The sequence below is a fragment of the Lotus japonicus genome, chromosome 2 (assembly GCF_012489685.1).
Source record: "Lotus japonicus ecotype B-129 chromosome 2, LjGifu_v1.2".
In the NCBI taxonomy this organism is placed as follows: domain Eukaryota; kingdom Viridiplantae; phylum Streptophyta; class Magnoliopsida; order Fabales; family Fabaceae; genus Lotus; species Lotus japonicus.
The window spans coordinates 57,862,019-57,933,863 of record NC_080042.1 but is presented as its reverse complement, the minus strand read 5'-3'; the positions used below and the strand labels follow the sequence as shown (position 1 = coordinate 57,933,863).

Below are 71,845 nucleotides of genomic sequence, written 5' to 3'. Positions count from 1 at the left end.
AGGATCTCCCCCCGATGTGGCTAGCGCAGACTCCCTCGTGACAGCCTCGTAATTTACGGGCGGCAGACACCTTAGGAGGGGCGAGCTAAATCATCTTCGAAAGAGCGCGCCATCAATTAGTGTGTAGTGCCCCGCCTCTCGCCTTTGCTCCTTTGTGTATTTTAATACCTCGCCTGGCCTTCCGGCTTGGATGTCCACGATGGGGTCCATCCAAGTTTCCTGGCACTCGACACTGGCCACTAGCTCCCCCTCTATGCTCGGATTGGCCAATGTCTCATGAATTACACTCCGGTTATTCCCAGGTTTCCGGGTGCTTGCTAGCTTCGCCAGGGCATCCTCCCTTTGATTCTTTTCCCTTGGCACGAACTCAACTACCACCTCATGTAGCTGACCCATGACGAGTCGCACGCGCTCCAGATATTTTACTAGGGCGGACTCTTTTACCTGAAACACTTCATTTACTTGATTTGCTACCGGCAACGAGTATGTTCTAACTAGCAAACTGTCGATCTGAACCTCGATGGCCAACTTCAGACCCGCGATTAATGCTTCGTACTCTGCCTGATTGTTGCTGGCTTTGAACTGAAACCTCAAAGACTGCTCTAGTATTAACTCCCTAGGCCCTTTCAGCGTGACCCCTGCTCCACTCCCATTTTCATTCAACGACTCGTTGACAAATAGCGTCCACTGCGTACTCACCCTCTCGCCGGCCTCCGGTGTTAACTCTACCACGAAATCTACTAAAGCTTGCGCTCCTATCGTCCCTCTCTTGTCATACTGCAAACCGTACTCCGATAGCTCTACTGACCACGCGACGAGCCTTTCTTATAAGTCTGGCTTCTGCAACACCTGGCTTAAAGGTAGGTCAGTCCTTACCTTAACATGACAGCTCTGGAAGTAAGGCCTTAGGCGTCGGGCGGTCACGAGTACGACAAGCGCCGCCTTCTTAATCTTCTGGTACCTGATTTCTGCACCGTGAAGCGTGTGACTCACAAAGTAGACTATTTTTTTTCGCTTTCCACCTCTTGGAGAATTACTGAGCTGATTGCATGGTCACTGACAGAGAAATACAAATGTAAGGGGAGGCCTTGGACAGGTTTTGACTGAACCGGCGGTGCAGACAACAGTTCCTTGAGGCGACTGAAAGCCTCTTCGCACTCTGGACTCCACTCGAAAGCCGCATTTTTCTTAAGGCACTTAAAAAACAGAGCTGAGTTGTCGCCCGAGTGAGGTAGGAATCTAGAAAGGGCTGCAATCCGCCCCGTCAGGCGTTGCACCTCCTTTACACTGCCTGGGCTCTTCATTTCCTGAATCGCTTTGCATTTGTCCGGGTTAATCTCAATTCCTCTCGATGTTATCATGAAGCCCAGAAACTTTCCTCCTTGTATACCAAAAGAGAACTTTTCTGGATTGAGTCTCATGTTGTGCTTTTGGAGCCTACCAAAAGCTTCCAGCAAATCTTCATGATGCTTCGCTCCCAGGATGGACTTCACGATAATGTCATCTACGTAGACCTCCATGTTTCTTCCTACCTGATCTGCGAAGACTCTGTCCATCAGCCGCTGATATGTCGCCCCAACATTCTTCAATCCAAAAGGCATTGTCTGATAGCAGTAATTCGCTCTGGCGGTCATGAAGGTCGTTTTGTCCTCGTCCGACGGGTGCATTTTGATCTGGTGGTAGCCTGAGTAGGCATCCATCAGGCTCAACAATTCATTGTCGTACGCCCCGTCCACTAGTTTGTCTATACTCGGCAAGGGGTATGAATCTTTAGGGCACGCCTTGTTCAGATCCGTGTAGTCGACACACATGCGCCATTTTCCGTTCGCCTTCCTTACCATTACCACGTTCGCCAACCAAGTGGGATATTTGATTTCTCGGATAAATTCTTCCGCCAGTAACTTGTTTACTTCTTGCTGAACGACCTTCTCCTTTTCATCGCCCATGCGTCGGCGTGTCTGGGTTACTGGCTTAATCCCGGGGTCCAATGCTAGCCTATGGCAAATGAAGTTTGGATCTATTCCCGGCATGTCCTTGTGGCTCCACGCGAAGAGATCCAGATTTTCTTCCAACAATTTTGATAGCCTTTGTTCTTAGCTCTCAGTCAACCTTGTCCCGATTTTAAGGACCTTATCTCCAAATTTCAGCTCCTTGGTTTCCTCGATCGGTGTGGGGCTGTTAACGCGACCTTCGCCTCTCGGATTCAGGCCCTCCTCCGGCACATCGACCTCGTGGCACCGATGTCCGGTCGAGGCACTCTTCTGTCCGTACCGTTCCACCACGTTGCAATAGCATTCTCTTGCGATCTTCTGGTCCACACTAATTCTCCCAATGCGCCCGCTCGCCAACAGGTATTTGACCGCCAGATGTGCTGTTGAGATCACGGCACACAACCGATTCAAAGTGTTTCTGCCGATTATTATGTTGTAAGATCCCACCGCCCTTAAGACTAGGTATCTTACTTCAACGTTTTAATGTTCTCACGCTCGCCAAATGTAGTATCCAGGTTGAGGACGCCCTTCACCCATACCTGCTCGCCCGCAAATCTCATAAGAGAACCTGTGTAGGGAGTGAGATCCTTCTCGTCCAATCCGAGTCGATCAAACGCATCGCCGTAAATGATGTCCGCCGAACTCCCCTGGTCTAAAAGCACCCGCTATACATTGAGCTGGTTTACACGGAGCAGGACTACAATCGGGTCATAAAGATGTGGCTTTACTCCAAAGAAGTCAGCAGAGGAAATAGTAATGTCTGGATGCAGAAAATCGAAAGGAACATCCGTAACCGTATTCACGTCCCTAGCGTATCGTTTCCTTGCCGTGCTTGTGACTCTGCCTCCTCCGAACCCTCCGGCGATCGCTCCCACTTCTTTAGGCATTGAATTATTACTGCCTTGTGTTCCCATGGGCTCCTCTGCCGCCAACAACTTCTCAATCTCGTGGTGTAAAGCGCGACATTCCTCTGTAACATGATCGTTCGCCCAGTGGTACTCACACCATTCGTGAATCATTCGTGGCGCCTACGTTTCTTGGCAGATTGTCGTCTGGTTCGAGACATTCACGTACACCGACCTTCCCTTTCGCGGTGACAGGTGCCATTTTCGCCGCGTTTTCCACTGATCTTTTTGCCTAAAAGTTCAAGCTCCGTCACAGCCTCCGCCCCCCGGATTTCTTCATCTTGCTGCTCAAGCCGGCTGGCAACAGCTTGGATTAAGCGTCTCCAATCCCTATGAGCTTCCGGCGCCCGAGGTGTTGGCAATCCACTTTCCGAGACCTCTAGCGAGAGCGCTGGAGGCTCCTGCTCCTCACTACGCGGTCTTTCCTCGGCACGACGTAGCAGGGAACTGCGACTCCACGTCAGTTCTGCGTCATGTCGTCGACGATGTCTCTCCATCAAACATCACTAGCAAACTAGGAATCCAACGAAAATCCAGAAATCGAAGAAAATTGCTCAGAAAATCAAACTTCGCTCAACCAAATCACAATCCACGTAGTCTGGGAATCGAAATCTGTAACACCCCTTTTTCCCATTGTTTTATTTAAAAACGTTTATCAGAGTTTAAAAACATATCAATGGAGTATTACACTTCTTCACGAAAACTCATTAAAATTAACACTGGTTGTGTTTGAAAATTTATAAGTTCACATGGTTTTCAAAGAATGAATTATTTATGCTAATAAAATTTCTAAACCAGCCAGATAGTCCTAAGATGCATAAAATCACTTATTTAAATAGGTTTATCTTCCATGATATTCTAATAAAATTCATCATACCCAGAACTGAATTTCATAAGCACCTCGGCCATCAACAGTACGACATCACCATAATTTAGAAAATTATTCAACAACTTCCATAAGGAGAGGTTATAAAATCCTCTCAACAGAAATGCAAAAGTAACGTAAAATATCTACCCAGTGTTACATTACAGAGCAAGACACTTTATTTTATAATAATAATAATGATAATAACATAAACTAAGACTCTCCGAAGCTACTCCTCATGAGCCACATCTCTACCTCCAGTACATGTACGATGTCGCATAGAACATCATTCCAACAGAAGGGTAAGAACTTACATTGTATAAAATATAGCATAACAAAGAACAAGTAAACAATTCAGATCCTGCTTTTTAAACTCTCACCTTTTCTTTAAAATCTGAGTGATTATAATATTTGCTCTCAAGATAGTTTCATAATTCTTATCATTGTTTCGGAAAATTATAAGCTTTAAGAAGAATAATAATTCGACTTTACCACAACAACCAAACAATTCACCAAACACATAAAACCACTGAAAACATGAAATTTAGTGTGTGAGACTCCAATGTATGCATGTGGTACCAATTGTTAACCTTAGCGGTACCACCGCGTCCACTCCAGACAGTTAACCACCAATGAAGTCCACTCCAGACTTCCAGAACCACTCCAGTTCTGGGACAAGCCCCAGTTTTCCAAGGAAAATCGACACGTTGCTTCTTGACTAAATGAAGTGTATTTCGTACAAAAACTCATAAATTAAAACTTGCAATTTGAGACCACTCCAGCCCCAAATACATAACATATTTTCTCACCAAATTTCATAACGGAAATCACACCAAAATTGCACAAAATAACACTTCAAATATATTTATCAAAATCATTCACTATTCCATCGACAAACTAGCAACACAAAATCATCAAATGTCTCACATAAATTACCAGAACCAGAACCAGTTCCAGAATCAATCCAAGAAATAAGCAAAAACATAGCAAACTTGCAGATAATCCCGGTACTAAAAGAGCAGTCCAAAAATTATGAAAATTTTACCAAACATATCCTTATAAGTTAGCTTTCATTTAAATTGGTTTCACCCAATTTGGAATTCTGTAGAGAGAGTTATGCTCTCTACAGCACAGGCTGTTAGGGTGTCTGCGAGCAGAAACAGAGTGAAATTGCAGATAATTCTGGTATTGAACCAGCAATCCAAAAATTATGAAAATATTAACCAATATAACCCTATGAGTTAGATTTCATACAAAATTGGTTTCACTCAATTCGGAATTCTTTAGAGAGAGTTATGCTCTCTACAGCACAGGCTGCTAGGGTGTCTACGGGCAGAAACAGAGTGAACTTGCAGATAATTCTGGTACTGAACCAGCAATCCAAAAATTATGAAAATATTACCCAACATAACCCTATGAGTTAGCTTTCATAAAAAATTGGTTTCACTCAATTTGGAATTCTGTAGAGAGAGTTATGCTCTCTACAGCACTGACTGTTAGGGTATCTGCGGGCAGAACATAACCCAATTTTCCCTAGAACCTCAATTTCGCTCAAAATCAATTTTGCTCACCACATGTTAACACTCAACACAGTCTCTCAGTTCTGAATTTTCAAAGAAGTTGGGGGTTCCTTCATGTTAAACTCAACCTCTGTTATACTACAATTATACAAGGTAAATTTAAACCCTTACCTCTTGAATTCTTACAATGGGCCCCACTCCCAACTACTCACTATAAAACCTAAAACCCTTATTTATCTATATCACATAATCACTTAATTATCTAATAAAATCACTTAATCACCTTATCATCTAATTAAATTACATAATTCTTCAAATTACTATATAGCATAATAATAATTAAAATAAAATAGTAAATAACCTAATAACGAAAAATGGGGTGTTACAAAATCTATCGGTTCCCACAGACGGCGCCAAATGTTCTATCCAAGAACATAGAGATGAAGTATGGTACCTAGAGTGAAAGGATCGTGATGCGAGAATCTAGAGAGAGTTTAGAGCGTAACCGCTTAGAGAGAAAGAGTAACTGAATTTCAAGCTTTCATTTCTCAAATGATCTAAAAGTCCTTTACAATTGGTAACCGCCCCCTATTTATAGGCGTGGGGTTGGGCCTAGCGCCCCTAACCGTCCTTAGTGGGCCAGTTAGGCCTCTCGAGGAGGCCCAAACTCTCTGGCTCACTCACCGTCCTGAGGCAAGCGCCTCTGGGTGAGGACCCCTGAGTCCCGCCTAGTCCAGTGACTTTTTGATGTCGGTTATTTTACTAGTTCATGGTTGAAAGACTTATTGTACTTTTTCACCATAGAACCCCCAATCTTCACTATTTTCTGAAATTGAATTGAATTGCATTAATTAAAGATTAATCTTTACCATTTAAATTACATTAAATAGATGGTTCTTTATGTTAACACTCTCTCCTTTATTATAAGTCACTTTTTTGAATTTTTTTATTTCGAGATATAAGTCTTTTTTGTTTTTACTTCCCTCTCTCCTCTATTTATTAAGCATTAATTGTTTTTTTCATGTTTAATACTCAACATTTCAAAGAATTTTCATGTTTCCTATAATTTTTCTTGATTTTCAAAACTTCAAAATAGTGGAACATTAATTTAGATAGAATTTTAGATGAGGGTGATGTGGGTATGGTTTTTAAAAAAAAAATTACAAAGCTATTGCTACTAACTAATTTTAAGGTTTAATCCTCATATTAGTCCCTATCTTTGTGTCGCTGTCTGAACCAGGTCCCTGACCGCAAAAAATTTGTAGATTAAATCCCTCTCTTTAAAAAACGTATGGAGCAAGTCCTCGCCGGAGCTACGAGTTCCGGCGAGTGATGAAATGACATGGTGACTGTGTAAATGAAGCCTATGTGGAATTAAAAAAAAAAAAAAAACACATCATAATTTTAATTTAATTAAAAAAATTAATTAACAATTATAATCCTAAATAAATTAACAAAATCAATTCTCCCAAATCATCTTCATCTTCATCTTCATCTTTACCATGTCCTTCATCTTAATCTCATCACCATCTCCAAATAATTAAATTTCCCAAACCCAAAACAAACCTATAATCAACAACAAAAATCCAAAAAATTAATCTTTCATCTTCACCTTCAACAAACCCAGCCACTATAAACCTCCACCACACCCAAACCCAGCCACTGAAGCCGCAGAAGCTTGTGATGGACCCTAGCCACCATGAACCTCATTCATCAAGCTTGCTGACGAGGAGCAGAAGCAGCAGAAGCCGCAGCGGCTTGCGATGGACCCAGGTCGATCCCTCCGTTCTCACGCCTTTTCGATGTTCCTTCAACACCAAAAATCCAAATCACAAAAATGAGCACAATTCAACCACAAAAATGCAAACAAACACACACACTACCAGATGATCAATCTCGAATGCAAAATCAAACATGAAAATCGAAACCCAGAACTACAAGTTGTCTTCATCCAGAAATGAAAAGGAAAACCTAAGTATTGTGCCGGAACCACAAATTGACAAGAAATCTGCAGAGAGAAGAAGGGAAGTGCGATGGTACCTGAAGTCGAAGGGAAAAGAAATGAGAGACGACGCTTTTCTGAGTGCTCCGATCTGCCTCCATGAAACCAAACCCATAAGCTACCTCCGCCGCTCCTTGCCCATATTTGACGATTCACCACCACCGCAGAGTCGCCAACCAACACCACTCGCCATTTCCTTTCACTTTTTCCTTTTTTCTCTCACAGACAATCAATTGCAGTCGGTTGCAGGTTTTCAGGGGTAAAAGGTGGGGGTTGCAGGTGGTGATGATGTCGTTTTCATGGGTCATTGATGATGTTGATGGTGAAGAAGAAGATTAAGAAGATGAAGGAGGAGGAGATGAATTTGGGGGTTCTGGATGAATTAGGAAATTAGGTTTTTCTTTTTTTGAGAAGATGAAGGAGGAGATGAATTTCTAGGAAATTATGAGTTTTTTTGGAAATGAATTGCTTAATTTTGAGTTTTTTAATTAATTCGGGATTAGATTTTTTTAATTAATTTTGGGTTTTTAAATTAATTTATTTTCCTTATGTGTAAATTTTTATTTTTTTTTTAATTCCACGTCAGCTTCATTAACACAGTCATCATGCCATTTCATCACTCGTCGGAGCTCCGAGCTCCGGTGAGGACTTGCTCCATACGTTTTTAAAAGAGAGGGATTTAATCCACAAATTTTTCCGGTCAGGGACCTGGTTCAGACGGCGACACAAAGACAGAGACTAATATGAGGATTAAGCCTAATTTTAATTTTGAAAATTATATAAAAATGACTTATAAATAGGAGATGCAGGGAGTAACATTTTTTAACAACTTAAAATAGGTTATAAGTCTTACCAATAAGATGTTGGTATAGTGGTAAACAAACTAGCAAAATTCTTTTAAGAGTCATGACACTTGTAACCTGAGAAAATCATCTATTAGAAGAGACTGTAACAATTTTCTGAACGAATTTACACCGTAAAATACCAAAAATAGGCTTTAAGCTATGTACATGAGTTTCTCGATGTAGTATTGTTTCGTGCTAGAACATAGAGAGGGAAGGTAGTACCCAAAGTGTGAGGAAAGTGATGTGAATGCTTAGAGAGAGAAACTCTAACCGCTTAGAGAGAGAAAATATAACTGAATTTCAATGCTATTATTTCTCAAATGAGCTAAGAGTCCCTTACAATTGGTATTCTCCTCCTATTTATAGAGGTGGAGTTGGGCTTTGGCGCCTCTATCCTATCCAAATGGGCCAGTTGGGCCTCGGGAAGGGAGGCCCAAGGTCATGGCGCGTCCCTCGCCAAAGGTCAGGTCTCTTGGGCGAGGGACCCTGGGGTCTCGCCCAGTCCACAAGACTACAAGACACCGAGCTCGAAGCATGAGAGCTAAGTGTGTCTTTAAGAAAGAAACAAGGCGAGAGCCCCAAGGATGCCGACTAAAACTTAAAAACTTAAAATCTAGAAGTGAAAAACGATGGCCAACATGGCCTGGTAAATAAAGCCTTTTGCAATCGACACTTTGGACCTTCAGTTGCGCCCTCTTCTTCCGGGAGAACCCAGTCCACAGGCAAGCTTGTGGCGACGACTACTAGTCCGCCCGACTCGGCATAGTTATGCACGCGCCCTAAATCGCGACATTTTGTCACGTGTTGCATGCTTTCCACACGTCGCGCCTTGAAGCGATGTTTGGATCAGTAAATCCACAGAATCTCAACCGCCACCTTTGGAATGTTTTCTCGAATCATGTCAACATCTTGTCAATTTTAAATTTGAACCAACCAGCTTCAACCGTCACAGCTTTCCACTTAATGCGCTGCCCCTGTTCTCCGGAATCCACGTCACACCTTTTGTGTGAAGGCCCCACCTTTACCATGATGATTTACCATGATGAGGCACGACTTCCCAATCTTTATCACACCCAACCCTTGAGTTCTTTCCCCTCACATCATTCATCATCTTCTATTAATTGCTCCCATATTTGCTCCCGACTCCCGCTTCGGTCTCCTTTGCTGATCTCACGAATCCCAACTCCGGCTCTTGGTCCTCTTCTCACAGTTCCCTTCCTGGTTAGTTTTCATCCCTTCCTTCTCCCATTTCTCTCTTTTCTTTCTTTGATGTCTTCAACAGGGACCTTGTCCTCCATTGAGGAGATCAAAGCCCACCGCTTGGCGACCTTCGCCACTCTGCCCTCCCCTATTTCAGAAGCCCTTGATCAAGGAGTTCTTGATCAACCATCGAAACTGTCAACCAGCAAATCCGTCCCTGACCTTGCTCGTAAGGTCGGTGGGCTCTGACATTCTTCGTTATTAGAGGGCCTTCTCCGAGCCACCGGATGTCAGGGACAGGACCACCCCTGCCAGCATCGTGGGCTTAATAACCCCAAATATTCCCATTTTTTCTTTGTTTACGAATATATGTTTCTTGATCTGAGCATTAAACTTCTTTCTCCTCCTTTCTTACTCAAATGTTGTGCGAGATGAATGTTTCTTCTTGTCAACTCCATCCCCGCTCCTGGGCATATCTGCGGTGTTTTGAGATTCTTTGCCATAGCGTTGACGTAGCGCCCTCTGCTACCCTTTTTTCCTTCTTCTTTGAAGTAGATTCTCAAACTCGAGGTTCTCGCGGCTGGGTCACTCTGGTGCCCCGACCAGGACGAGAACGATTTGCCCCTTATCAAGTGGGCCCGGAATCTTATTTGGCTCGCCGGTATTTCAGGGTCATTGTCCACCCCGCTTACCCCTCATCATTTACACAAAAGGACGAGAAAGCTCTTTTCCCTCTTTACTGGACGTTGTCCCCCAGATCCTTATCTGGCTTCCCAAAAATATCTTTTTCCTCCAGAGAAAGCTTTGCCGTTGAGGTCTTATCTCGACTTCCACTTTTTAGTTGTATTGAACTGCTTGATCCAAAATGCTTCCCCGACTAGGTCCTTTTTCTTACTCCTTTGTCGCACCCCTCTTTTTATATGTCCTTCATCTCTAACGACTGCTCTCTCCTTTTCTTTTCAGGAAAAATGAATTTCTCTTCCGACGAACTGCTGAAGGCTTTCTTTTCCGGGGGCGTTAAAACTCCTCCCTCCGCTCATACCGGGGAGAAGAGACAAAGCTCGTCGTCGGAAGACGGTGTTTCCAAGAAGAAAAAATTGGACGAGCTGAAACCACCTTTCGTTTCTTCAACTGTCCCTAGCGAGGAGGGCAATGCCTCTGGCTCTCTCGCCCCGGTTGGTGCGGGTGATCCTTCTAAACCTATTCACCAGGGCGAGGCGAGCATTGCCTAGGTTGAGGGCCTTTCTCGCCCCCCAGTGTCACCGACGGCCCAGTCCTCGCCAACTGTCGTTCATCTCTCAACTTCTGCCTCTGACTTGCAACTCCTGCTTCTCCCAAGGCTGTTGGCGGGGAAAAAGACCCTCCTCTGAATCGTCCACAGAACCCCTCTGGCGAATCAAGCTCGGATCTCGTCTCCTTCCTTCTTTCTCATCCCTTCCTCGAGAAACTGAGGGAAGCGCCCAACCAGAACCCGCAAGATGTTGCCCAAGAAGCTGTGTCCTACCTCCTCCGAGCCGGCTGTCTGTTAGTCCAAGTGGCTTGGGAAGCACGTCCCCTTACCAGGATTGCTGGACTCCGGCAGGAGGTGGAGAAACTGCGCTCGTCCAACCTCCAAATCAATGAAACTTGCTCCAAGTTGTCCAAGCAGTTGGCCTCGAGAACGGAGAAGACGGCGAAGATGCAGAAGAAACTCGCTGAGGTGAAGCTTGCGAAAGCTGCGACAGACAAGAAAGAGGAACAACTTGAAAGCCAAATTGAGGAGCTCCGCAAAACTCTTAGTGCCTAGGAGGCTACCCTTACTTCTCAGAAGGGAGACCTTTTGACTAAGAATGAGGAAATCGCCAAGTTACGCCAAGACTTGGCGGACAGGGGTAGAGCTCTTGCCGACACTCGTTCCGATTTGGAGTCGAAACGCAAGCTCTTGGCCGAGAAAGACGCCCAGGCCCTCGCCTTGGAGAAGAAGATAAGGGGCGAAGCTGCTCACGCAGTGGCCAATGAGCGTATCCGTGGCTTCCTGATCGCCAAGGCCCAAGTCAAACATCTCCATCCTAACATCAACCTTGGTCCCTTGGGATTTTTTAAGAAGATTACACCCGCCGGGCTGGAGGGTGTCGAAGATCCACCGGGAGTCGCTAATGTTGACCTTGGAGACGCTGTGGAGCAAAAATATAGAGACAGATAAAACAATGTTTACTTCTTATTTTAATATTGGATTATTGTAATGTTTGTACTCTTTTGCTTTACTCGTCGTGTTTTTAGTTTAAGCCAGCTATTTTAGTTTTCACTATATTATTTCTTTCACACATTTTAGTGCTTTTCGATTTCCTCTCTCGCATCCTCCATAGTTTCTTTATTTCTGAATTACGGCTGACGACATTGATGGTGTGCTGGGTTCAACTAGGACTCGTCGCTCGGTTTTTGAACCGAGGCTTTCATTCGCATACATATTTCCCGTAAGATCAGGGGTGGCCTCGCCAGCCTTATTAGGCGGGGACTTACAATTGCTCAGTGCCCAATGACCATATGGGTTTACCCGAGACTTTTGAGCCTAGTTGAAAAATGCTCGCCCATATTTCGGGGAGATTACTGGGATAAGAAGCTTATCCGCACACATCGCCGACGAGTGACGGCGAGCTGTGTCGGCTTCTCCGGAGCAATCCCCAGACATTAAGGTCGTGTTGGGATTGCCACCTTCAGGGAATTTTTCCCACCAAGCTCTCGCCGCAATTCAGTGTGATTGAAATTGCTGGATACAATTTTTGTATTTTCAATCAGACGTGATAGTCAACAAACTCCCGAGATGGAGAACAAGAACGTGTCTTTGTTTTTACCATTTTTGGGCGCTTTTGGCCAATAACTTCCTGGGGTAAGTACAAAAGAATGTTTCTTTGTCTCGTCTTTATCTCCGCATCCTACGTGAGGTGCACTGCCTGTCTCTGCATCAGATCCAACTCCTTCTCGCCTTATCAGCTGTAATAGTACTTTAGTTTCGCTGCGTTCCAGGATCGTGACACCCGTTTCCCATCCAAGTTTTCCAGGTGATAGGCTCCTCTTCCCAAAGCTTTTAAGATCCTATATGGCCCTTCCCAGATTGGGCTCAGTTTATTTCCGGTGACTCCTGTTCGCTTTTTAAGCACCAAATCCCCTACCTGCATCTCCCTTGGTTTTACCTTTGTGTCATACTTGGCCGCAGCTCGCTGCTTCATCGCAGCCTCCTTGAGGCGGGCCTCGTTGTGTGTCTCCGACAGCAAGTCTAGTTCTACCGCCATGTTTGAAGAATTTTCGCCCTCGAACTTCGGTTCCGTTCGCCACGAACTGTTGTCTATCTCTACGGGGAGCATGGCGTCCGCCCCGTAAGTCATTCTGAACGGAGTTTCCCTTGTAGTTGAGTGCTGCGTTGTGTTATACGACCAAATTACAATTGGAAGTTCATCTAACCAAGCCCCCTTGGCCTCCGAGAGTCGGCGTTTCAAACCTCGCAGGATGACTTTGTTCGCCGATTCTACCTGCCCATTTGTCTGCGGATGTTCCACCGAAAAAAATCTCCTCTGAATGCCCATCTCTTCGCAGAACTCCTTGGTTTGATTACTAGCGAACTGCGTCCCATTATCCGAGACGATCGCTCTCGGTACTCCGAACCGGCAGACGATTCTCTTCCAGTAAAAACTTATGATTTTGGCCGCCGTAATGCTCTTCTGAAGCTCAGCTTCCACCCATTTGGTGAAGTAGTCCACCGCCACAAGGATGAACTTCATTTGCGACCTAGCGGTGGGGAAGGGCCCGACGAGGTCGACTCCCCACATGGCGAAGGGCCATGGGGAACTGATTGTGACTAATTGCTCCGGCGAAGCTCTAGGTAGGTCTGCAAATACTTGGCACTTCTCGCATTTCCTCACAAACTCTGCACAGTCCTTCCTTATCATAGGCCAATAGAAACCCGCTCTGAGGACTTTGCTCGCCAGCGACCTTCCTCCAATGTGGCTTGCACAAACTCCCTCATGAACCTCCGTCATAACAACCTCGTATTTCTCAGGTGGGAGACATCTTAGGAGGGGTGAACTAAATCCCCGCCGAAAGATTATCCCGTCGAGTAGCGTGTATGCCCCGCCTCCCTCCTTTGCGCCTTTGAGTATTTTACCACGTCACTTGGTTCTCCCCCCAGAATATCGATGATGGGGTTCATCCAAGTTTCCTAGCGATCAACCGAAGCCACCAAATCCCCCTCTATGCTGGGATTGGCGAGCGTCTCTTGAATCACACTCCGGTTGTTGCCAGGCTTCCTAGTGCTTGCTAGCTTTGCTAGGGCGTCCGCCCTTTGGTTTTGTGCCCTCGGCACGAATTCAAATACCACCTGTTGCAAACGACCCAGGAGCAGCCGCACGCGCTCCACATACTTTATCAAGGCCGGCTCCTTTACCTGAAACTCCCCGTTGACTTGGCTTGCCACTAGCAGCGAGTTCGTTCTTACCAGCAGACTGTCGATTTGCACCTCAATTGCCAGTTTTAAGCTCGCAATAAGAGCCTCGTATTCTGCTTGGTTATTGCTGGTTTTGAACTGGAATCTAAGGGACTGTTCCAACACCAACTCCCCGGGCCCCTGCAGCGTGACCCCAGCCTCGCTTCCGTTGTCGTTCGACGACCCATCGACAAACAATATCCATTGCGTGCTCACCTTTTCCCCTTTTTCCGGCGTCAATTCCACCACAAAATCCGCTAAGGTCTGTGCACCGACCTTCCCCCTTTTGTCGTACTGCAATCCATATTCCGACAACTCTACTGACGACGCGACGAGCCTTCCTAACAAGTCTGGCTTCTGCAACACCTGTCTCAAAGGAAGGTCAGTTCTTATTTTTACCTGAAAGCTTTGAAAATACGGTCGTAGGCGTCTGGCGGTGACGAGGAAGGCGAGCGCCTCTTTTTCTATCTTTTGATACCTGACCTCCGCCCCCTGAAGTGTGTGGCTTACGAAATAAACTATCTTTTGCTCTCCATCTACGATCACCAAGCTTATTGCGTGATCACCGACAGAGAAGTACAAATGCAAAGGAAGGCCTTGGAGAGGTTTCGAAAGGACTGGTGGGGCGGACAGCATCTCCTTGAGGCGGGTGAAGGCCTCCTCGCACTCTGAATTCCACTCAAATGCCGCATTCGACAGCAAATACTTCATCGCCAGGTGGGCTGTTGAGATCACGGCGCACAAACGGTTTAAGGTGTTTCGCCCGATGATCATGTTGTATGACCCCTCCGTCTCAAGGATTAGATATTTAACGCTGAGCGTCCTAGCGTTCTCTTCCTCGCCAAACGTGGTGTCAAGGTTGAGGGCGCCCTTTACCCATACTTGCTCGCCCGCGAATCCCACCAAAGTTCCCTCATAAGGAGCGAGGTTTCCCTCGCTCACACCAAGCCGAGCAAACGCTCCGCCGTAAATGATGTCCGCCGAACTTCCCTGGTCTAGAAGCACTCGCTGCACGGTGAGCTGATTAACACGGAGGGAGATCACGATCGGGTCATCTAAATGCGGCTTTATCCCGAAGAAATCAGCAAACGAAAACGTGATATTTGGATGTTGAAAACCAAAAGGAATATTTGTAACTGCATTCACCGCTCTAACGTATCGCTTCCGTGCTGCACTAGTGGTCCCTCCTCCGCCGAAACCTCTAACAATCGTGCCAACTTCTTTGGCCGTCGAAAACACATTGCCCCGCGTCGTGGCTGATTTCCCTACCACAATCAGCTTTACCACCGCGCACTGTAGAGCTCGACACTTTCCAGTATCGTGTCCTGAGACTCGGTGATAGGCACACCATTCTGCTTCTACTTGTCCTTGAGAGAAAGGAGACTCCAGTCATTGTATGGAATCTCGGTAGTGTTGTCTGTATGAGGCATCAAGCTCCGGCGTTGTGTCTGTTATGCTCGTTTCTGCATCATGTCGTTCTAGGCGATTAATGACGTCGCGAATCAGCCATCGCCAACCCGCTCCATCACTCGGTTCTTGAGGTTGAAGTTGCGCACCTCCTTTGTCCCTCGAGAAGGAAGCCAAAGACCTTGCTTGCTCATCGTGCCGTTGCGGCGGATCGTGTGCTCGCTTCAACCTCTCTCCACGCGATAGTCGATGCTCCGCCATTGAGCTCCACTGGTTTATCTAGGTGCACCAACGAAAGATCTTCAAAACTCAGAATCAAGGAATCTCTCCTCCCAATCACTGTCCACGAAGAAAACTTTAGAAAATCGCTTAGAAAAACGAGTTTCACTCCTCTGAATCACGATCCACGTAGTCCGGGAATAAAAATCTACCGTTCCCCACAGACGGCGTCAAATGTTCCGTGCTAGAACATAGAGAGGGAAGGTAGTACCCAAAGTGTGAGGAAAGTGATGTGAATGCTTAGAGAGAGAAACTCTAACCGCTTAGAGAGAGAAAATATAACTGAATTTCAATGCTATTATTTCTCAAATGAGCTAAGAGTCCCTTACAATTGGTATTCCCCTCCTATTTATAGAGGTGGAGTTGGGCTTTGGTGCCTCTATCCTATCCAAATGGGCCAGTTGGGCCTCGGGAAGGGAGGCCCAAGGTCATGGCGCGTCCCTCGCCAAAGGTCAGGTCTCTTGGGCGAGGGACTCTGGGGTCTCGCCCAGTCCAAGTATATATGATTCACCTGATCTTCACCATTACTTAAAGGTCGAACTTGTTAACATTAAAGAGACTCTCCACTGCTTGAACTGCAGGTAAGAAATGTTTCTTTATAGCAGGAAAAAAACGAAGAGATCGATCTTCAGCTCCTTTCAGCAGATGAAAAGCCAAGTTACATGTGCTTCTTCATACCCCCATAACTGAATTATTGTTGAAGAGGTCTTTTTGAATTTCGAACTTTCAAGGCTCTGAAAATCAGAGCCAGCCTAGCTAGCATAACATTCAAAACCTAATATTCTCAAACAAAACGCAAAGAAGAACAAGTTCTGAGCTTAAAATATTGTGTGATCTTAAACGTGGCTAACAGAGGGACAGTGTAAGCAAATGTTGGATTCGTGTTGCATGACATGTGGAGGGTTACATTGCAGATCTAGAAGTTGCTAGCTCTTGTTGTCAGCAATATATCTTTTTTGTGAATGCAATTGTTTTCATTTCCAAAGCAGTCTTATTTGCAACCTTTTTATATGAAAGTGATACATAATCAAGCAAATCGCTTTCTCAAAGATTGAGTCCCTTTTGACCAACCAAATCCTGCAGAGTAGATAACTTAGGCTATTTAATATTCACCCACGAGATGTTTGTTATGTGCCTACCATTCAAGTGCCGATTCTGTTTGGACCACTTTATAACTTCCTCTATTTGGGGAAAGAAAAAATTCAGTACCTTATATGCTTTTCTTTTCTTAACATAACATGGCATGTACTAGACAAAAGAAAAAACATGGCTCTTCTTATATAATTATATGCTTTTCTAAAATACAATATACATGTAATCACACCAAAAATCAATCAGAAACTGGTGTCGTATTTTAGGGGAAAACAAAAAATGAATGCATGAGTCAAGTGACTCTGGACAGTGGCCATTTTGTGATCCAATTATGCGCAACTGCGCCACAATAATTGGAACAAAGGCTGCGTGGCAGGATCTTGATTTTCCACGCACCTTATTACAACTCACTCTCATCAAACCAACCAATGCATATTCTTCACCCATAATCAAACAAAATAAAAAAAATTGACCTATCAACTTGTTACAAACCATTTTTAACTTCTCATTATTGGTTAATTTTTTAGTACACCAGTCACATTATTTGTGACCATATGATATACACTTTATACAGTGGCGGATCCAGAATTTTTATGAAGCCTGGGCAAGTTTAGGCTTAAGCGTAACTGTCCTCACCTGACGTATGACCCAAGGTTTTAAATTGCGGTTGCGGGCACTGCGGCGTAAATATTGGGAGAGCCATAAACATAAAGAAAATGGTTTAGAGTATGGTTTGCCACAAATTCCCTTCTATCATTATATCTATAATATTCACATCCCACACATCCTTCTGATAAAAATTTCCACCTCTCCCAACCTAAAATTCTAATTGATTGATTGAACCTGGTAATAGCTGATCAAGATTATTTTTCTACTTTGCTAGTTGTTCACTAGATCATAAACATAGTTGATTCCACGTATTTTAATCTTTCTTTTTATATTTGTCTTTTAATCCCATCACACCATTTATTATATTTCTCATTTCTCTTAATTTTTTATTCTTATCTTTTTTATATAATTGTGAGTAAAACGAGTGTTTAACGTCATTTTCCTTGTAAATAAGCAACCTCAAGATAAACATATAGCTCTAAACTTAGCATAAAAAAATTCTGATCTACCAAAAAAACCCACCCATATGTAAAAGGAAAAATAAAAAAAGTATAATTTTTCATAAATATGGATGATTTTCTTATTTTTGGTGGAAGGAGTGGTTTTGTTCATTCATTAAGAGAAGCAAACAAACAAACAAAACAATAAGCATGTGCCAAGCCCAACACACACGTCCACACAGTCAGGCCAAAGATCCAACAATAAGCCAGGCCCGTGGACACACAGCAGGGCCTTTATTTTGTTTTCTTTAAAAAATTGCAAAACCCTAAATGTCAATCTTATTCTTTCTTTTGACCAAAAATAAAAAAAATCTTATTCTTTCTCTTTCTCCATCTGTTTCCAGCCGTTTCCTTCTTCTTCCAGGCACAACTGTTTCATCTCTTCTGCAGATTTCTAACAATTTCTAAATAATCCCCCACACCACATTTAATCTCCCCATGACCCTTCTTGCTGGCGCCCTCTCTCCTCTAATTTCACCTTAACCTTTCAATTTTGCCCATTTTCTCTTCTTCTTTTTTTCCCAAAAACTGACCTGTTCCAAAGAAAAAATTGTTTTTTTTTTCAGAGCTTGGGCAAAGGCCCTAGCTAGCCGGGCGGTAAATCCGCCCCTGACTTTATACAACTTTTGTCAAATGCAATTCTGCCACGTATCTTACATCTTATATGATAATGTGACTTTCTACTTTTGCTATGTATATATACACCTGAGTTGTATCTCAATTCTCAAAGTTGGTAAAGCCTAGTTAACACCATGAGATCAACCATCCTTAGAAAGCTCTCCTTCCGGCCTTGGGCCGCCACCGCGGAAGTGGCCCCGTTACCGGCGACAACCCAATTCAACCGAGAACTCACTAAGGAGCTCAACACCCTTCAGTCACTAAGCATTGGTGGGGGTGAACTTGGGTTGGCTCAATTACTTGATGCTGCCATCAACACCCAAAAAATTGCCTTGAAATCGCTGGTGAAAATTCCTCACAGAGATGATGTGGACCGTGGAGTATTGGAAGAGTATCTAGAGAGCAACGTTGATGTCCTCGACGCGTGCAATTACTTTGTGGACAGAATAGAGGACATGAAGAAGTATGTGAACACATTGAGAGTGGTTACACACTTGATTGATGGTGTGAATGTCAACAACAAGCATGATGCTATGAAAACAACACGTGCATTGGTCCTTTTGGAATCATGTAATGATATAGAAAAGAAATGCAAAAAGAGTGGATTGTGTTTGAGAAGATTAATGTTGAGGCAAAAGCTATTCCATGATGATCATGAAACTGAGTTCAGTGAGATTGTGACTGGATCTAAGGCCATGGCCTTAATGGGTTGCAGGTTTCTTGAACAAGGCTTGTCATTTGATTGCAAAAGTGGATTGCCCTTGATCAAGAAGTGTCCCCCCATGTTTTCTTTTTTGCTGGGTTTGGCAGAGAAAGCAGAAGGAAGTGCTGTGAAGAAACTACACAAAAGGGGATCTCGGTGTTTTGTGATGAGTGAGCTGCAGCAAACAGTGGCTGCAGCTAGGGAATTAAAGGAGAAGATGAAGGGTAAAGGGGAAAAAGAGATGATTAAATCTTCTGTTGAGGGACTGAAGAGAAGTTGCAGGGGATTGGAGGATGAGCTTGATTTTCTAGAGGGGAGAGTAAAGGATTTGTATAAAGGTTTGATTGATGTTAGAATGGCTTTGCTGGGAATTCTGTCCCAGGCATAAAAGTTTTAGATATGATTAATTAGAGTAGCTATAGCCTATAGGATGCTAACAATAAGAAAGATGACACTTTGCCTTCAGTCAAGGATGTATAGAATTGATCTGAGATGTATTGAGTATTGACAATGAAATTAATTAACCTCCCTTCATGTGGCTATTGTTAATTCTTAGTTATCTTTAGTTGTTTGTAAATTATTTAGTCATTCTCAATCTCGATCATATGCTTGGTTTCTTCAATTTCTTGTTAGTGTATTAGTTTTGGATATGATGATTGCTGATGATATGCCTATACTTTACGACAAATTTAAATGGTTTTAAGAGCAAATAAGGCTTAATTTATCTAATAAGCTTCTGGTGTTCTTATACCCACCTTCTAATCCATTATATAAAGAACTTGGAATAATATATACGAATTTATTCATTTAAGCCCAACTTTCTTATCTCTCTTCTCTCCCTCTCTCTATCGTTTCGTTGTCACTGTACTAAGCGGTATGAAGCTATAGCTAATGACATTTCTTCATTCGCAAGAATTAGGAATCGAACCCAAACCAATTGCTTAAGAGATGAAATATGTTGAACCACTACGTTAACCCACTTAGCTAAATAAGTGGCTTATTATGATCTAATTATATTGCTTCCTTTTACTTTGTCACTAGTATGAATTTCATAATTTTTTCATGGCTGGTTCAGTACCAGTTTTAGTTTCAAGTTGCCTCTGTTATTGTTCTTTGCATTCTGGAACAGTTTTGATGCATAATTTTTAATTTCATCCACAAGTGTTCAAATTCTATAAAACGTGTATTGTTAGAAAGCTGACGTAAAGAGATATCATGAGAAAAATAATTATGTTTTTCTAAGTGTCCTAAGTTGATGAAAATGTGTGATATATATGTTGGCTGCTTATGTTGATGGTTGAGTAAAAGTAGCCTTAGAGCCTAAAAAACCTTGTTTTCAATTTTTTGAGTTGGTTGAGGTTAAAATTCGCTTAGTTACTAAGTTAAGTTACGCTTTGTTTAAGGTTTGGGGCACTTGAACGTGGAGCAGCTACTGCAAGAGGAAAGCATCCGAGGAAAGCGCCTAAGGTGAGAGCAATTTCTGATTATTAGCTTTATGCAATGAGTTGCTATGATTGTGTGCTTGATTGCTTATGATGAGTGATGGCTTGAAACATGTTTGATTGTTATATTGATTGATGCTTGAGGCATGATTGGTTGCTTATGATGGTTGGTATTTTGAGGCATGTTTGATTGTTATGATGATTGTTGTCGAGGCATGTTTGAATGTTTAAAATGCACGTTTTAAGTGTTGTCATGCTTTCTTAATTATGCTTATATGACTTAACTACTTACCGATTGTGAACCCGAAGTGTTTACGGGTGTCAGCGAGTAGAATTTCCGACGATACTTCAGAACTGTTGCTATTGAAGGATCGATACTGTTCCTTGTGAAAGTTGTTCTTGGGGAGGGATCTTTTAGAAAAATCTCTAAGACATTGAAAAGGAAGAGTACATAAGGACTTGCGAATAAACTTATCATAATTTAAATAATTCAAGTGATTACACTTTTATAATATAAGAGACTAACTTTGGAAGGAAAAACTTAGAGAATTAAATAAGGTTCGAAAAAAGGGAAAGGTCTTCTATTCGAGGAGTTGGGAAGAAAGATGAAATTGAGCTTTTGTTACCTAGAGTGGTGAACCGTCGTGGTGTAGAGATGGCCACTAGGATGCTGAAGGAATCCTTTTCTTATGAAGCAACTTTTGCTCTAGGAGCCGTTAAATCACTACGGGTATTCTTGATGCGATTATCTTGAGTTAGGAACGTGAACTTGTGATATGGCGTTTTTGTTTCTTACTAACCATGATCGATATCATGAATTCATGTTATTCCTAGGACAACATGAGGTCGTGCCTGCATTTGTTCTCAATACAGTAGTGAGGTCGTACCTGCGATTATTCTCAGGACGGCAATGAGGTCGCGCCTGTGTTCAATTTTTTGAGACAGTGAGGTCACCAATAAATCGTTAAGAAGCATTCATCAGCGAGGGTGATTGTCCTGCCTCCATTATGTGTTGGCATTATATCCTGATCATTTCGAAGCATTCATTGCACGAGCATAGCATACAAACTACCTATGAGTTGTTGATCATGTATGTTGTTTGTTGAGTAGAACTAATAGCATGTTCTGCTTACTATGATATATTGAATATGAGTGTTATGTGTTGTTGGTGTGATAACATATCTTGGTTGAATAATGTGGATGTTCCGGGATATCATGTGATCTTGAGGTTATGTGTACTATCCGTATTTATCTCTATTGTATAGCTTGTGTTCTATTATACACTATTGTCTGGAAGTTGACCATCACACGTCATTGCTTGTATGCTTGTGTTTGGGCGGCTGACAACCGCAAGACGACGACAAGCGACGATGTGATCAGGCGTTATATTTCTGGGAGAACGTTGTTGTGCTGACCTATACGGAGAGTTCCTCAAGAGAGGAGTAGAACGATTTCAAAGAGTCCAATGAAGGATTAGCAGAAGACTTGCAAGAGTAGACTCAGGTGTAAGACTAGAGCCTTTTTGGGTAGAGAGATTACCATTTTTGGTTGAAGCATGCAAGATGACTTTATGAGTCTGTTTTTTAGGGATGGAGTAGGTTTTGATACATTTCTTTCTTGCGGTTCTCCTGCGTGGGGATTGTTAGTGAGTATATTGGATTAATGGAGCCTTTTGCATACTGATTTTCATTGTCGAGTCTAATCATCTCCTTTTCTATGTTGTATATGTGTTTGTCATTCGTCTTTACCACTATGTACTTGTCTTGTTCGAGCTTAGGGGTATTTATTTATTGTTGGGAGTACTCGTGGCATGTTTTGGAATGCTTTGAAAACGAAAAAAAATTACCTGCATATCTTTTATTCTACTTAGAGAAAATGACATATTTCTTTCGAGTAAGGTTACTATTGTGACCGCCGAAAGTAGGGTTTTACATCACTCAACAATCCAACCTCACTAAAATGTCCCCTTGCAACACCACATCTTTGGTGGCCAGTATCTCTTTCGCGGGAGATAAAATACACCGCAATAAGCGTGAGTGAACAAATTCACATGAATCATCATTTGATTGCGGAAGGGAAGAATGAAATAATAATAATAATAATAATCCAGAAGTTAAGGCAAAAGGCTAAATTCAAACAAAATAAGTTCTCCGAATTGAAAATCCCATAAAGTTCAAAATTCGAATCAAACATGAACCAACTTAAACATCCAATCCAACATAAAACTTAAATGTAGGTTGTTGAGAATCAAATTCTTTTACTTTCATAAGTTATCATTCATGAGACTTGGAAGATTTACTCATCCACGCAACCTCACTATGCAATTCAAAGGTTTTTAGAGATCTACTTTTTCTTCCTGCCCTTCTGCATCGTTATTTTCTCCTTCATTGTCCATGGTTGGCTTAGATTCATATGGAGGCACCTCCTGCACCAATAAAAAAATAAGCATAACATAAATAACACTAAGTTTACTGAAAAAAGTCTAATTGTCTTCCCTACCTGTCCAACATTCTCAGTAAACTCATTTGGTGACTCTTCTTTTTCCTTAGCTGGCTCTTCAATTGAGACATTAGGAACTCGTTGACTGCTAGACCCTCTTTTTTTCTTTCTATTTGCAGGTGCCTCCTTATTTTTTTCTTTCAAAGGGAAAAGTTTGTTTCTTAATTCTTGCAATTGGTCATCTGGCCTGGTAATGAATTTTTTCGAATGCAACAATTTTAAAGAGGAAAAATATAAAAAAGAAACTGTATGCTCAAATAGAAAAAGCTTACTTACGAACAATGATGAAATCAATTAAATAAAACAAAATATTTATTTATTTACACATATTTTTTAGGCATATCTTAATTATCATATACCTTTAAATTTAGCAAATCTAGTAGTCTCAATACCTCTGTTTGTTGATCTCGGTTTTTTTACCAATCCAAGTTCAACATTATATTTTCTAAATCGTCTATACCAATTCTATTTTGTGATATACATTCATTGCCAAGAGGGTCAAACCATACATGAATTATGTGCAATGATAGCAAATAATAATATCATCCCTCATAAAGAAGCAAATGAGTTCTTATGAAAATTTAGAAGATTAGATGAATTAAATTAAATCAATGTAAACCAAATAATCTCAAAATTTTAACAAATTAGGGTCTGATATGTTGCCAACCATTCCACATATTTATTTGATGATATCTATTTTATATTATTCCTCCTTATTCTCTACATCAACTAATTGTTCTAATGAATATTGTTCAAAGCAATTTGAAGGCACAAACAATACAATTATTGATTAATGTAGCATTAATTTTTGTTTCACGCATTTAAATATATACTTCAATATTCACTATGGAAAAGATTACACATGAAATCTAACAAAGTAAAACTTCTAAAATGACACTTCCAACATAATGAAATTAGTGAGCGGAGTAGCTAAATATGCAAACTAAATGCATTTTATTACCTTGTATGTTCGATTCATCAATATGCATTTCATGACAAGGTGATTAAGATGCAAGAAATGGATATTTCAAAAGCAAGATTTTATTTATTTCAGAAAATGAGTGATCTTATTGACAATTCATAATTCTTTCATGGTATTATTGCATAATAGAAGAAATATTTGGTCATAGTATAATGTATGACGCTCATTAGAAGTGTTGAAGGCTTGTGAATAGCCATTTACACTAATACCAAATGGACCATGTAAAATGAAAATGGGTTCTAATTTTCCCATTTATTATGGAGTAAAAATACAACAAGAAAGAGATGAATTAGCCATTTGTCATAGGGGACTAACCGCATTTTGTTCAGTGGAGCAGAACCTAAATCAATGTTGCATATTGGACAGCTTGTCAATTCTTCATTTGTAATTTTATCATAAATGCACTTCCTGCAAACTAAACAACATTTGTAGGAAAAAATCTATTAAGAAATTTAGCATGTCTTTCTATAATCATTGAAAAAGTATTCACAAGAAATGAATATTTCACACAATCAAATCTTAGCCAAATATTTTGGCAATGTGTCTCTGAGAATAACATTGCAATAGAAATCGAAAAATGTCATGAAATAAATCCAAGTAAATTAAAAACAATCATGTTCATATAATTTTAATGGAGGATAGACTTGAATATGATGTCCTATATATATTATTAGGAACAAAGGTGCGGGAAATAGAGTTCACGAGTGAAGTTAAAGACGCACAATCTCTCACAACTGTACACAATTATAAAAAAATTAATTCTGAAAAAACTACCAAAAATTAGTCACACTACTCACAAATTCTTGTAGTTTTTTTTTCCTGATCAAGCAAAGTGTGAATAAATTGCATAGAGAGATGACTAATTAGGTCAAGGAAAGATTATAAGAAGTTCTTTATTTGTGTTGTCTAAATCAACCATGAGGGTAACTTTACTCCACCTTAATGGACCATAACCCCATATTCAGATCATAACCCCTTTTTGATAGAGGGGGTGATCAAGTTTCTTGGATTGATCGCCGCCTATCAATATGTTGAGAAATAAGGGTGGCGTAAAGGATCTTTCATAAGTAAAGATGTAATATTTTTAAACGAAATAAGGGTGGCGTCCAAAATTGCAAGAGTTCAATATCTTATGAAAACATTATACTCTTCAACTTTGAGATTTCAACTTCACGATCAGAGAAGAATGCCATCCTAGCTCAAGAAGAATTGCATTGGTTTCAAAATTCTCGGGAGAAGCGAATTAAGTATGGAGATAGAACTACTTCCTCTTTTCATATTCAAAATGTTATTCAGAGAAAGAGAAATCATAATCATGGGTTGAATATCTCATATTGACCTTAGTGCATAGATGTCACTCTTCAAAGGGAAATCCTCGGCTACTTTAAATTTCTTTTTGCTAACAATGAGGATTTCGATTTGAGCTACCTTTTGACACCTCATCTGCCCAACATCCAAAATTTTTAAAGGGAGAAATTGACCAAGGAGATGATTGGGGAGAAGGTGCTCTTAACTGTGAAGCAAATGGACTCCTATAGAGTATCGGTTCCTGGATGGATTTCAAGCAATCTTTTTCAATATATATTGGACTTAGTGGGGGTACAGTGGTATCATGTTGTTTGAAAAGTAGGCATTCAAAAGGTTAATCTCTGATATATTGGAGTTCTAATACTTTTGTCGTTATGATCCTTAAGTATAATAACCTTATGAATATGAGAAAGTTCCACCCAATTAGTCTTTGTAATGTGCCTTAAAAAATCGTTACGAAGATTCTGGTCAACCGTATAAGGTTAATGCTTCATGATATTGATAGCCCTATGCAGAGTAGCTCTATCCCACGGAAATGCACTAGTGACAATGTGATAGTTCTTCAATATGTTACCTACCAGCAAAGAAATTTGAAAGTGATACAAAAGACCTTATGTTTGAGCTTGATTTGGAAAAGAGCTTATGGTAGGCTTGATTGCCATTTTTTGAGGCCACTCTAAGGGAGTTTAGTTTATTAAGAGATATGTCAGGTAAATTATGTCAGATGTATCTACATCATCTCTCTCTATCTTATGGAATGTGAAAAGAGTGACTTGGTTTCTTGCAAAAAAGAAACCTTAGACAAGGAGATCATTTTTTCCCATACTTGTTTGTCATGTTTATGGAAAGGTTTAGTTCAGCTATGTGAAAAATCTAGACAGGAGGTGAGAGCCAATTAGAGCATCATGTAATGAGTCGAGTCTTTTACATTTGTTCTTTGTGAATAATGACCTTTTGTTTATTAAAGTCAAGGAAAGCTAGGTTAGACAGTTAAAAATTATTTTTAATGATTTTGTAAGGCCCATAGGCTACGGGTGAGCGAGGAGAAGTCGAGAATCTTTGGGGTCCTTGAGGCTTTCTATGGTTGCGAAGGCAGCTTTGTCTAACAATGCTTCTATCCAATTTATTAATAAAATATAAAGTTCTTGTTTTCTGGTTTGTTAGAAGCGGATTACAAATAACGATTTTAATTTTTTTTCCTGCACAAAATGAAGTCTAGTTTGCGATTTAGAAGGGTAAGCTTCGTAATAGAGTAGGGGAAATTACTTTACCACAACTCTTTCTAGCAATTATGCCTTCTTATTGCACAAGCCATGTTTGGCTACCATAGAGGGTTTGTGAGAAGGAAGATTAAACAATTTGGAGATTTGTGTGGAAATGTGACAAATTACAATTTCCAAAGTTTCTGAGCAAGGTTGTTTTCTATTGTGTGTTCATCATTTAGGGTTCTTTTTCTCTAGCTTTGGAAATTAGAATTCATCAGCTTGTTTCACTTCTAAGTTACATCATAGGTTGCAGTGTGTAAATTTTATGGAAGTTGGATGCTTGCTAGTTTTGGGTTTATAGAATTTCGAGAGAGATTTTGGTGTGAGGTCTACACTGTGATTCTTGAAAATTAGTGGACGAAACTCAAAGCAATTTGAAGACTGGATGTATCCTTCAGTGGTGGAAGGTGAATCAAGATAAAATCACGGTGTGATCTTCTCTAACCCTATCTCTTTTACAATTATGAGTTGTTCTTAATTTAAGTACTTTCGCATATTAGGGTTTTTATGTGAATAACGTTTTTCGATATAAAGAATTGTATATATTGTAAACTTTGATTTCTTGCAATTTTTTGTTTTGATATCCTCAAACAGAGAATAGTAATAGATTACCATATCACTGACATAAGATTACCAATTCACTGGTAATAGATTATCAATTCGTCGGTACATATTACTACAATACTGAGAATCTTAATTTTTTCAATACCTTGTTTAAGTTTTTACATCTCAGGTATATCATCTAAGTTTTTACATGCAATACTGAGACAAACTAGGATGATATATAGGAAATACAAAACATATAAAAGATTGAAAATTTGAGAAAATTAACATCAGATTAATCGGGAAAAAAAGGCATCAAAGGTATAGAAGATTAAGATCAAAGTTCTCACATGTATGAAAGCACAAATAGATTTTTGTGGCCTCCTTGAGCAAGTTGTTACAAAGCTGACAAGACAATCCAGGAACAATGGAATCACTCCTCACTTTTGGGTTGTCCATCTTCTTTTCCACTTATTAAAACCTCACTTTGAGCCTCTTTTCACACTCACACATGTATCAACCTCGATAGACAAAAAATTACATACAACTCTTTATAATCACCTGTTTTCACAACAACATACAAAACCACATCGATATCAATTGAAAATGAAACAATAGAAAAAATAAATTATAATTAAAATAATTGTGCTTAGAACTTAGAATCGTAGAAGGAACAAAACATACCTAGATAGCCATGTATGGATCAGAGGAGATGTGTGAAAGGTGCTTTAGTGAGATTTATAAAGAGTTGATGCAAATGAGGGTGGAAACTTTGATAAAGACACAGGTGCTCTTTTATTATTATTTACAAACCACTTTGAAATATGAGTCAACTCGTATTAATTGAGGAGAATTGCAAATTCAACGTGGAATTAATTCTCATCTAACGTTTTTTTTTTAATTAATTTTTTACACAATTTCATTAATTGTGTGTGGCTTTATATGAAGTGTCAGATAAGATATACATTAGAAAATTTGAATGTGGTCACCCAAAAAAAAAGAAGGGATTCATTTAATAAATATTTTACTTTATTCAAATAATAAATATCATATTGAAAAAGGTAAGTAATTTAAGTAATTAAGAGAGTTAACAAAACAATTATTTAAAACTAATATTATTTAATTGTTACACCCTAGAGAATTTATGAACCACTTGAGGAAAGATAATTTTTTAAATATCTTTTTTCTCATTAGCAAAAAAAAATTATATTTTTAAGATATAAGACGTATGGCTCATTTAATTATTTAAATGTAAATGTTAAATAATTATAAAGTTACTTTTTATTACTTTTCAATTTTTTCTTACTATATTTTTATTGCTAGATCAATTTATGAAGTTAATTATGTGAATTTTCCTTTTGTAAATATTTATTTAAATGTTGGTCATATGGTCTATTAAAGTTAGAAAGTGTGCATTTTTTATCTTTAACAAAATACAATTATACTAGATATAATACACGTGTGTGGCACGAGTTTATTTCTAATAGTTTTTTAATTGGTTATAGCTTTCTAGTCTTTTTGTTCTTGTTATGTTTTTTCTGTTTTTGCTTTGTATCTTTTTTTTTTTGAGAGCAAAATGGTTTTATTGATAAGAAAGTAAAGGTCATGAGAACAATCCACTAATGTAGATTAGGAAAAGACATTTGATAGTCTTATCCAGCCCTGCACTATTTTGGTGATTTAACACGGTTCATGAGAGAGCCTCATTAAAACCTCTCAGGAAAAATCCAGTGGGAAAAACCCTAAGGAGGAAAAAGAGTGCTCTTCATTTGTTGTTTAACTAACTTGAGAGAGTATGTTCTCAAGACCACTTTATTTCTAATATATTTTTATTTTCAAAAAAAATTATATAAAATGTATTATAGTTAAAGGTAATGGATATTGGAATAGTTTTTTTTTTTGAAAATGAAAGTATTATTATTAATAAAAATCTAGCCTGAGGAAAAGCTTCTCAAGTCAGATCCAAAATACAAAATTCCAAAAACTGTGCATCCCACACATAAAACGACCCCCAAATGACTTCCTCACAAAATGACTTATAACGAAATCTTAAGAATGGTCTTCATTAAAACCTTACTAGGAAAAACCCATGAGGATAAAAACCTAGCAAGGAAAAAGAGTACCACATCCTTAAGATAGCCAATTTTACATCCCTAATATAATAACGTAACCATAACCCAAATCACTTAAATATTCATTCCCTAAAAAAAGAACCACCAGCAGCAATACCCAACAACAGCAATACCCAGTTGTGTGGGAATACCTAGGCGTGATTTACAACAACAGCAATACCCAGCAACAACAAAACAACAACAGCAAATTAAGAAAACTGCAGCAGCAACAACCAACAAATGCAATTAACGGCAACAGCAGGCAAAAATTACAATAGCAGCAACAACAACAACAGTAAACGAAAAAAACAGCAGCAGCAACCAGTAAATGCAAATTACAGCAGCAGCAAACAAAAGAAAGCATCAACATCACGAGTCCCTTGCCTGCATACAGAGAAATAAACACAACTAAATAACAGCACCTCCACACCCTGCTCTCAAAACCCAGTATGTCCATTATAAAACCAGACATGCTCCACACAAAAACATCCTTCTTTTGCCAATTCATCAGCATCCACATCTCTTCTCGTAAAATATGATTAACCCTATTACATGACACTACCGACATCAAATAATCAATCATATTCAGCTCATATGTAAGCTTCCAAGGCCTTGTCTTTAGACCCTTTACCCAACCAACAACAATAAGTAAATCACTTTCTATTTCAACTTAGAGCACCATAAATTGTTGACAAAACAATAGAACATACAAAATGGCCAACACCTCTGCCTCATCTGCACCTTCCTAAAAAACTTGCCCAGCACGCCCCCTGCACTATTTCTCAAACCCCTCCCCCCCAACCCCCCCAATAGGAATAGTTTTTAATTAGGAAATAAAATAAAATAAAAATGTGTTGAAATATTTTAATAAAAAGTAATAGAATGATCTCTTTGTGCAAATAATAATTAATATTACTCAAATTTAATAGTTAATATTTAATCATTAGGACTGAAGTAATTGTAAAGATTTACTTATTTAATAATTTTACAATCATTAGCCGAATTAAAAATATTTCAAATCAAGTAATAAATTAGCTTAATATTTCAAATCAAGTAATAAATATTTTACAATCATTAGCCGAATTAATAATTTTACAATCATTAGCCGAATTAAAAACATCGTCAAATACTTTATAATAACATATTTTATACTTTTATCAACAATATTGTAATTTTGAATGCTAAATTTATAATTAGTATTACTTTAGTAGCATAAAATATTATTTAGTAAATTTAAATTTATTCAAATCTGGTCATCATTATTTTTATTAAGTAATGTTTACTAATATATTGTAGATTGAAAATATAATAAAATAATTTTTCAAAGAATAGACTCATAAACTATATTTAATAGTAAATAACTTATAAAAAACACAAAAAAATACCTTATAGCATCACATGTAAAATGTAAAAAATTGTGTACATTATTTAATATAAAAATGTATTCTATTATTTATTAATTTTAATTATTAAAAAAATTCATACATAAAAATATTACTTATTTATTTCAACATAAATATTTCCTCAATTTATATTAATAGTTAATATTGTAATTAAAAATGATAAAATATTTATTTAAAATGAAAAATAAATAAAAATTTAACAAATTTCTTAACTATTTAAAAAAGGCTTAGATATGTTGGAGGTCCCTCTAAAATAGGGGGCCTTTGGTTAAGGCCCCTACAAATTTTTTTGGGTGGAATAAGTCCCTAATGTGAAAATAATATATAGTGATAAGCCTCTGCCGTGAGGTTCCGTTTAATTTCTGATGATTTTGCAAACGGCGTTGACATAGATTATATTTTGTGAAAATTATTCAATTAAAGGGTGTCACGTAAGTAAATGTGAAACCCAAGTACGTTTGGGGATTTTACTTGGGTTTTTTACTTTGGGTTTTTTTTTTCAACCCTAATTTACTTAGGTGACATCCTAATAATTTTCAAAAAATATAATACACTTCACCGCCGTTTGCAGAATCATCAAAAATTAAACAGAACCTCACGGCAAAGACTTATCACTATATATTATTTTCACATTAGGGGCGTATTCCACCCAAAAAAAATTGTAGGGGCCTTAACCAAAGGACCCCTATTTTAGAGGGACCTCCAACATATTTAAGCCTTTAAAAAATTATTTTAACAATACTTCTTAACTATAATATTATATCTTTAATTTAACTTGAAGAACCTTGAGGCAAATGTTATAATTGATTCATAATTTGCTCAATTAATTTGGTCATTTGGACCTTGTAGTGTTTTATGTATTTAATGTTAAACTCAATTCTACTTTACACACATGTATTTGTGTGTATGTGTATATATTATTGATGATTGATTGATTCTTGTCATGTTTTAGTTAGTAAATGAAATCTTACAATTAAAACATTTTCAATGTTCTTTGAATAGATAATTGTAATTTTACTATTCATCAATAATAATAATAATAATAAAATTGCATGGAGTATACTAACTCCTTCTTTCCAAAACAGACCCACTAGGGTCCAAGAAGGTCCGACCTGATTTGAAACCGGTTATACCGTTTTTTTTTGTTGAAAAAATGGGCGGTTCGGGTCAGTGGTCAGGTGTCGCAGGTGATGGAAGCTGATTTTTCTTAATCTTGTGCAATTGATTTTGGTTTGGGCTCTAGCCTAACCGAATCGACTGAAATAGCAGAGGGCCCATCACTTAACCTAGTTCTTCGCTTCACCATCAAAAAACCCTAGCACTACCAAAAAAACGACATTGGGTAGTGATATGTGGGCAGTGGTTAGTAACCGCTACTCAATTAAAAAGATGGGTAGGGTTTTCGCGACCGGTTCGCTTTGAAAAGATTGGTAGTGGTTAAAATGGAATCGGTACCCCATTAGCGCTGCCCTTCCCAATTTTTGTGGTAGTGTAGCCTCTCACTCTTTAGTCAAAGTTGTCTCTTCTCTCCTTCTCCTGTTCCTCTCTATGTGCTTCACTTGCGTTGTCACACTTACAACACCTGAAACCCTAATCTATCTCTCCTTATGCTTCACCTTGTGTACCGCACTCCACTACACCTAAAACCCCAATCTCCTTCTCCTCGTGCTTCACTTACTGCCCTTGCACCAACATGGCCTCACCCATTCACTTACCATCTTCCTCGCATTACCCTCCATGGAGCCTTTCTACTTCCCATAATCCATAAGGGAACCCTAGCTGCCTCACTTCCCAACAATAGCCACCCCACCAAGACTCACTGCTCGTAGATGTTCATTTCCTTGCGAGTTGATCTCTCTCTTAAATGTGGTTTCTTTCTTCCATGCAAAGGTTGATTCTTTTATCACATCTCTAAAATGTTCACTAGTTAGGAATGCAAGAAGAAGACGATGATGAAGATGAAAATGTAGCATCAGACATTGGAATGGAATTGATTATTGCATATTTTTTCTCAATTTCATCTCACTTACTGCTTTGATTTCTTGTTATTTATTTTGGGTTTCTGGTTATGTTATTCGAATTAACCGAACTGTTCAGCCCTTAGTCCGCCAAAACCGAAACCCTTGTCGAATGGTTGCACTTCTGGCTTCGTGTTGATTCTCACCCGACAAAACCGGCTCTTTCGGCACGAAATCGCCTGATGGACATACGTCTCCTATCTCACCTCTAATTTTTTCTAGCCACCACCTTTTACCGCCTCTTTCTCCAAATAAACATATTACCTTATGTCCTCCTTCAAAATAATTTTAAATTAAGAAAATACCATTCTTAACCACCACTAAAGTCGCTGACACTAAGCTATCACTCTCTTTATCTCAACACAACGTAGACGAGCCAATATTCCTTATCATTGACGTCGACGAACACAACTTTGCTCATAATTTTTGAATCACGAGTGTGGTCATCTCCTTATACATATGTTGATCCTCTGAAATTTCACTAGAAAGCAACAAACTTCATCGATGAAATTAACTTATATTTTATTAAAGAATTAATATTTGTTGAATAATCAAGGTGTTTGAATATGGCTATAGGTAGTTGGGGGTGTTTGGGCGGAGGTTCCAAAGGTGTGTTATCGAGAGTAGGAACAATGACTAGAGTTCAAGATAGTGGTTTGGAGTGAAGGAAGACACATGAGAAGTGTAACGCCCCAATTTCTCAACTGAGGAGTCACATTAGTCACCTAACAAAGTCTAAGGACTATTTCGTAATCCTAAGAAAACACGATAAATTTTTTCCTTTTCAAAATAACTAAACACAGTTTAATACATAACATGGTCTTAATTAAACAACCCGTTCCCGACATATAATAATAGTGTCTTACAATAGCATAAGCAAGTTTCCAAATAAGTACGCACACTTAAACAGTGGCGAAAACAAGGTTTTAGTAGCAGAGTTTTCAGATAACGAAGAAGAGTCAAAGCATAAACTACTAAGAGGAAACTATACAGCTTCTTCCATCCTTGCTCCGCCGGTTACTATCCCTCCTCCATCCCAGCATGGCTAAGCATCGCCAGAAGGCTTTTCATCGCCTAATAGCGTTAAGCGCCTAAATAACAAGTAGCAAATAGAAAGGGTTAACTCCATGCAATTACCATGTATAAAAGAGAAAATCATGCTATTCAAATTTAATTACCTATCATGGTAAATACACTAGCAACATAACTAAACTCATATATCAACAACTTAACATAGATTAACTCAGATAATAATAACCTCAACAATGTAACATCAAATCAGATATCAATAAACCAATAACTAAAATCCAACAACATAGGGTCAGGTGTTAGTTCCCTATAATGCAACTATATGTTGCTACCAAAATGGATCGATCAATAACGTCTCGCAAGACGGGACAATCACGCGGGACCACACCCCGCCTCATCGCCACTTTAGAACATCTCACAAGATGGGACAATCACGCGGGACCACACCCCACCTCATCGCCACTTTATAACGTCTCGAAGGACGGGACAATCACGCGAGACCACACCCCACCTCATCGCCACTTAAAGACCAAGCCCTATATGCCAAGTCAATCAACAACAATGCCCAAACCAATGATTTATTCGGAGTAACATATGTTATTCCTATTATCAACGAACATAACTCAATTCAATTGCATACCAACTCAGTTCAATGACAGAAACCAGTAAACGGCCGAAGCCTCTCAGAAAACGGAGACACACGTCTCAATAAGTTCACTCGGCCGAAGCCTCCAGAAAACATTTGGCACAAGCCTCAGAAACAGTCAACATAAGCAAGCATACAACATTGCAAGCATACCAACATTTCAATCAATTGCCAATCAAATTAAACATCTTCATCTCAAGCGCATGCAGTGCGAATAAATCATGCAAGACTCAAATGACGCTCTAAAACTGAGTTACCCTTACCTTCGTGAGTAGAAGTTGTGCATGGAAGTTGCGAACCTAAAACAAGGAAACACAATCATCAACACAAGCCTCACTGGAAGCAACACGATGTAATAATACTAATCGAAATCGTAAAGAACGCTTTTAAAGCTTCAGAGTTCCTATTTAGGCACGAATGGACAACGAAGACTTCGTTCGCTAAAACGAGCATAACTCGAGCTACATAACTCGGAATGACACGAAACCAACGCCAAAATTTCGACAATTGAAAGAGCTACGCAATGGCTCAGGTCATAGAGACCCAAAAATTATTTTTGGACACGGTACCCTAACAAACAAGTTTCGGCCACTCTCAAAAATAAGGTTTCCGAACTTTTTCTTCGATCTAATTTAATTCCTAGGTATTCTTAGGCGATATCTAGACCAGGGAAACTCTCAGAAAAATTATCAGATCGAAAACTAGAACAGTGGTATTTTGGTCAAGATTTTTAGCTCGGAAACTCAAAATCAGAATTTCGAAAAATAAATTGGATGAGGTCGATACCAACGACGATTATGACGACTAATCCTACTGACGCTAAGCTCAGTCGAGAGTTTTTGACTCAAAAAGTGGAACCTCAGCATAAAATGGGTATTTTGAGCAGAATTGAAGTTCTGCGGCGATTCGACGAGATTCGGCGAAATGTAATCCGCTAAACATGCTCTTGGGCATGCAGGGAATAAGTTTAGACAGAGAAATCAAGTTATTTGGACAGTTTTACAAAAAGCTCAAAACTTTGAGCACAGAAAGACATAGAGAAAAGCGACAGAATTTACAATCAGAGGTAAGGAAAAACATTAGTACCTCGAGGCCTACGCGTAGCAACGAACAGAGCGACGATCAGACAAGAATCGGTGAAAATATTTTTCTCCTCCTTCCTCCTTGAAGCTCACGGCCGTGTGTGTGTGTTGGTGGTGATGTTTTTGTTTTTTTTTTTTTTTCATTTTTCAAGCTATTTATAGAAAATGGAAAACGTGGGGAAAAGAATATTTCGCGATTCCGATTTTTCCTGCACATTCCTCCGTGAATTCTAAGTTAGGTTCTGGCGACAGAATTCCAGAACTCAAAACAGGTTTCTCAGAATTAAAGCAAACGATCCAAAGTCGGTGTAAATCTATTTTACCCGAAAAACTACTTTTTGCAGTTGATGTCGGATGAGAAAACTTCTTTCTGAAGAAAGATTAGAAACATCGAAAGAAATGGGTGAACGCGTGTGGAATCTTCGTTTTGAAGCTCCGAATAGAAAAAGTCTTCATCAACAGTTTACTTTAAGGTTCTTGAGCTAACAGGAACTCGGTTTCGGCAAACTTCCGAGAATCGAAATCGATCGTTCGTACAGTCCAGGGTTTCTTGTCGAAACACTCGTCGTGGAATGGAATAAGAGAAGTTCTTATATTCCTCTGAATATTTTTGAATATCGTTTCTACAGTGCTTTAAGAGCAAATTAGCCATTTACTAACGTTTTCGCCCTAAGGCGAAAGTGAATGAAAGTCGTGCTATAACCTATAGCGAATTTAGTAATATTCTATGTCGTTTCCTAAATTTTCTTCTTCATAACGCTAATCCAAACATTAAACACAGTCAAGTTCCTCTCACGCTTACACATAATCATATGCGTGAGTTGGAAATTAATTATTTATTTAATTCTAAATTCTTGGGTCTTACAAGAAGGTGGTTATGATATCGGGTAATATTAACATTTGAATATCATTATTTTAAGGAAAAAATTCTCTTGTAGGCTCAACCCCATTTGTTTTTAACCTGGGTCTATCTCTGGTTTCTAGTGTAGGTGGTGTTCATGATAATCGTGGGTGTTGCAATTTTGGGTTTAGTGGGCGGCTACGACAACGACATGGGCGCTTGGGCGACGACTTAGTGGAAAAAGTAGCAAATGTGACAACGTATGTGGTGGTTTTTGGGATTCAAACAGTGGAAAGAGGTATGTGGGGGAGTTGACGAGTTAACACAGAGGGAAGAGATGAAGAGGGAGATAGGGGAAGAGGAGGGAGTGAAAAGTTGTTGAGTGGGGGAGGGTGAAGGTCTAGACAAGGCCGAAAAACAATTACATGAGGAGGGTAGGTGTTAAGTCAAGACATAATAGGAACGAACATAAGGGATTTATGGTGGGCTACGAGTGAGAGCGGGAGAACGCATTAACAATAGAGAATGGTGTTTTAGTCACTTCATTTATTCAATCGCATTCATCCCATACTTTAGTATTATATCAATGGTAAATAGTGGTTGTGTAATGAGTATCCAACTTTTGTGAGATAAGAAGCACTCTCGCATGACCAAAGAGAACTTCCAGTTTCCCATTGATAAAGTGGAGAAGAAGTTATATAGCTGGAAAGTGAAAACTCTTTCATTTGCAGGTAGAGTATCACTAACTCAATCATGTCTCTTTAGCTTACCCACTTATGTGATGCAAACCACCCCAATCCCTATGGGGATCTGCAAGGAGATTGAAAAGCTTTGCAGGAACTTCATATGGGGTACAACAGTGGAAAGTAGGAAATGTCATCTAGTTAGTTGGGAGACCATTTGCTCTCCAAAGCAACATGGAGGTCTGTGATTCATGGACCTGCACACAATTAAACAGAGCTTACTTGACCAAACTTGCTTGGAAAATCTTCAGAAATGAAGATTGCATTTGGGTCAAAGTGTTCAAAGCTAAATATAAATTTAGCCCTGCTGTGAGGTTGTCCCCTTTTCCCAAACCCACAGATTCCCCTTCTTGGAAGGGAATATGTAGTGTGTGGCCTCTGGTAGTTAAAGGGGCAACCTGGAATATTGGAAATGGTCGATCTACTCTCTTTTGTTTAGAATTTATTTGAATATATCCCTGAAGACAGCCACTCATGGGTTGAAAACCTTCCTGTCTCCTTCTATGCTAAGGAAGGGTATTGGGATTGGGACAATTTGAAACAGCTACTCCCTCATGATATCTGTGATAAAGTTGCCAAAATCCGCCGCCCTCGAGATGATAAACATGGGGATGATATTCCCATATGGAGCCCCTCCTCTAATAGGTATTTTAGCATTAAATCTTTCTACTCTTTGATTTTTAATTATCCTGATATGTACACTGCAAAGGCTTTTGACCTGGTGTTGAAATACAAGGGCCCTCCTAGGGTCCAAAGCTTTCTTTGGCAGGTTTCCCATGATAGACTCCTCACGAATATGGAGCGGGTTCGAAGGAAAATGACTGTTGATGCCCTTAGTCCAAGATGCCTTAATGCTGAAGAAACAGTAATGCATGTGATAAGAGATTGCAGTCATATTCAGGAAGTCTGGAATCCCTTAATTTCACCAAGGGAATGGACTAAATTTTTCAGTTTGGGGATGTCTGACTGGCTTGTTTATAATCTTCAGAGGAAAGAGAGACACGTGGATGGTATCAAGTGGCCCTTACTGTTTGGTATTATTGCTTCATCATCAATGCTACCCGCTATGCAGCTGAAGTTACAAAGACCCTGTTGTCCCCTAAGAAAATTGATGACTTGCATAGGAAGGAGGTTCATATCTCCTGGAAAATGCCACAGGAAGGCGTCTGCAAATTGAATGTTGATGGGTCCAGCTTACTGAGGTCTAAGAAAGCTGCTTGTGGAGGGCTGTTGAGGGACTCGCGTGGAAGAATCATTAGAGGCTTCACTCACATATTAGACTTTTGTGATCCTCTCCGTGCTGAATTGTGGGGTGTCCTTTTAGGCCTCCGTATGGTGGACAACCAGAGACCAAGGAGACTAGAAATAGAACTTGACTCTAAAGCTGCTTTTGCTCTCCTCACAGACACTTGCCCTGCAAATCATTCGTGTGCGGATATAGTTAGGGACATTGCTTCCGTATTCTCTCCAAGCTGGCATATCTCTTTCCACCTTATCTATCGTGAAGCCAACAATTGTCTTGATTTCCTAGCACAGATTAGGCATGTAGTAGGAGAAGCGAGTTTTGATAGTGGACAAATCCCCTCTGGATTGCTCCCCCTTCTTCGTTCTGATGCTATTGGAAACACTGTTCCAAGAGTAGTGTAGTCTGTTGTTTTTTGGGCCTTTGACCCTCCAAATTATCAAAAAAAAAAAAGGTCCATCCAGGTTGTGGGCTCAACTTTTGCTCAATCGTGGAGAAATATGACAAATTGCTAGATGTGCCAATTTGGGTCAACCTAGCCCGGTGCAAACATCATTTCTGATTGAGTTGCGTTGGAACAATATAAGTGTGAGCTCATTATTTTTTAACCACAATTATTGACAAGAATTCATTTCTCAATTTAGAAAAAAATACACTTTATTAACAAACAAAAAGAGTGAGATAACATTAAGGTGTAATGATATATAATCTTTGGAGAAAAATCATATATCTATGAAAACAAATATGAAAATATAAACAAGTAACAAGTATTTTTATTTATTTTCTTTATTCAATTTTTACTATTTATTTTAACATGGTTAAAGTTGATAACTATGCAGGCCAGTGGCCCGGGACAGCCCATATCCTGTTACATATTTTCAGATTGGGCTGGGCCAAATTTTGTGTGCTCCTATATTTTATCATCAACCTTCCGTCAGCATTAGTTTTCTCCAAAACTATCATCATTCATCATCACTAGACATGAGTGAGTACATGCATATGCAGGTATGGAATCACTAAATGGAATACCATTACTTCTCAGATCCATCAAATAGCAAGAAGATGCCAGTTAAATTATCACGAACCAGACAGAAAATTAGAAAACAATCAAAAGTAGAAATCACATGGTTACAGTTCATGAGTGAGTTTATATCTGCCAAGGACAAGTGAAAGCAGAGACAACCTAATAAAAGTTGAAACATTTTGCATCAATTGACAGAAGAATTCGCATGAGCTTGCTCTTCCAATCTCGCCAAAACATATTGCAGCTTGAAAAACTCTATAGTTTCAAGGCATGCACTTATGTCGATTAGACGGGGAATGTAGTCCAGGATACTCAATTTTTCTTGCCAAATCTCAACCAAGGGCAAACATTTTTTTAATGGAATCCTCGTACCCTCTTCATGGTGTTCAACCACTTGTTTTTGGTGCAGAGATGGTTCATTTTGCTAAGTTTGCTAGTCTCAGTGTCTTTTGTTCTTTCTTCTATTTTTCCACTCATTTTGGTCTGTTTTCTGTTAGCATATTTAATCCTCTTTAATAACCTATATGGGTCCAAAAACTGAAACCTAAAAATAATTCTTATAACAACAAAACAAAAAAACATTTAAGTATATAACCATGACCCATCTTAGTCATCTAAAAATTCAAGTGACACCATTTTGGTCTTCCAAAGATAGTTGACATTGCCCCTAAATCACAGCTAGTAACATCAAAATCAAAATTTTGCAGAGTTGTCTGCCACAGAAATCTCACAATGGAACTGCAGAACATTAAGCTTGGTAGAAACTATATCTAGCTCTGCCACCATCTAAAGCAAATCAAAGAACATCGAGACACAGAATCAATACAAACAGAACTGTCTTTCTCTATCGTTTATACTTATTTATATTTATATTTGAGAGATAACTATCCCCCGATCATTGTTGTTGAAAGCATCCTTAGACTTAGTCCAGGGACGGAAAATTGAACTGAACAAGCATCTCTATACAGTGAGCCATGAGAACGAAATTTATTACATCTGAGATATATAAAACTAAACATTTTTCAGTACCTGGTAGTATTCCACTATTGAAATCTATAAAATTCTCAGATCCTAAATGTATGCTTTGTTCAGATGTAGTGTGAAAATGAGGGGAATGCGAATAAACAATCGAGAAAGATGAAACCACTTATTCACACTAAATGCAAAATAGGAAGCGCATCAAAGTGGTGTTGACTGTGCATATGAGGGTGAAGCTACATCAGCTAGCTTATTAAAAATCAAGTGAGTCAATGTGAGACTTCTAAAAAAAACCAACAAAACGACATCTTTCATTACATTCCCAGCTGTCAATTTGGGCCAAGTACACAATAGTAGCCAAGAAGCTCATACATTCGAAGTTCAAACGTTAAAGCCAGAGCCCAGAATAACAATTGGGGAAAAAGTCAAAAAAACAGTGAAAATGTTGATCAATATTAAGCCGCGAGTATAAATCATTGCAGATAAAACAGGTTTCTATTTCAGCACCCAACATAATTAATAAAATTGATACCCCAGGATTTTCAAAGAATTATTTCACTGTCATAGGATATCCTAACACTCAAAAATTACTCCATAGTATGAAACTGAAAGTCTAAAACCACAATCCACAATCTTACCATTGCATGTAACATCAAATTCGAACAACAGAAAAGATAAAGGATCATGGAACTAACCTGAGGACAAATTATAACACTAGCTCTTCATCTTCTCCACATTCCCACTAAACTTCACTCCCTCCTTCTACAACTCCACTATCAATCACTATTCCTAGTTCCTACCTTTAACACCATTCACAGTTCCAGCATTCTTTAGATAAAATGCTTTCAATTTCTGACCCATTGGCAAACCCTTCTGGTTCATTTCATCCAAAATTAACATTGCCTCCTTAACCTTCTTCAACATCATAAGCTTACTACCCAAACACCCTAAAAGCTGTGTATCCAAAGTTGTATCCTTCCCACCAAAACTCCTAGCATACTTTCTAGCTTGCTTGTAGCAATTCATCCGCAGTAACGTCGTGATCACACACATGTGGGTGGAATACAACATGGGCACTCCATCTTCCACCATTCTCCTCACCACCGCAATAGCACCATCCACCACCCCTGCCTTACACGCGCCGAGTACCAGCGCGTCAAACGTGCGGGGGTCCGCCGCCAAACCCTCATTCTCAATCCTCTTCAAAACTCCGGCCGCCGCCTCCAGGTCGCCGGAGAAGCAGTACGACATGAGGAACATGTTGTGAGCCGTCAAGTCGAGCCGCAAGCCGAATCCAGCCATGCGTTCCTCCACGCGCCGCGCCTCGTCGAGCGATTTCTGCCTGGTGAGGAGGCTGAGGACAGGGTTGAACGTGGAGGCGGTGGGGCTGCAGCTTCCCTCAACCGCCATGGATTCAACCACTTGGAGAGCGTCGTCGGCGCGTTCGAGCTTGCATAGGCGCGTGACGAGGGATTCGAACGCGCTCTTGCGCGTGAAGCCAGGGTTGAGGCCAGAGAGGGTGCGAACGACGTCGTCGATGAGGGTGGAGGTGAGGTTGGTGGCGGTGATGAAGCTGAAGGTGTGCTTGGTGTTGAAGCAGCCGTCTTGGAAGCGCTTGTTGAGGATGTCGCGGAGGGCGTTGAGGTCGCCGGAGGTTCCGGCTTCGACGGCGAGTTCGTCGTAGTAGGCGGAGGTAGGGTGGTCGGGGAAGGGTTTCGCGGCGAGGGTGGTGAGGCGGCGAAGGGTGAAGGTGAGGATAGAGTTGGAATTAAGAAAATTGTTGGGTCGTTTTAGTAAAAACGACATCGTTAGTGAAGTAGTGAGACTGTGAGGTGCTGTTCGGTGAAATGAAATTGAATGAAAGGGTCATATAGATTCAAAGAAAAAAGGCTTGTTGCTATACCAATACTGATAGCTATTTTTATGGGCCCAATAATTTAACACCACATCTGAGGCCCAAAAGAAGTTCAGCTAGACTGCTAGACCTAAATTGCTGAAAGATTATAGAGTTACGATATGTTCCCACACATGCTCTTACAATTTATTATCACTCCGTTTCTCTTCCTGTCTCTTTCCACTCAACATATTGAAGGAGTGTATAGACAACTTAGACCATTTATAATGGTTTGTTTAAATTGCACACTTTCAACATCACTTTTTCTCTTCTCAATACTACACATCATCTTCTCTTTCCAATTCAACACTCTCTCAACAATTACTCACTCCAATGGTTTTCATTCAACACCATACCCCACCACTTTTTTATTTCATATTTTTATTTAATTTTATATTTTTTTTTATTATTTACGTAAAATTACAATTATTGTTTTAAATTAAATTAAACAATGAACACTTAAAAATTTAATATTTTTTTTAAATATAGACAATAATTTATTTTATTTCCTTAACTTAAAAATGGAAGACAACAAACTAAGCACACAATAATTTATTTTATTTTCTTAACTTAAAATGCAAGACAACAAACTAAGCACACAACACACAAATAACGTAATTAGTACGATACAAATCATCTTCAATCACGAAACATTTGCAAACTTTGTCCATATGTGCTTCACTAGATCTGCTTGCAGTTCGTGATGAACATTCGAATCACGCAACTCGGATCTAGCACGCACATGATTTGCAAAAGCGGGTAACACCTCGGTCGAGTATGGTTGCGGTGTACTAGATCCACCTTCCCCAGATTGCTCAAAATCGGTTCAACGTTGAGCATATAAATCTCGTTCATCCTCAACAATCATATTATGTAATATGATGCATGACCTCATAATGATACTCAAATCAGCTATGTCCCACAAACGAGCTGGTTCACGGATGATTTTAAAACGAGCTTGAAGCACTCCAAATGCACGTTCGATGTCCTTCCGACATCCCTCTTGAACTTGTGCAAACAACTTATCGGGTTCACTTTGAGGAAGTCTAATCGACTTGACGAAAGTTGGATAAGAAGGGTAGATACCATTAGCTAGATAGTATGTCATATTATAGGGACGTTGATTCACAAAGAAATTCACAGTTGGAGCCTTTCCCTGTTCCACGTCATCAAACACCGGTGACCGATCTAGAACGTTTATGTCGTTCAACGTTCCCGGACATCCAAAAAAGGCATGCCAGATCCATAGATCATGAGATGCAACTGCTTCAAGAATAACTGTTGTGGTTCCCTTATCCCCTCTAGTAAATTGATCTTCCCATGCTTTAGGACAATTTTTCCACTCCCAGTGCATGCAGTCAATACTCCCGATCATGCCTGGGAACCCCCGCATTTCACTAACATGTAGTATTTTTTGCAGGTCATCTTCGGTTGGTGCTCTAAGGTACTCTTGGTCATACAATCGTATGATTCCTTTACATAATCTACGTAAACACTCCAGTGTTGTAGTACCTCCTATTTTGATGTACTCATCGACTGCATCTGCTGCCACACCATATGCTAACATTCGCATTGCTGTGGTACATTTTGCTAAGGGTGATATACCTTCTTTATTGGCTGCATCAACTCGCTGGGTAAAGTAGTTATCACTACTTGAAAGGTCCGCAACGATTCGAAGGAAAACATGTTTTTGCATCCGGTACCGACGACGAAACATTGCATCGTCATATGTAGGTTCATTGGCAAAGTAGTCGTCAATTAGTCTTTGGTTTGCCGCTGTATGATCTCTACTGACATATTTTCTACTACGAGGTGCACTATCTTCCAATATTTTGTTTCGACGCTCTCTAAATCGGTTGAGTATATAAGCTTCTTCAAGTTCAGAATTTTGAAGGTATGTTGTCATATCAAAAGGATTTTCACAAGGATTTTCAAAAGGATCCATTTGTTGTGAAATTCGAAGTAGATTGGAAGAGATTTGGGATATTGGTACATCAATGGATCTATGAACCCATATATATAAGTACATTGAATGGTGGACACTGGCGGATTCGAAATAACTTATCAACTAGAGTTAATAATCGGAAAAGGACTAGATTCGAATTGAGTGGAACATATTCAAACACAATAACCCATACATTAAAGCCAAACACTACAGACTTGACACTACTGACAAATTATTATAGCAAACACTACAGACTTGACAACACTGGCGGACTTGAAATAAGTTATCAACTAGAGTTAATAATCGGAAAAGGACTAGATTCGAATTGAGTGGAACATATTCAAACACAATAACCCATACATTAAAGTCAAACACTACAGACTTGACACCACTGACAAATTATTAAAGCAAACACTACAGACTTGACACCACTGGCAAATTATTAAAGCAAACACTACAGACTTGTCACCACTGACAAATTATTAAAGCAAACACAACAGACTTGACACCACTGACAAGTTTGACCGAATACAAACAAATACTCGATTGAAATTAATTCCCAAATAGCTCTTGGGACAACTGCTTCAACAGCTCTTTCTTACGGTCATCGAGATGCTCTTCGGAAGTTAGCCTTAGATACAAATTGGTTTTCATCAATTGGTTAGTCTCTTCTTGCACCGATGCTATCTTCTCCAATCGTACAAGCTCTTTCTCCTTCATATGTCTGTATTCAGCCCAACCTTTGTCCACCTTCTCCAAGGGAGCTTCTCTAATTTTCTTTTTATTCTTTTTTTTAGTTGCCTCCCTACCAATTGGACGAGGAATTGATCCTATAGAGGTTGAACCACATGCATCATTGTCGTGAGGTCTCTTAGATCCACTACTTGCTAAGCCACCATTTCCTCCTACTTGACTACAGAAACGTGGTAGATCACGGAGAGCGTTCCATTCTTCCATCAAAGTAAATTGAACATTCTTCCCACATGCGAATAATTCCTGCGCTTTTGCCAAAACATCATTATCCGACCAACCGCTTCCTTGCTGACGCTTAGCGGCATCATAAGCGTCAATCCATTTACCCAGTATTTTGTTCATATAATTCCAACGGTTTCGGCATGCAATTCCATCACGCGGAGGATCGAATGAGCAATGCTCATTACAATACTCAGCAATATCTCTCCAAAATGTTTCTCCTTTCTGGTTTTTCCCCACAACACTGCTTGTTCCACAGTTAATCCACCCACTAATTTGCACCAAATTTTGTGCAGTGTTCCATGCTGGTGACGGGGTTCTCTTGCTCTTAGGAGTTGAATCCTCTTGATTTGGAGTGAATTGATTAGCACCAAGAGTCATTTGTGTTGAAAATTCGGGAAATTCAGGCGCATCAACACTCGGAAAATTTTCATTCACCATTGGCATATAACCACTAGACAGGGGTATTTGAGATGGATATCTCATAGATCCATAAGATGGATGAAAGGATGACTGGTTGGAATTTGGTGCAAAACCTAAATTATGTATGTTTTGAGGACGTTGGGTGGAAAATTGATTTGGATCTTGATAATTGTTGGGATTTTGAGGACGTTGGTAAGAAAATTGATTTGGATCTTGATAATTGTTGGGATGTTGAGGACGTTGGTTGAAAAATTGATTTGGATCTTGATAATTGTTTGGATTTTGATGATATTGGTTGGGAAATTGATTTGGATCTTGATAATTGTTGGGATTTTAGTAGTTATATGGGTAGTTAGAAGAATGTTGGGGGTTGAAATGGTGATTGTTGGGATCCATTTCAAAACAAAGACTAATAGAAAGATAATAAGATGGTGAGAGAAAACTCTCATTCTCTCTCTAAGACTTCTCTCTCGTCTAACCCTTCTCTCTCGTTGCCTCTTAGGGTTTTGCGGCTGAGTGGCCGTCGCGCCGCCCTTGCGCGGCGTCAACCCGTTTCTTCCTTTCTTTTTTTCGTTTGTTTTTCCTGCCAATAAAGCTTGTTGGCCTCGTCTTACCTTCCTTGTTGTCTCTGTTTCGTATCAACCTTTTCTGATTCCCCTGTTTTCGCCTTCGCTCTCTCTTGCGCCTCTGATCTGCGATTTCAGCCTTTCTTCTGCGCTCGTGGTGGCTCTGGTTCTTGCTTGGAATTCACCTTCGTCTTCGTCTCTCTTCAGCTGGGGTTCGACTTGGTTCTGATTTGATTGCCTTTGGCAAGGAAGCTTAAACGTGCTCTGGGTCGCTCCTTCCTTGGCCAACGTTTTCTGATGAGATTGCGTCGTCGATCTGGTGTCGATTTGGATGTGCCTTCCAGGCGCTCGGCTGTGTGGATCAAGGCAATGGGTTTTGGATCTGATTCTAGGTTCCCTGGTGCGGCGCGGGTGCTGTCCATCGTGGTGATCTTGCGTTAGGGGAGGTCGTGGTCGTGGGCTTGCGGCGGATCGTTTCTGTGTCTACTCTTTATGTTTCTTTCGACAGGTGGCTGGTTCAAAGTGGGTGTCCGGATTTTCTTAGTTCTGACTGAGTTAGGATCGCCGGGCTTTGCTGATATGGATGTGCTTTGGTTACAGGTTTTCATGGGTTTGTAGGAGGCGACTTTTGGTTTGTTTGGTGGTGAGGGGGCTTTTGCCCAGCGCAGTATAGGCGTTTGGGAGTCAGAGTCAGCGGCGCTTCTCTCTACATTGGTGAGGCAGAGCAGATTCGATACGCTGCTGTGATTGGTTTGTTGGGGTTTAGGTTCTTGAGTTTTCAACCATGTGCATCCTGTTCAGCATGGTCTTGTTGTCTCTGATTCGGAGTTGGGCTTGTGTCTTTCAATGCCGATGTCGAGTTGTGACTCTGTTTTTGTTGGGTTTATGTGGCTTGTCGCTGCGTCTCGGTCCCCGACGGAGTTGGCTCTTCGGTGTTCGTGTGGTTTAGTCTTGTGAGGGTTGGGTTTGTTTGGGCTTTATATGATATGTTTTTCGGATATTGATCCATGGGTATTTTCAGGGCTTTAATGTTTTATCTTTTGTAATTGGGGGTTTTACTTCAGGGCAGTTTGTACCTCATTGGGACTTGGATTTTGCCAGTCTTTTGGTTAATCAGGTTACTGTACCCATGTTGTTGAGAGGGGTTGTTTCTCAACATTTCCTATTTTATTATTATTATTATATATATATATATATATATATATATATATATTTCTCCTTTCAAAAAAAAAAGATGGTGAGAGAGATAATAAGATGGTGAAAAACTTGGTTTTTTTTTTTCTGTGTTCAAATCAAACGAACCAAGTCTCTATTTATAGAGGAAAAAAAGTGATGAATTTTGGTTAAAAAAAATTTCAATTTTTTTTTCAACAAGATAATTCAGTTTAAAATTAAAAAAAAAAATCAGGCGGACCAATACGGAAACGCCACGTGTCCCACCATATCCCCAGCCGTTTCTCTCTCTCCTTTCCATTGCCACTCACGCACCCTGTCTGCGCGTGTGGTGCACGCGCCAAGGGAGGGCCACTCGCGCGTTGACACGTGGCACCGGTCTCAGCTCTCAACAATGTTTAGCCCTCTCAACATCTCACTCCTCCACCTCATCCTCAACAAACTCTCAACAACCACTACAAACCCTCAACAACTCTCAACATCAACTCTCAACAACCATTGCAAATGGTCTTAAGAGATTAATTTTTATGACTGACAGTGTAAAAAAATGTATACATTCATTCAATCACATCCTTCAATTTCTTATTTTAGATATTATTACATTTAAAATTAATTATGAGCTAGCAAAATGGAGGAATATGATTGAATTCTCCATTAGCAGAAGCCACAGTTGTTTTGGTGTCTAACAGAAATTATGGAGTTAAATTTTTGGTATCCAACAGAATTTCAATCCTTTATTGCAGTGACAAAGTTCTGTGCAAAATACCGTCCCTTCTATAGGTGTACTTCATCAAGGACCACTTTTGGTTAAAGTAGATTTCCTTTTAGTTTCTAGACTCGTGAAGCAAAGATGTTTTATCTGTGCAAGGGTTGGCAATCATTCATACTCAACTTTCTCTTCTATTTTAATTCACTTTTTTTCTCTTTCGTATCAAATCAGTTCTCATATATCTCATTTCTCTTTTTTTTTTCCTTCTCTTTAGGTGTATGTGTTTTTTAACGGTCAAACTTCCCCTCTAGGAATTTGATCTCTAAATCTTCCTCACCCCAGCTCTTCAGATGTATGTGAGATTAAAGCGTAAACATAAACATATTGTTTAAGGGGTTGTATTATCTGGAGTGGAGTCAGAATTATAAAATCTTATCATACAATCACAAGTCAAATTGAATCCTTACTATCAAATTGCATGTTAAAATATGTTGATACACTGACAGTGAGTTTATCCACTAAAATAAATAAATAAACCCATTTATGATAGAACCACTTAAAAAAGGATAGCTAAGAAATTTCAAAAAATAGATACCCAGTGGATCACAAGTCGTACGGAACATCAGTCTTTTCATGGCTTTTTTTAATTCATCCTATTAGTGATTCACTAATCTGCAATGATATGATCTCATCTTCTTCTAAACTTTTTGGATGATTTTCCTTCCTTGAGACCCAAGTACTTGTCAATATCCTCCTCAGCTAAATCATCTTCACCTCCTCTTCGTTTCTTCTTCCCTCCAGCTTCCTTCATTTTCTTAACAATTAAAAACACAATAAACACATGAGTACTTAGAAAAACAATTGAAGAGCATAAAGATTGAACAACTTCAAATGTTTCATCAAAATTTACTAATTTCAGAAATAATCACAAGCTCGAGTATCTTTATATGCAAAAAGTTGTTTTCAACCATCATAATTTTGCTAGCACTTAAAAACTAGATTAAGAAAATACTGGAAACCTCATTACCACGTTACTTGTATTGTACCCAATGAAAATGAAATTCAAATAAGGTAGGTAAAAAAACTTCCACTTCCCACAAACCTCCCCAACTTATTTTTTCTCTACAAAATAAATGGACAGAAAAAATAGTTTAACATGTAACTGAGCTCAATAAAAGTCTTACCATCATTGCTAATCTTTTGGCCTCACCAACACGCTCTTCCAAAAGCAAAACTTCCACTTCTTGGGCAGGATACTCTGGTAGCTTCTTGCCTGAAATACACTTGCATTTGTTATTTATTGAGAAACTTTCATTACTTAATGTCAAAAAAAAGCATATCATGTACTACTTACCTATAAGCTTCTCTATTTGAATATACCACTCCAGTTCATATTGATTCACAAGGGAAATGGCAACCCCAGAGCGCCCTGCACGAGCAGTTCTTCCAACGCGATGTATATAATCCTGTAGTTCACAACATCAGAATTCAGTTAATATTAAATCTAAAAAATTCTAAAAATTTTCATCTCCTTTCATAGTCCAAGTACTTGAGTCATGTATAACCATAAAATTACTAACAAATTCCTATAGTTACATTAACTTAACTGCAAACTTTTGATTAAATATAATTGTAATAAAACATGTCAATATATGTATAAAAGTAAATCATAGCACATCTTACTTTGGAGTTTGTGGGAATGTCATAGTTAATCACCATATCGACCGTTGGAATATCCAGTCCTCTACTAGCTACATCAGTACAAAGGAGAATATTGCACTCCCCCGACTTGAACTTATTCAACGCTCCTAGTCTCTTCGACTGTCAAAAGATTATAAATAAAAATTAGAGATGCTCCATTGGCACACACCAATCATTAAGGTGACAGAGACAATCACTTCCTGCACCCCCAATAGGACCCTCCCATACCAAGGAAAGACGACAAATTTAGAACAAATTCCAATACAAGATTTCTAGAACAATTACTTGGCTCATATGACCATTAATTGGAATGGCTTTTAGACCCAGATTCCTAAGAATCAAAGCCAGGAGCCGGGTTGAATCGCATGTCCGAGTGAACACCATTGACGTACTTTCAGCCATTTCAGTGAGAATATATACAAGGTAACAATCCTGTAAGACAAACAATTAATAAGCTGTCATCACAAGCATGAAAGATAATAGTCATGATTCATTAAACCCAAAATGCATGAATTTGTGTTAATTCTATTCCAAATAGCAAATTTATTATAAGTTTAAAACACAGTCTAATAACATGATGCAAATATCAGATGTTTTAAAAGGAAAATGGTGCCAACTTCATGAAATTCTTTCACAACATTATATCTTTGAAGACCTCACTGAAAACTTAGCTGTGGCAAAATAACAGAGACTTCGTTTCAATGATATGCTTCATTTAAAAAATGGAATGTAATTCTATGACATTTCAAATAATTTTGTAAAGTAGTAATTACGCAGCCTTCATTGGGCCAAGAACCCATGAGTAGTAAGAAATTCAATGTATGATGTAGCCAAGACATTTTTTAAATCCAACATTTTTTAACAAGAGAGCAGAAACCTTGTGTTTGGCAGGCAAGAAGCGATACTGCTGCTTCAATGTGTCAACAGTGGAATACTTAGATGCTGCTTCAATCTAAATTGAATAAACAGAAAAATAGTTAATAATATCAGGAAGACACACACACACACACATATATTACACTTCCCTCCTCTAAAAAATGCTTCAACTATACAGTCTTCCCCTCTAACTTTAAAAATTACATTCCCCTTCCTAATAGATAAATATGCCGCACTATAATGTGAATGAACCACTTATGTTCGGATACCCGTTAGCACTCACTTTGAGACAAAAAGTGAACATAACAATTCTTATGGATCGAGAATTTTCCTTCACACTAACTCAACTGGCATCCAAACACACTTAGTGGTGGTGAGATACTGTGCACTCAAGGACATCCTTTTTCCCTTTTTGTGCAGCTTTGAGTATCATCTGCAGCTAATTTTCCACACCCTATTATTATTCACTTCAGGATTTCAAAAGATGACATGAATTTGAGAGCCATTTAATATCAACTTTCAAACTTCTCCCGAAGTTTTCATTTCTTTTCATGTCTAGTAGAGGTACTAGCTGCCCTTGACACTAAAAATCACATAGAGAGGGAGGGACAGAGGAGGGAGAGAGAGCTAAGAAGCTTGTTCACATTAAATTATTAAAATAGACAAAAGTGTAACGAATAAAATCTTTAAGCGGAAGGGAGAATAAATTTTGAAATAGAGGGGAAGGCGGTATAATTTAAACATCACTCAAGTAAAGGGTATTTAGACATTACAGATGTACCTTCACAGGATTCCTTAAACAAACCCTTTGGAGCTTCTGGACCTGCAACAGCAAGAGTGCAACTTGCTCTATTAGCAACATAAAATTATAAATGAGTACAAGACTACAAGTAAACAATCAAGTATCTGAAGTGTATAAGCAGCACACAAAAACCATTTTGTTCATTATCAATATATCATTTCAACAGTTCTCAATGGAGCAACTGTATGTTTTCATGTCAAAATATAAGATATTAGGCCTAAAATCATATGATTGAATGTTTTTTTAAATCTATTTAAAAATAAAAAGATATAAACCAAGTTCCAACAACCAGATCTTATGCTATAACCTTACAAGATTTTTCAAAGGGCCTATATCCAATAGGTTCCATATCTTAGAATATGTACAAAAAGGACTTCACTTGCTTACTTAGAAATCATATATGGCCAATGCCAAGAACAAAAAAATGTCAAAAATAAATAATATATTTAGTAAGTATGCAGTAATTAATAAACCTTCATATATACCTTCTTAGTCATAGTAGCAGAAAATAGAAATGTTCTCCGCTCACGTGGAATCGCTTGTAAAATCTCATTAAGTGATTCCTCAAAGTCCTCATTCAACAGCCTGTCTGCTTCATCCAAAACCTGCTCAAAACTCAGTAGTCAGGCTAGTCTGATTATATGTATGTTCTGAATATGAGGATGGGCACGTGTCATGGTAGACAGCAAAATAGATTATTTAAATATATCTATTTGTAAAATCTACAAACAAGTCCAAGCATCCATCAATGCAGAACACAAGGTGTCCTACAACGAAATGACATGTTCAAATCAGCAGTTAATTAGCTTTATACATAACTGCATAACCGTGTAAGATATACTTAAACCAAAGCAGAAACATGCATGTCTCAACAATAAATCAAACTAACATCAATTAAAAAACCATATTCAAATAATCAAATTCTCCAATCAAATAAATGTCACAGTTTAGCTACATGAACAACGAATTCTCAGTCACAGTTCTAAATATATTGACTACAAACAATGACTAGTGAAGACTTCTTCAATGAAACAAAATAGGCAGATCAAACTTACCATGGAAAAAAGAAAACTGAGTGGGAAGATTATGCATAAAGTGAACTAAACTTAAACTATGCTTTTTTGGAACACACAAATACGGGGAGAGAGGAGAGAGAGAGAGAGAGAGAGAGAGAGAGAGAGAGAGAGAGAGGATTATAGAGATCAGAAAAGTTGAGGAGGGCATTTAAAGGCAATAGAATTGTCCTCATGTTTGGTTCGACGAAAAAAATTGTTATTTAGTGTGAAAGTAATAATTATGTTTAAAAACGGTTGTATTTTGCCTCATCAACCAATCATCCAAGTCTGGTCATAATAGGAGTCAGGTACACAGCAAAATTCTGTTCCAATGGAACTGAAATTTGTCATACGTTTGTCTCAATCCACAAATTGTATCCGGACAAACAGTAAAATTTTCCATCACTAATGTAAATTGAAGCATAGTAAATCTAGCCACATGCCTTTCATTTCACATGAAAATTATTATTTAATTAATTAAAGTAAATCCGGCTCAACATGAGAAATTTTCAGTTTTGCTGCAAAACAATAGTATTCATAACCATTTAAAAACATTCACCAAAATGCATCAAGAAAAAACCAATAAGACTAGAATAAAGCATTAAACTAACATGAATACTAAAACCTGAACTTAAATCAAAGCAATGTAGAAATCTTACCAAGTATTTTAGTCGAGAAAAAGAAAATCCTTTGGTGTTTTTTAGGTGATCTAAAACTCGTCCAGGCGTCCCAACCTGCAAGAGTATGACTTTGATATAAGTAAAAATAAACACAGAAAAAAATACTGCATTTCCTCAGCAAAACATAGGTAAATGTCTTATCCACAATTCCACATATGCAAGAATATATTTTGGATATCAATCAATCATTACCCCAAGTCCCCAATAACTCCTGATGTACGTCAATAAAGTGAATTCAAAGCATGGCTACAACAATTGTAACACTTACAATAATATGAGGTTGCTTAGCTATCTTGATTGATTGCTGTACCATGTCTATCCCGCCAACTAGCTATAGAAAAAAATGTCAAACAGAACAAACTTTAAGCTATGCAGTAAAAAGGAAGCCGTCATGCTTAAAGAAGTCCAAAAAGCAAATTAGAACTCACCACAGCGCACTTGACACCAATTTCAGAACCTAGAGCTTCAAACTGCTCAGCAATTTGAATAGCAAGCTCTCTAGATCAAAGAAAATGGTGAAAAACAGAAGGAAAATACTAGTTACATATCAGTCAAAACATTCACTTTCAGTAGAACTTGAATTATATGAAAATCAAATCATGATAATTATTAGAGTATCAAACCTTGTGGGAGACATCACACAAGCAAAGAAATGATTCGGGCGAGGCGCTTCTAAGAGGGCATGCAATATGGGAAGTGCAAAAGCTCCAGTCTTACCAGAACCTGTTTGAGCAAGTCCAATGACATCCTTTCCTGTGAAAACACAAAACCACAAAGAATAACCAACAATTTAGTAGAGTTTAAGCACCATTAATATCATGCAACCCTCCAGAACTGATGTAGTAAAATATTAATGCAATGAACTAGAACAATATAAAAAAATAATGCCCAATATCCAATATTCATCAAGTCCCTCATAATTATTGGGTTTTGGGTTTTGTGATTTTCGGGATACGGCTTTTGTTGTTGTTGTTGTATCCACTAATCATCAAGGTCATATAACAATCATTATAATTATGCAACCTTTCTCTCTATCTATCTGTTTCTATTTGACAAATAAAATTCTACTTGAAAACCGCAGAGATAAGAATTAACCTTGCAGCGCAAGAGGAATGGCTTCTGCCTGTATCTTCAATGGGGTTGTCCAACCCAATTTTTCACAAGCTTCTACCAATGAATCGGGCAAACCCAAATCCTTAAACGATTTCGACACTTCGATTTCGTTCTCTTCTTCCATTCTCGGTTTCTAACCTGTGAAGAGGAATTGCAAAGCTCACATACCAAGTGAATATACTTGCAAATAAACAAAAAAAATGCAGAAGACACGAACAATGAAAGTAGAGAACTATGCATACGAAGTTAGTAAACTGTGTTAGCAAATTGGAAACCCTAACAAACAGAGAATAGCATAAACCCTAAAGCATACCTTGCTTTGATTCACCTACAGTGCAGTTTCTTCACTCTTCACTCCGTGAGCCGGTGAGCTCTGAGGTCCGGTGGCGGCAGGAAAAGGCGGCCGGAGAAGAGAGGCGAAGCGGCGGCTAGCAGTGGAGCTTTCGAGATGGCGCGGCGGGAAAGGAATGGGTAACTTCCTTGATGCTGGTTCTATATAGGTATTGGAGCGGCGCGACGGAGATATGCGTGGGGTTTTCTTAATTTCTTGTGGGAAGTAAAAAAATATAAAGAAAAAATGATGTGAATTTAGAGGATAAAAAGGGGAAAATCTAAGGGCCCGTTTGGTGCGACGTATAGTATAAGACCTGATAGTATAAGACCTGATAGTATTAGACATGATAGTATAAGCCTTGAGAACTTTCTTATACTATCCAGCGTTTGGACATACTCTGTATAATTTACCATATCGTTTAAATTAATGCAATTTTATGTTTAATAAAATATTGAACAATGGTATATAATAAAAATCAAATATGGAGGTGATTATAACGGTGGTGGCAGTGGTGATGGAAGTAGTGGTAGGTTGGTGGTGGTGGTGGCAATGGTGGTAGGTTGGTGTTGGTGGCGGTGGTGGTGACAGTGGAGATAGGTTGGTGGTGGTGGTGGCAGCGATGGTGGTTGTGGTGGTGGCGATGATAGGGTGGTGGTGGTGGTGGTGGTGGTAAGGCGGTGGTGGAGGCAATGGTGGTGGTGGTGGCGATAGGGTGGTGGTTGTGGTGTCGGTGGTGGCAATAGAGTGGTGACGACGATTATGGTGGTGGTGGTGATAGGGTGGTGGTTGTGGTGTCGGTGGTGGCGGTAGGGCGACGGCGGTGGTGGTGGCGGTGGCGGCAACACCGGTGGTGGCGGTGGTGGTGATCGGGTGGTGGCGGTGGTGGCAGCGATGGTGGTTGTGGTGTTGGCGATGATAGAGTGTGGTGGTGGTGGTAAGGCGGTGGCGGCTTAGTAAGGTGGCGGCGACGATGGATGGTGGAGGCAATGGTGGTGGTGGTGGCGATAGAGTGGTGGTGGCGATTATGGTGGTGGTGACGATAGGGTTGTGGTGGCGGTGATTATGGTGGTGGTGGCGGTAGGGCGTCGGCGGTGGTGGTGGCGACGACGACGGTGATCTGGTGGTGGCGGTGGTGGTGCCAATGATGGTGTAAGTTGGCAGCAATAGAGGGTAGTGGTGATGGTGACTTATACATCACAACTTTATCATGCCTTATACATCACAACCTTATCATGTCTTATCAATCACTCACATGATGGATTAAATAATACGTCATTTTAACGTATAAGGGGACTTTGATGGATAAGCTTATACAATACAATGTCATCACCAAACAATGGATAAACTCATAATGTATTGTATAAGCTTATACTATCATGCCTAATACGGCGTGCCAAACGAGCCCTAATATACACAAAGAAACCTTTGTGTAACCTTACACAAGGGGTTTACTCAAAAAAAAAAAAAGGCTTAATTGCACATTTGGTCCCCCACGTATACATTTCTCACGATTTCGATCCCCAACAAAAATTAATTGCATTTTTGTACCCCAACATTACACTCTGTTAGCAACTTTGGTTTTTCGTCCAACATTTAACAGTTTCTGGAAAAAAAAAATTAAAAACCCAGATATTCATAGAGTTTTCATCATCTTCATCATCATCTTCATTCATAACCCAGAAAATCCCCAAAATAAAAATTATCTCAAAAAAAATGAAGAAACAGATCCAATCCATCCTTCTCCACCCAGAGTTATGCCTTCTCCGTCATCAAACCTGTAACCACCCAGCAGTTCCCTAACCTTACCCAAAATCAAACCTTTAAATCTTTTTAGCCTCACCATAATGATCCTTCCCATACAGACCTAAAATTAAATCGAAACCCTCAATACCCACAGCCGTTCTCACCACTCTTCCCAATCCTTGTCGCCGATCTTCTCCACGCAGCTGCATAAATAGTGTGAAAAATGGGTATTTTTTCAGAAAGTTTGAAGCTTTATGCTGAACTATAGATGAGGTTTTGTGGTGTTGATGGAAGTTGATGGGTTTTGTTGACAATGAAATCCATTCTATTTCTTAGAAACAAAAACGTTACCTAACAATGTTAGAGTTCAAGCAATTGCTAGAATGTCAAGTTTGAGCAAAAAGGAACCACCTTTTTCACCTTTCCGCCTTGAATGAAGAAGCCCAGTGGTGGTTCCCCTTCCCCCTTCAATTCCCAAACAAATCTAAAATGAAATCCAAACCCTCAATACCCACCACCGTTCTCATCCCTCTTCCCAATCCTTGTCGTCGTTCTCACCCTTGAAAAAATTAGGTAGTTTTTCAGAAAGTTTGAAGCTTTATGCTGAACTGTAGATGTGGTGTGAATTGAAAGGGTGAATGGGTTCATAGTGGATTGTGCCCTTTTGAGTTGTAGGTTTTTTTTTTAAGTTTTTTTTTGAATTGAAAATCCTCTTCTTGCCACAGGAGAAGATGAATTTTTTGCTGAGTTTTTTTTTTGAAGTTTTTTTTTTTCTGGGTTTTTGATTGAATATCATGAAGAAGAAGATGAAGATGATAGATTTATGAGTTTTTAATTTTTTAAATGATTTTTTTTTTCCAGAAACCGTTAAGTTTTTGGATGGAATTAGACGGAAAACCGAAGTTGCTAACGGAGTGTTATGTTGGGGTACTAAAATGCAATTTATTTTTGTTAGGGACTAAAATCGTGAGAAATGTATAAGTGGGGGACCAAATGTGCAATTAAGCCAAAAAAAAACCTTACACAAGGGGTATCTGACCCCCCATTGGGAGTTTCCCTGTATTTAGATATATTTTTTTTAATATAGTATTTCCACATTTTCCCCACCAGTTTTGTAATATATAGTTTGGTCCTTTATGAATTTGTCCCATGGTTGTTGTAAATCAATGTTTGGTCATTCAATGAAAACAATGTTACTGTGTTTAGTAAAGTTAAAGCACATTTATATTAAATCTTTGTCTGGTCATTAGTGGATTTAATGACCCCCCTAAGAACAAGGTTACCTCTGATTAGTAATATAAAACACAATTTTATTAAGTCCTTCTTTGGTCATTGGTTGATTTAATGGAGTTGAGGTCATTGGATTAAAACACAATTGAAGTTTAGATGTTCAAAGAATTAGGGTTCGTGAGTTCCTCTGTCAATTTCATCACCTTCACCTCTGTATTCCCCCTTGGTCTCTCGTCTTCATCACCTTCGGGACCGTTTTCCCCGTGTTCTGAATCCGGTTGTTCCATTGTCGCGTCTTTGCTCTTTGTCGAGATTGATGACGTCGGATTCGCTAGAGTCTCGTTCGAACTCTCGAAGTGAACAAATTGAGGTATGTTTTGATGCTTTTCCCATGAAAGTGCTTTTATGCTTTCCAGAATTTCATCCCTTTCATTGTTTGGGGAACCTTATTTCCTATTTTGAGCCCGATTAGTAAATTTATTTTCAGGATGTACAACAGATTACACCTGGGATTGAAGAAATTGAAGTGAACTCGGAGATTATGCTGGATTCGAGTTCGAATCAATTTGTGCAAGATAAGCTGGACAATGATCGGGCTCGCAAAGAAGAAGAGGAGGAAGATGGTTATGGCTCAGTGGATGAAGATGGTTCTGGCTCAGTGGATGAAGATGTTTATGGTTCAGAGGATGGAGATGGTTGTGGCTCAGAGGAGGAAGATGGGTCTGGTTCAGAGGAAGAACGAGATGCGTCTGGCCAAGAAGAAGAGGAAGGATATGGTACTGGGGAAGAAGAAGATAGTGGGTCTGACGAAAAAAAAGAGGTCGAAAATGAAAATGTCCGTGGTCAACAGAGTGTTGAGATTCCAATCAATGGTTTAGTAGACATGGGCGAAGTAAATTTCAAGGAGTTAACAGTGAATGATTTAATTAGATATCACTTTCCGAATCGTGAGGTGGGATTCCTGTTCTACAGTTGGTATGCAAGGATGCATGGTTTTGCTGCTCGTAAGTCCAGGACATTCAAAAACATGAAGGGTGAAGTTCTTCAACAGTCATTTGTTTGTTTTAGGGAAGGTAAAAGGAAACAGACTTCTGCAGATTGTTTGAAGCGGAAGCGTTTTCCCAGAAAAGATACCAGATGCAGTTGCCATGCTCATTTGCAGTTGCACATTGACAATGAGGACAAAATATGGTATGTTAGATCTATTTATGATGAGCACAATCACACACTGATTAATATGAGTTTGGTTGGTTTGATACCTTCACATAGGAGGATGAATGAGGCTGATATATTGCAAATGAATAACATGACAAAAGTAGGTGTTAGTACTCCACTATCCTATGGTGTCTTTGCGAACCAGATGGGAGGGTATGAAAATGTCCCATTTAGCATGAAGAATATGTATTTTGAACAAGATAAGCAAAGGAAGAAAGATGTTGTTGATGCTAGAGGTGTCCTTAGCTATTTACGTTTGTTGAAAGAGTCTGATCAAAACATGTTTTGGTGTCATACTGCTGATGAGGATGGAAGGCTTGATAAACTGTTTTGGTGTGATGGTTGCAGCAAGGCCAACTATTCTATATTTGGTGATGTTTTGGCATTTGACGCAACATACAAGAAGAATAAATATAGGCGTCCGTTGGTCATATTTTCTGGCGTCAATCATCATAATCAAACTATTGTCTTTGCTTCTGCCTTAGTGTCAAATGAGAAAGAAGAGACTTATGTTTGGTTGCTTCAAAAGTTCATGACTGCTATGAATGGAAAAGCCCCAATTTCTGTTATCACTGATGGTCATGTGCCAATGAAGCACGCTATCCAGAAAGTGTTCCCGAGAGCGCATCATAGGTTATGCGCATGGCATCTTTTGCGGAATGCAAACAGTAATGTTTCAGATCCTAACTTCATTTCCAAGCTTACTAGGTGTATGCTATGGGATTTTGAAATAGGAGAGTTTGAGGAAAAGTGGACTGAGATGATTGTTGAATGTGGAGTAGAGGACAATGAGTGGGTTTGGGAACTGTATGAGAGGAAGAAGATGTGGGTTGTTGCACATATGCATGGTGAATTTTTTGCAGGGTTTAGGACTACATCAAGAGTGGAGGGCCTACATGCACAAGTTGGTAAGTTTGTTAACTCTTGGAACAACCTTACTGATTTTATGCATAATTTTAATCGATACCTTAGTTATCAACGATTTAGAGAGCTTGAAGCTGATTTTGCTTCCCTTCACGGTGATCATGTACCTCAAACTCAATTGAGAAAACTAGAAAGGTCAGCATCAAATTATTACACTAATAACATCTTCAAATTAGTTTCAAGAGGTCTTCAGCGGTCTTTGATACTAAGGGTGACAGTTTACAAGGAAACATCGACGTGCATCATTTACTTTGTGTCCAAGTACTGTATGTCTGGTAGGAAGTGGACTGTTTCTTGGTGGCGTTCTGGCATGGAATTTAAGTGCTCATGTTTGAGAATGGAATCACACGGTATTCCATGTGATCACATTCTAGCTATGCTAACCTTTCTAGATTTGGTTGAAATACCAAAGTCTCTGGTGCTTAATAGGTGGACCAAATTTGCGAAGGAATCTATTGCTGCCTTTGGAACTCAGCCACGACCATGGGACCCGCTGACTTTGTGCAGATTTTCTGCTTTGACTGAAAGTTGCAGGCGTATGTCGAAGGCAGCTTGCCACACACCTGAGGCATTCAGTGAGACAAAAGCTATTGTCTTGGCTCAATGCCAGAAACTTGAAGCGAATAGTGCATCGCAGCCAAAAAGTGCATTGCAGCCAAGCATTGCATCGCAGCCAAATGTAAACATTGCAAGTGAGGTGAATGATGAAGAAGAGGAAGGTGAAAGATATTTACAGAACCCACCAATGCCTAGTAGGATGGGAAATAGTGGTGGTGCAATGAATGGAAGAGGAAGAGGCCGTCGTAGCAATCGTTGTGGTATTTGTGGAGTTGTCGGACACAATCGAACATCTTGCAATAGGCATACACAGTGAGGTATGTTATTTCTACAACTGAGATTTTATTCAATCCACAAATGAATAGTACACTTTTATCTAATTGATAAACATTTTAATTTCAGGGGTACTTGAATGAAGATTTATGTTTGCAGTACTTGAATGAAGAATTGTTTAAGGAGTGCGGTTGGTGGGGAGCTTGTCCTATCTTCAGTTGTAGTAGTAGTAGTTTATCGTAGTAGTTTATCCTATGTAATTGCAATTGTACTCTTTCTTGGTTTGATTGCTTTATGTGTTCGAAGGGTTTAATCCCAATGTTCTCAAATCATGTTTAACATTTGTAGAAGTGTGTGACACTTGGTTATGTATGGCTCTACATTCATGTTTAAATTTTATATGTCAATGGACCTTGAATATTAGGTTCATATTGTCTTTTTCTGTTATGACTTGTACTGCACATACCATTTGAAACTACTCTTCATAGGCATGCAACATGTGTTATTTATATGATTGGGCAGCACAGGTCTACCTTGTAGATTCAAGATTTGCAAGCATTTGTTTAACAAAGTAGTTACATAGATTGAATGGATACGCAAATGGTCAGTGCTTTGTGAAAATATGTTGTTAATACATAGGCAGAGTGGATACACAACAGGTCATGATATGCGTTCATCATCTACATATAGGTTATTAGCATTTGGTTGCATAATTCAGAAGCTTTAAGTAGGCATTCCAGAAAGTTTTTGCAACTTGCATAATTTGTAATTTAATGGAGACCATTCGGATTGAATGGAGACATATGAAGGTCTACTAAATCCATGCAACTGAATCATAATTATAGGAAATGGTTAACTACACCCAAATACGTGTAGAGTAGTCTGTGCGAAATAAGAAATGCAATCTATCTAAATGATTAGTACAAAAAAGATGGAGCACATCCCACTACAGTGTGGTGTCTAAGTTACATAGCATAAAAAACTCCTTGACATTTGACTCCACTTGCAAGTCTTTAAGCAATCTGGGTCCTGATGTACTTCCAGTATAAGTTGCTTTGAAGGATGACTTTAAGCCTTTCCTCATTGTGGTATCCAGTCAGCAACTTCATAAGAGTACGCATCCTTGTTTTGCCTATGTTCAACTGTAAGTAATTGAAATAAATGATATTAGAAGTGCATCATGGATTTTGTCAAGTGTAGAAGAAGTCAAATGTTCTCACATCACAAGTAATCAGTGGACTAAAGTCTTCTTCCATCTGAAGCCAATCCATCACATAAACTGCAGAGTCCTCACTGCATAAATGAGCATGATTTCAATAAGTCATAAATACTTATTTCAATAAGCCAATCCATCACATAGAAGGGTGTGATTATGTTAATTGAATCAGCGTTGAGCCTACCTTTTACCGCAGTTAGGTATTCCAGTTGGCTCTTTGATCTCCCAAGTCTTCAATTTAGATGCAAGATGGACCAAATGCCTAGAGTATGTGCCCGTGCTAACCATTTCCGAGATGGCAATAGTCTTGTAATAAATTGAAATGTGTTCATTTGGGTAAGGCTCAAAGCTGTGGCATGAAGCTTAACACAGTATACATAGGGACAATAATTAAAAAATTTGTACCACAAGTTTAATAGTTTCCTTCCTCTTCATGATATCCATATAGCCTAGATAACTATCAAGGTGGTAAACAACTTCATCTTGAAGGCAGATCACCATCAAATACTAGTGGCCTTGTTCATCTCTAAGTGGCACATAGACCTAATTTGTATGGATGGAAAGAAAAGAACTCAGATAGTGACATCCAGAATGACATTGGAATAACAAATTATGTATAATTGATTAACTTACATATCTAAGATAATCCACAGACTTCAACCATATATCACAATGTGTTTCACTCAATTAACTAATTGTGAGCCCATTGAACACATCATCCTGTATGTAGTGGAAAAGGATGTCAAACTAAATTGTGACAATCTGAATGTCCTACCCGAAATTTAAACTGTATAAAAAGTTCAACACACATACCACGAAAGAGGGTGGTAATGCCCAAACTATCTGAAATGTGGCGTGATGTTGGTTGTGTGTTATTTTCATTGTCAGCAAGGTGATTATCTGCATGCCATGATTTTCAATTAGTTTATGCAAAGGTAGCAGTACAAAATCAAATAAACAATTTTAGAAGATTTAGTTAGACCTCAGGTGATATTTCCATTCTAGGGCAGAAGCAATGGAGGTCCAATCTGTTGACTTTCATATTTCCAATTCGAAGTAGCACCTCCCTGCTTAATGATATTGTACTACCATTAGCTATAATTCAGGTCATCCTATTATTAAGTAATTGAAATGGTTACATGGAGTCCAGTTCTGGATGAAAGACATAGCAAGCCAATATAACCTCAGACCTGAGTAATAGCATATCCCCTGTTGGTGGGAAATTGGAGAGGATACCCTGCATGAAAATAGAGTACTTTGATGTTAAACTAAAATAAAAAATTAAGGTTCATGTCACATGTAGCAAGGTTAGATCAACAAATTAAAAACCTCAGGCAAGGTTTCTCCAGACGGAGGTTCTGGAGCCTTGATTACTCCTACGGGTGTCTTTGACTTGGGTCCATTTTCATTTGGGGTACTCTCAACATGCTGACTTTGCTCTGGGCTATTAAAAAGCTTCCTCCTGTTTGACATAGAAGATTCTTCCTTCCGATATGCCCCTATGAGGGCCTGTACATGCAAACAAATGAGGTTCAAGAACTCATTGTTATATAAAATTGATGTTTATAAACGTGATATACAACATCAGTTGCCTGAGTAGGGCTAGGAACTTGTGAAGTCTTAGCTACTTTGTTTAGTGGTGGAGTGCCCCATCTAAGAGGTGGTGTTGCTTGACCAACCTCCTCTTGTTTGCAAGAAACGTTTTCATCATCAGCACTAGCGGGCACGGTGGTAGAAGAGGGATATTTCTCTAACGATAAGACCAACAGCTGCATGTCTCCAACTCGTTTCTCCAATGCTTGAATACTAGCTTTCATGCCCTACAAAAAATAAAAGGCTATTAATTATTTTCATGGTGGGACAATGATTGGCCGACAATGATACAATACATTTAATGGCTACAAATGTGTACCATACCTTGTTCTGTAACAAGGTTTCGCAACTAAATCTCCTAGTGCCTTAAAAGCAACATTAATTTGATTGATTTCGTGCTTCAAGTCAAGCTCTTCCACTGGGTGCAGCTTCTTCATTTTGTCTCTACTGGTGTTTGCAGCCATTTGGGACAAGGGTTACAACTGGGGCCTTTCAATGGAAGGAGACGGGTAAGGAACCAAAAGCACTTGGATAAGATTAAAAGCAATGAACCCTTTTTCGATTGTTGGTCAGTAACTAGTCTTCACAGTAGGTCCCGATGGGTTCATCCTCGCTCTCTCAGTGTTTTGTTGCTTTGTGAATCACTTGTCTCAGATGTGAGCCCCTATAAGCATTGCACTTACACGAGTCATTGCCCTGTCATTGTCATACAAGCCTGTCACGTGGTAGACAACACTAAACCCTTCCATCACGAGTCTTTAGTTGTTGTACTTGGGGATACCCTACTACCTGCCCTACATGCCTCCAAAAAATCTCCCAAATTTTAATTCAAATTTCAAATCCCACCATCTTTTCAAATCCCACCATCTTTTAAAAATGAAATTATTGCAAAATAAAATTAATTATTGCAAAATTAATTAATGTTTATTATGCAAATTATAATATGAAGTCATTAACTTCAAATCCCACCATCTTTTAAAAATGAAATTAATTATTTCAAAATTAATTAATATTTATTATGCAAATTATAATATGAAGTCATTAATGAAACACTTGTATGCAAATCTGGGGATTTTTATCTATGAACAAAGAACGCAGTTTCAAACAAAAAAACCCAGGAAACATAACAATCCTTCTTATGATATTAAGTCATTCATGTAGATTTGTTGGTGTAGAGGACAACATGGTGCAAACATAACAATGGATTGCCAGAAAAATCAAACATAACTAAGGGGATCCCATTCGCATACTATGCTTTTCATCTTTCAAAGTTCCAGTAATACTTAATAGACTACCACTTGAAAGAACAACATTTGAAACAATACAACATTGAATGTCCATGAAATTAGCAACAGGAGGTTCTTTTGCTTTACAATCCTTCTTTCTTCCTCCAACCTCTTTTCAACCTCTTCAATCTTTTTGGTCCACATCTGAACCGCACTAGCAGAGCATGTACATGGTCCACTAGTTGAAGCAGATGTTGGGACTGCTGAAGAAACGGTTTCGGCGAAGGTTGCAGCCGAAGTAGATCTAAGTTCTTCGCCTTCGATCCATTGGAAAAAACCACAATCGCCCTCGTTCTACCATAGTAGCCATAATTAACAATATATTAGTTAATATTGATGAAAAACGATCCAACGAAAGAGAATAGGATGCACAGAACCGTTGAGCCATTACCTTCCAATGAGGACACCGACGAAACCATTTGCCAGGATTTTTGTCTGTTCCAGATTTGTAGGTTTTGACAAATTCCCCGCACTTGCATCTTTGTCTCCCTCGTTGTTCTCCCCTTGAGGTTGAAGCAAGGGCTGTGGGGGTAGCCATGAAACCTGAAACTACAGTCGGAATAGAAGATGGGTTTTCTATGTGTTCTACAGAATATCCCCAAAATAAAGTGCTGGATGTGGGAGTTCATGTCTCGAAATAGGTTTTACAATATTGAATTAAAATTAGGGATGCAAGTAATTAAATATAAAAGTAAAATTAGGGGGATCATAACCTAATCCCACCCTCCGTTAGCCTAATCGGGTGCCTCGTTGGTCCCGAGTTCAAGAAAGGTTGAGACTTTTGGTTCGAAACCAACATCCTAACCTAATCCCACCCTCCATTAGGCTAATCGGGTGCCTCGTTGGTCCCGAGTTCAAGAAAGGTTGAGACTTTTGGTTCGAAACCAACATCCTAACCTAATCCCACCCTCCGTTAGCCTAATCGGGTGCCTCGTTGGTCCCGAGTTCAAGAAAGGTTGAGACTTTTGGTTCGAAACCAACATCCTAACCTAATCCCACCCTCCGTTAGCCTAATCGGGTGCCTCGTTGGTCCCGAGTTCAAGAAAGGTTGAGACTTTTGGTTCGAAACCAACATCCTAACCTAATCCCACCCTCTGTTAGGCTAATCGGGTGCCTCATTGGTCCCGAGTTCAAGAAAGGTTGAGACTTTTGGTTCGAAACCAACATCCTAACCTAATCCCATCCTTCGTTAGCCTAATCAGGTGCCTCGTTGGTCTCGAGTTCAAGAAAGGTTGAGACTTTTGTGTAGAAACCAACATCCTAACGAGTTTAATATTATCAACTGCCAAATATTGCCCAAGTGGAAATGTTGCAGTCCCTTAACCAGTATGTCCAAGGTTTGAATCCCACTAGACCCTATTTTTCTTTGTGATATATATTTTTTATTTTATATGACGAGTTAAATATATTAAATATGCGTAAGAATTATTAAATCTCGTGCCCGTCCTAGTGGTTTGTCCTTTTCAATTTAAACACCACGACCAAGGATCGATTCCAGTTGGGATCGGTTTTTTTTCGTTTTTTATTATGACTGCATTAATTTTTCTTGGTTTCTAGTTTAACAAGCCCATAATTTTGTTTATGCAACTACAAATATTATGAATACGAAATAAGACAACAATAATCAAAACCATTCCAACAAAGAGGGGAGCCCAGCAAAGAGACATAGTCTTTTTTTATTCAAGATCAAACACTACCACAACCATAGCAAACATGACAATTTTCTAGGGATACTGGCAAGATCTGGATACATGGTTCTTAAACAGGACACTCAAACTCGATCCACAGCACAAGAAACCGTAATAACAAACACATCTTCAAAAACAGAGGGCATAATAGTGACATTATCCCCAGCTTACAGCCTGTTCTTTAACACAAAATTATACCACCCTAGGCCAAAAGAACACTGGCTTGGATTCTCACAATGCCAGACAAGCTTAATTTTGTACTGCTTCACAGCCATGTAGACCAAGATGCAGTGGGTATATTTCCTATCGAACCACATAGACACAAACCACGAAGGTATGGCCTGAAGTGAAAAATATAACACAAAATTAATTAAATATTTAGGAAACTAAGGGGGAAATGTAATTGTGTGTAAAAAACAAAAGCTTACCAAGCACTGGTCTCCACCGGCTTAAGACATAGTAATGTCCTTATTAAAGCCAGGGCCAAAGGGAAGCCGCCCAGCCCGAGTGATCTTCCCTGCAAACCGTGGATCAGTTCTACGAATCCATTCTCGAGGGTAGTTGTTTTCGTCATCAGAAGAATCAGAATCAGATGACACATAAACAACTTCAACCATTTTAAATTAGAAGGTTTCGTCTACCGTGTGTCAGTTTCGTCAGTTTGAAACTGACACACGGTGCTGCAGTTTCATTTTTCACCAATGGATATAATATTTTTTTAATTCAATGGCCAAGATTAATTAATATTAAAAGAATTTATTTGTTAAATATATATTAATTTACTAAAATACCCCTACTTCTTTCTATTTAGCCACATTATTATTTCCGGTGACATGTTCACTCCGGCCACCACCATTCCGGCGACCCACTACTTCTTCTTCCTCCACTGCTACCCTTTCTTCTCCTTCCCACTACGTCTCGCACATGTTTTAATTAACCTATGGCATCAATATTCATCATGTTGCAGCTAAAAATTAAAATCAACAATTCCAAATCTACTTTGCTCATACCAAAAGCAAAAGGGAATAGAAATCTCTGTATCGTAATGGGTATTTTCAAGTTCCAAAATTGCAACCAAAATGACATCAATTCCAGCATGATAAAGCAATTTAGCTAAATAGGGGTGCAATTGATCCATCGGTAACAATCTGAACAATCCTCTTGAACGCAAATATATTGAAATTCCAACACCCCCAAATCTGTTGAAATTCCAATCACCGCCTCTCCCACCGAAACCGCCACCGCTGCTGAAAGGACCATCTCCACCACCGCCACCGAATAAAAACCCAACATAAGCAAGAATGATGAAACAATCAGATAGATCTTATATGCATGCTGCTCGAAAGAGAGAGAACCAGAGAAGGGTTTTGAAAAAGAAGAGAGCAAGGGTCGGATCTGACTTTGGACTCTTTCATTTCGACCTCAAACAGATCGGAGATGTTGGCGGTGGCTCAGGTTTTGCAGATCGGAGATGAAGAAACTGTCTCGACGCCACCATCTTCTCCGGTCCGCCGCTACTGGTTCTGGATCTGGGTATCATGGGTGTGCGATCTTGAGTGGTGAAGGCGGAGGAGGGTGGAGGTTGCGGCGGCGGAGGAGTTGGGGTGGAAAGGGAGGAACAACAATAACAGTGTGTTGGTGGCGGTGGAAGGAGAAAGATGGAAAAATTTGAGCGAGGAAGGTTATTTTGTCTTATCACTCAAATAGTAAAACTGAAGCACCGTGTTTCAGTTTCACGGTAGGCGCAGCCAAATTAGAAGGAGAAAAGTAGAATTTGCAATTGAGATTGACAACATCCATTGACAACAACAAAAAAAGTGAGATGATCATAAGTTGAATAGGAAAAAAGTTAGAAAATCAGTGGATACAATCATGGAAGAGCGGGGAAAGGAAAAAATGAGATATTGTACTTGTTGTTTAATAAATTTGTCATGTCATTTAGCATTATTTAATTACAAAGATGAATGTTATATAGCACGACCCGTTAGGTGCACCACACGAATGATATCAAACAAGTGAAGTGAATAGGGCATATTTGTGGAGAGTGACAAGAACTTACTTCTACCGTTCTACCCATCACCTATTACCAGAGAATTTTTCGCTGAGGCATCTTTCATTGACCCATAATTTCTGGAGTTTGATAGAAAAACGTTGAAGTGAGATGTAAAAGGTAGATGAAGTGGGAGGTATATCAAAATTTGGGTAAATAGCCAACTTGGTCCCTGAATGTGTCAGCCGCCTTCATATTGGTCCCTAAATTTCTAAAATACCTCCTTCGGTCCTTGAATGTGGCAAAACCCCTTCATGTTAGTCCCTGGGTTAAAAAAAGTTGACGGACATTAACGGAAATGCTGAGTTGGCACGTTAAGGACCACTGGATATCAATTCAGTCCCTAATGTTATCGACCTAGTGTCAATTTAGTCCCAGTGAGTTGAAAAGTCAACTTCTGTCTCTATCTCACCTTTTCTTTCTCTCTTTGACTCTCTCCCCCACCCATCTCTCTCTTCCACCACCACCACAGCCACCCTTCGCCCCACCTCTCCCCCACCACCCTTCTCCTACCCCTTTCTCTCTCACCCACCAACACCTCCACCACCCTTTTGTTTACCTAATTTAATTTTCAGGACTTCCAGGATATACTTCTGTGTGTTGAAGGCTCTTCCCCTTTCTCCAATCTCCAACAGCTTGCAACCAGATAATACTGTAATATTCGTTGCAACAAAAATTCTGATATATTCACACATATATCAGCAATAAAAATACACTTTCTGAAGTTAATTTTATGCCGCTGAGCTCCAACACACCAGATCTAAGCCTTTAAATTAACTCAAATCAAGAATAGCAAAAACAAATGAAAAAATGATCATGTATACAAAAAAAAGGAAATAAAAATACTCTGAAAAATTAGAAATGCAAATTGCAAACAGATCAAAAGACGATCATGTGTTAATTTCTATTACCTCATTATGGAAAGTTCAACACATATTCATGTTTGATGAACAATTATTATTCCCCCTTCACTAATCTCCAGCACCAACCAAAAAAGAACAAATAAGGTAGCCTTTACCGAAGGGTGCTGGGGGTGGTGGTGTCGGGGGAGGGAGGTTGGAGGGAGGAAAAGGGTGGTGGAGGTGTTGGTGGGTGAGAGAGAAAGGGGTTGGAGAAGGGACATGGGGGAGAGGAGGGGAGAAGGGTGGTTGTGGTGGTGGTGGAAGAGATGGGTGGGGGAGAGAGTCAAAGAGAGAAAGAAAAGGTGAGATAGAGAGAAGTTGACTTTTCAACTCGCTGGGACTAAATTGACACTAGGTTGATAACATTAGGGACTAAATTGATATTCAGTGGCGCTTAACGTGCCAACTCAGCATTTCTGTTAAGGTCCGTTAACTTTTTTTAACCCAGGGACTAATGCGAAGGTGTTTTGCCACATTCAGGGACCGCAGGAGGCATTTTAGAAATTTAGGGACCAATATGAAGGCGTCTAACACATTCAGGGACCAAATTGGCTATTTACCCTACCCATCAAAATTTACATGTACCTAGTGTTTTTATCTAATACGTGAGGTTTAGGCTCGTGTTTTTTCGAAAGCAAAAATGAAAAGATATAAATATGAGGAGATATACACGATATTCACCCTCCTCATAACTTATATTAATATTCACTAGTGTTTTTTACCTGCGCGTTGCACGGGAAATTTGTCTATTATATTTGAAACATCAATCAATATTTTAAATTATAAAAAATTTAAGATACTAAGTGGACTGGGCGAGACCCCTGGGTCCCTCGCCCAGGAGACTTGACCTTGGGCGGGGGACGCACCATGACCTTGGACCTCCCTTCTCGAGGCCCAACTGGCCCATCTGAATAGGAAGGAGGCGCCGAAGCCCAAACTCCACCTCTATAAATAAGAGGGAAATACCAATTGTAAGGGACTCTTGGCTCATTTGAATAATAATAGTATTGAAATTCAGTTACATTTTCTCTCTCTAAGTGGTTAGAGCTTCTCTCTCTAAGCATTCTCATCACCTTCCTCATACTTTTGGTACTACCTTCATTCTCTATGTTCTAGCACGGAACATTTGGCGCCGTCTGTGGGGAACGGTAGATTTCGATTCCCGGACTACGTGGATCGTAATTCGGTGGAGTGAAGCTCGTTTCTCTGTGCGATTTCTCTCAAGTTTTTCTTGATGGATTGTGATTTGATTCCCGCGCAATTCGCAATTTGATTTCGAGAAGTTCAAGTTTTTGTGAAAACTGGTGCGATTCAGAGGCAAGTGGTTGAATTCTCGGTTCGTCGACAGAGCCTGATGGAGCCATCTCGCCGACGACGAGGCAAGCAACCAGAGCGAAGTTACATTTCTTCCCCGCGCACCGCGAGGTTGGATAGACATCGCCGTGCAGAAGCACGTCGAGCGTTAAGTGGCGACTTGAAGATGCAAAATGAGTGTTTACAGGAGCAGTTGAGTTACTATCACCTCCGGCAGTGGAATCAAGAGGAAGAGGAAGCTGCGGCTACGGCCGGAACCAAGCTTTTCTCGGCGGTAGTACGAGAGGTGACTGTACCGGACGGCATGACGAGCCTCGTGTTGGAGGCGTACGACGGACAAACCAGTCCAAAGAATCATCTATCTCGTTTTGAGGCGAAGATGGCGAAGTACGCGGTTTCCGACGCTGTGAAATGTAGGATGCTTCCATCAACGTTTCGAGGCGCAACAAAGGAATGGTTCACGAATCTGCCTCCAGGATCCATAGCTAAGTTCCGTGATTTCTCATCAAAATTCCTTGACCATTTCTCTGCAAGGACGGTCGAGGATCTGTTTGATACTCGGCAGGAGGAACGTGAAACCTTGAAACAATATGTGAAACGATACAGTGCCATATCCGCAAGGTTCGAGGAATTGCAGCCACGCGTGTGCGTGTACGCTTTCAAAGGCGGTTTGGCCCGGGGAGAATTTTATTGCGAGCTGAGTAGGGAGCTGGCGTGCTCAATGATAAAGGGCAATTACTCCGCCCGAGAATGGGGGATAGGACACACTGGTGCTCGCGCCGAGAAGTGAAGGTAAGCCAACGAATGAGGTCGCAGGGATGCTCAAACAAGGAGCTAGCAAAGTTACTTCTTGAGGCAGAAATTGAGGACATGAACAGAGTCGGTGAGCGCAGAAAGGACCCCAGAAGCGAGGCGGGGAGTCCGTTGAGGTGGTGTGAGTACCACAACTTAGAGGGCCATAACACCACCGATTGTTTCATACTGAAGGGTCAAATCAGGCGGTTGATCGGGGCGAGACGTCCGCAAGCGGCGAAGGGAAAGAAATTTGAAGAAGTTGACAGCGGCGAGGGCGGAGGAACGGTTGAAGCAATGAACACAATCGCTGGAGGTTTCGAAGTTTGCAACGACGTATCGGTGGCGGGCCGGGAGACAGTGGGGGCGACAGCATCGGTACAGGTGTATCCAGAACCATTTGGGTGCCCACATCCAGAAATAGTGATATCGATCGCAGATTTCGAGGGAATCAAGGACCATACGGACGATCCGGTAGTGGTAATGGTAAGAATAAAAGGTTTCAATGTACAGAGGGTGCTTTTAGACCAGGGCAGCTCGGCGGATATAATCTATGAGGACGCATTCAGACAGATGGGGCTGACAGACAAGGATTTAAGCCATACGCGGGAAGTTTGGTAGGTTTCTCCGGGAAACAAGTTCAAGTACGTGGCTACGTAGAGTTGGATA

At 39.6% G+C, this 71,845-nt stretch overlaps 4 protein-coding genes, 1 long non-coding RNA gene and 1 pseudogene across 7 annotated transcripts; 2 read left to right on the top strand and 4 right to left on the bottom strand.

Moving 5' to 3' along the window:
* The first annotated feature begins 18,419 nt into the window (after positions 1-18,419).
* On the top strand, positions 18,420-19,534 carry LOC130735492 (uncharacterized). The gene has a single exon (XM_057587454.1). The coding sequence runs from the start codon at positions 18,424-18,426 to the stop codon at positions 19,378-19,380; it is 957 nt and encodes a 318-aa protein (XP_057443437.1). The 5' UTR covers positions 18,420-18,423; the 3' UTR covers positions 19,381-19,534.
* A 13,837-nt stretch (positions 19,535-33,371) lies between these two features.
* Positions 33,372-42,014, bottom strand: LOC130738509 (pentatricopeptide repeat-containing protein At2g40240, mitochondrial-like). Of its 2 annotated transcripts, none has more exons than XM_057590498.1 (2): positions 40,845-42,014; positions 33,372-33,654 (listed from the first exon to the last, which is right to left on the bottom strand). In XM_057590498.1, exon 1 carries the CDS (start codon positions 41,953-41,955, stop codon positions 40,939-40,941), a length of 1,017 nt encoding a protein of 338 aa, XP_057446481.1. In that variant the 5' UTR covers positions 41,956-42,014; the 3' UTR covers positions 33,372-33,654; positions 40,845-40,938. The 2 variants fall into 2 exon arrangements, with proteins under 2 accessions (XP_057446481.1, XP_057446482.1); XM_057590499.1 differs by lacking the exon at positions 33,372-33,654 and adding an exon at positions 39,177-39,661.
* Positions 42,015-42,196: 182 nt separating this feature from the next.
* LOC130736720 (uncharacterized) lies at positions 42,197-47,202 on the bottom strand (annotated as a pseudogene). The gene is made up of 3 exons (XR_009018608.1): positions 44,885-47,202; positions 42,701-43,888; positions 42,197-42,255 (listed from the first exon to the last, which is right to left on the bottom strand). The product of XR_009018608.1 is annotated as an uncharacterized LOC130736720 (transcript).
* A 1,061-nt stretch (positions 47,203-48,263) lies between these two features.
* Positions 48,264-54,614, bottom strand: LOC130738508 (DEAD-box ATP-dependent RNA helicase 10). Its single transcript, XM_057590497.1, has 14 exons — positions 54,372-54,614; positions 54,041-54,196; positions 53,569-53,698; positions 53,374-53,443; positions 53,214-53,276; positions 52,925-52,999; positions 51,696-51,815; positions 51,190-51,231; positions 50,410-50,484; positions 49,818-49,964; positions 49,515-49,652; positions 49,186-49,297; positions 49,016-49,104; positions 48,264-48,645 (listed from the first exon to the last, which is right to left on the bottom strand). The coding sequence occupies exons 2-14, from the start codon at positions 54,180-54,182 to the stop codon at positions 48,520-48,522; spliced, it is 1,329 nt and encodes a 442-aa protein (XP_057446480.1). The 5' UTR covers positions 54,183-54,196; positions 54,372-54,614; the 3' UTR covers positions 48,264-48,519.
* A 3,067-nt stretch (positions 54,615-57,681) lies between these two features.
* LOC130736719 (protein FAR1-RELATED SEQUENCE 5-like) lies at positions 57,682-60,378 on the top strand. The gene is made up of 2 exons (XM_057588510.1): positions 57,682-57,735; positions 57,853-60,378. Exons 1-2 carry the CDS (start codon positions 57,682-57,684, stop codon positions 60,376-60,378), a joined length of 2,580 nt encoding a protein of 859 aa, XP_057444493.1.
* Positions 60,379-65,981: 5,603 nt separating this feature from the next.
* Positions 65,982-69,471, bottom strand: LOC130735491 (uncharacterized). Its single transcript, XR_009018473.1, has 3 exons — positions 69,080-69,471; positions 66,547-66,635; positions 65,982-66,459 (listed from the first exon to the last, which is right to left on the bottom strand). It is a non-coding gene; the product is annotated as an uncharacterized LOC130735491 (long non-coding RNA).
* Positions 69,472-71,845: the final 2,374 nt, after the last annotated feature.

What these genes read in the sequence shown, in the direction of transcription:
- LOC130736719 (XM_057588510.1), top strand. Translation starts at nt 57,682, where the DNA reads ATGACGTCGGATTCGCTAGAGTCTCGTTCGAACTCTCGAAGTGAACAA. An exon ending in CTCGAAGTGAACAAATTGAG is followed by an intron (nt 57,736 to 57,852) that starts GTATGTTTTGAT and finishes ATTTATTTTCAG; the next exon opens with GATGTACAACAGATTACACC.
- LOC130738509 (XM_057590498.1), bottom strand. Translation starts at nt 41,955, where the DNA reads ATGTCGTTTTTACTAAAACGACCCAACAATTTTCTTAATTCCAACTCT.
- LOC130738508 (XM_057590497.1), bottom strand. Translation starts at nt 54,182, where the DNA reads ATGGAAGAAGAGAACGAAATCGAAGTGTCGAAATCGTTTAAGGATTTG. An exon ending in CTAAGCAACCTCATATTATT is followed by an intron (nt 53,000 to 53,213) that starts GTAAGTGTTACA and finishes ATACTCTTGCAG; the next exon opens with GTTGGGACGCCTGGACGAGT. An exon ending in TCTTGCCTGCCAAACACAAG is followed by an intron (nt 49,965 to 50,409) that starts GTTTCTGCTCTC and finishes TTTGTCTTACAG; the next exon opens with GATTGTTACCTTGTATATAT.
- LOC130735492 (XM_057587454.1), top strand. Translation starts at nt 18,424, where the DNA reads ATGAGATCAACCATCCTTAGAAAGCTCTCCTTCCGGCCTTGGGCCGCC.